The sequence below is a fragment of the Amphibalanus amphitrite genome, unplaced genomic scaffold (assembly GCF_019059575.1).
Source record: "Amphibalanus amphitrite isolate SeventyFive unplaced genomic scaffold, NRLGWU_Aamphi_draft 000769F_arrow, whole genome shotgun sequence".
NCBI lineage: Eukaryota > Metazoa > Arthropoda > Thecostraca > Balanomorpha > Balanidae > Amphibalanus > Amphibalanus amphitrite.
Genome location: NW_024882263.1, coordinates 4,814 through 59,778, shown reverse-complemented (window position 1 = coordinate 59,778; position 54,965 = coordinate 4,814). Strand labels below are relative to the sequence as shown.

At 52.8% G+C, this 54,965-nt stretch overlaps 2 protein-coding genes across 3 annotated transcripts; one reads left to right on the top strand and one right to left on the bottom strand.

Moving 5' to 3' along the window:
• The first annotated feature begins 9,191 nt into the window (after nt 1–9,191).
• On the top strand, nt 9,192–28,170 carry LOC122365871 (proton-associated sugar transporter A-like). Of its 2 annotated transcripts, XM_043337460.1 has the most exons (11): nt 9,192–10,052; nt 11,197–11,303; nt 11,875–12,030; nt 12,456–12,752; nt 13,528–13,629; nt 16,254–16,393; nt 16,600–16,749; nt 17,014–17,202; nt 20,475–20,605; nt 20,975–21,149; nt 26,833–28,170. In XM_043337460.1, the coding sequence occupies exons 1-11, from the start codon at nt 9,838–9,840 to the stop codon at nt 27,064–27,066; spliced, it is 1,896 nt and encodes a 631-aa protein (XP_043193395.1). In that variant the 5' UTR covers nt 9,192–9,837; the 3' UTR covers nt 27,067–28,170. The 2 variants fall into 2 exon arrangements, with proteins under 2 accessions (XP_043193395.1, XP_043193396.1); XM_043337461.1 differs by lacking the exons at nt 20,975–21,149; nt 26,833–28,170 and adding an exon at nt 20,841–20,911 and having other exon boundaries at nt 9,231–10,052.
• A 788-nt stretch (nt 28,171–28,958) lies between these two features.
• On the bottom strand, nt 28,959–38,596 carry LOC122365872 (NFIL3 like protein-like). Its single transcript, XM_043337462.1, has 2 exons — nt 38,436–38,596; nt 28,959–30,756 (listed from the first exon to the last, which is right to left on the bottom strand). The coding sequence occupies exon 2, from the start codon at nt 30,740–30,742 to the stop codon at nt 29,534–29,536; it is 1,209 nt and encodes a 402-aa protein (XP_043193397.1). The 5' UTR covers nt 30,743–30,756; nt 38,436–38,596; the 3' UTR covers nt 28,959–29,533.
• Between the last annotated feature and the right edge of the window lie 16,369 nt (nt 38,597–54,965).

Sequence of the window (54,965 nt, the reverse complement as noted above, 5' to 3'; positions counted from 1 at the left end):
GGCCTGTTTGGCCCCCCCAAAACGCCAGAAAAATTGCTAAGAAAATATACCTTGATGGAGGTTTTTAGCCACTTGGTGAAGTAAAGCTTTCCACAGCATAATATGGAAGCAATATTGTAGCAGTGAGGGTCAGTCAAAAGTTGCGCGAGCGGAGTCGACCTTAAAAAAAAAGACTGTTGTTGGCACGTGTTTATGGCGCGGCAGCTGGTAGTTGGCGGTGTTTCGCGTGGTGTGGCATCACTGGCGGATCTGGGGGGAGGGGGGGCACGGGAGCCTGAGGTGCCCCTGACAGGCCCGTGGTGCCCTTGCTAGGCCTGTGGTGCCCCTGGACCCTGGCAGGCCTGTGGTACAGTCCACAGCAGAAGTAATGTGGGGTTTCAGTCATGGGTGTGTTCTGCTTCTGAAGCTTAGGAACGATTAGCCAGACTACGATGAAACTTTGAATGTAGCTTATATGTATCGTCACCCTTGCAGCTGCAACTTTAGCTATTGACATCTTCTTTTCAATCACTTCGCATTAAACAATCGCCAGTCAAAGCCAACCGTTGAGTTTGGTAAAACCCTACATTACTTTAGCGGTGGGCTGTACCTCTGGCGGGCCTAGGGTGCCCTTGCTAGGCTGCTGATGCCCCTGGGACCTGACAGGACTGTGGTGCCCCTGACAAGCCTAAAGTGCCCCCAACAGGCCCGTGATGCCCCCGACACGCCCAAGGTGCCCCTGCGTGATGCCGTGATGCCTGCGAGGCCGGTGGTGCCCCCTGCGAGGCCGGTGGGGCCCCTGACAGGCCCATGGTGCCCCTGCTAGACCGGTGGTGCCCCTGGCAGGCCTGTGGTGCCCCTGCTAGGCCGCTGGTGCCCCTGGGCCCTGACAGGACTGTGGTGCCCCTGACAGGCCCAAGGTGCCCCTGTAAGGCCGGTGGTGCCCCTGTAAGGCCTGTGGTACCCCTGCTAGGCCTCTGGTGTCCCTGACAGGCCCATGGTGCCCCTGCGAGGCCGGCGGCGCCCCTGGCAGGTCTCTGGTGTCCCTGACAGACCTGGGGTGCCCCTGACAAGCCTGTGGGGCCCCTCACAGGCTCGTGGTGCCCTTGCTAGGCCTGTGGTGCCCCTGGCGGGCTGGTGGTGCCCCTACTAGGCCGGTGGTGCCCCTGACAGGCCTGTGGTGCCCCCGGGCACCAAGGGGGTCATGACCCATGTGGCCCCCCTTGGATCTGCCACTGATGCATAATATATTGATTTGTAAAGGCGTTATGGCTTATGCAATATGCAATTGCAGGCACTTGGTATCCCTCACTTATCCCTCATTGGGGGCTCTGGCGGGCTCCTGAGGGCCCACGTCTATCTCCGGGAGCCCTAGACAGGCTCCTTTGGGTCCTTTCAGTCCACTATAGCATAAGAGGTCTCCATGCGAGTCCTATACATCTGAGGACGTACCCTGACGTCTGAGGTACTCAACTGCAGCTCCAATGGTCTCTTACACTGGCGGATCCAGGGAGGGGGCATTTAGGGCCATGCCCCCTTCCCAGAGGCCTAAAGTGGCCCGTTTTCCCCTCCCCCAAACGATAATGAAACATAGTTCAATCAGGGCGTGGCCCAGGAGCCGAGTTAGACAGGGCTGTTTTACCACCTCCCGGCCCGCAAAGGGACCCAAGCACTGACTCGAAGCGGGTTAAAGAGACCCTCCCACCTTCAAAAAAGTTAATGAATTGGCATGAAAGTGATGTCGCTAGGTTCAGAAAGGGCGAAAACGAATATCTACCAAATTTTATCGAAAAATATTCACCGGTTTTCAAGAGATTAGACTTTTATTTTTGTTTACTTTTTGGGATATCCGCTGCTGTTCCTAGCGACTTTATTTGAAAGTGCGGCATTTGTTGCGCGCAAAGCAGCCTATACCACCGCATGCTACCAAACGTTTTAGTAAAATATTAAAAAATCATTAGATCTCCGCTGACGTCACACATTCAGAGGGGTATCCAAAAGCATTAGCCCCTCTGAATCAAAATGCTGCAATTTTGAAATTCAATATTTCCGATTTAAGGCATTTCTCGATGTTGTGAGTGCGTGCGGAAACCGGTAATTGTGAGCCAGGGGCCCCATTTTGGCCATCTCAGCTCAAATCTAATGTTAAGGTGGGAGGGTCCCTTTAACTGGTCGATAAAAACAATGGTAAGTGTTTACAAAGTAATATAAAGGCATGGGTCGGGTGGGCTACCATTTATATATTTTTCTTTTTAGTTAAAAAAAATTCATAGTGTCAGGGCTGTGACGAAAAATAAGTGGCCTAAATCCGATGAGAAAACAGGATTTGGGGGTACCCTAGGTTTGGCTCCTGCATGAGTTGGCCCCCCCCCCCAAAACGCAAGCCTGGATCCGCCAGTGACATACCGTATGGTGGGACGAAAGTTCTAGTGGGTGTGGGAGTCAGAAAATCTGAAGTGGTGCAAATGTGAAGATACTGACGAAAGGAAAGGTCGGGGCCCCGAAAATGCACGTGGAGGGGCTTTTTGGCACCTCACGATGCAATGCTGCCGATCAGTAAGGTATTAACTGTGCCTAAGCGAAGAACATATACCACACCTGAGGCTAGGATGAGTTACAACCGGCATAAATGATTTCTCGAAGCGACTGGGAACAACATAAGGCAAGAAAAGTAAATAAACAAAGGTCAAGAAAGCGCCACAAATTGCAGAAAACGACCGATCTATTTAAGGAAGAAAAATCATGTTTTTGTCAAAGGGCTACAATTTACTAGACAATGGAGTGTTCTGTAGTGATGTTATCAATGATACAAGAGCTAACGTCCATTTAGCATCCTAGCTAACGCTGGATGCCGTGGTACGTGTGTTATTTCAGAGCATATCATCAGTTCGACTTTATTCCTCCAGGCCGGTCCTTTACAATATGATACTTTCTGAGTCAAGTGTATTATTTAGCACTAGAGGTTCATGCAGAACAACATATGTAACCAGAAGGTGATCTTCTGGTCCGACCTCGCGCCAGCACACTAATCAAGGGGCGCCTTGGGGGCTCCGGCCGATGTAAAAATTGCATGATTGAAACAAGGCCCGATAAGCCATTTGCTACGACTGAAATTAACAAATGAGTATCTAATGTGATTTGCCGAAGGCTATTACGTATATTGGTGTCTTTAAATTTGATACAAAATATCAACTGGCTGCTCATTACCGCCATGAATTGGCCAAATTCACGGTCCACTGGTGCCAGACCTTGTGAAAACACTTACAAGAAAATGTCCAAAAAATGACCTACGGGAATCAGGCAAATCTGTTGACGCTCAACGGTTTGCAGCAGATGCAATGTGCATTACAACAATGCCTCGTTTGTTTAAATCGGTACATTTTTACCGAAGATACAGCCTGCTAAACCTTGTCTCAATTTTTAGTGAACACCCTGTATGTTTGGAGCTAAGTATGAGTGCTCGCTCGAGCCACTGCCGAAATAAAATACAGTTATTTTAACCACCGAAGTTTTGTTTTTATAATTGGAAAGGCGGATGCTTGTGCAAGTGTCACTTTCGTGGAGGAGCCCGATATTTTATCTGAAGAATGGTGTGAAAAAATTGTCTGCATGTACGTTTTAGAAGCCGTGTAACTTAGACATATAACTTAGGCCGTGTAACTTTGTAGAACAACTTTAGGCAGCCATATTTTAGGAATATGTTTTGGCAAATTAGGTCAAATTATGATAAATTTGCTAATTCTAAACTATAAAACCAAATAATGAACAAAAATTCAGTTTATAAAACGTACTGCAGCGTCCCACCAGCCGTGTTTCCTCCTGCCCGACTAAATAGTCCAACTCTGGATGAAAAAACGTCTCCGCGGCCAATGCACCGCATGGTGTCACTAGCAATCAATAACGCTGGCGCCAGCCGTCATGCGTGTGGTGTATACGTTGACAGGTAGTGAGTTTTGTCCCCCTCTGCAGTTCAGTGGCAGTTCAGTGCACGCACTGGCAGTGCGGTGTAGGGAGGGGAGCCAGTGCGGCGGCCCGCGCGTGTATGATAGTGCTGTGCCCGATGCGCCATCCTGTGCCAATGAGATGCGAATCGCCGAGACATTCGCTGGCGGCGGAGTGACGATATCACAGGACGATGCATCATCATCACAGCGGGAACCTGATCGGCAGGATTGCGCAGGAGGTACCGAGAAGAGTAAACCTTTTCAACTGATAGCAGAGTTGGTGTATGCTGTACGTAGCTCTTCCACATTGTATATACATTAACTTACATTACGAGCCTACATACGAGAGCACGTATACCGGGTGTCCCAAAAGTAAGGTCATGATTTAAAACTTAAATATCTCGAGAAGTAAGAGTCCGAATCACTTCCAATTTTAACCCGCGCCCCAGTGGCGGTCTCGGCCAACTTCGCCCTAGTGAGGGGGGGCATATGTTACCACCCACCTCTAACTCAAAAACTAAGAGGGCTAGAAAGACGCGGTAAAAAGCAGTCGATAGCTCTCAATTCGTACGTTTGAAAGTGTTTCGGTCATTTTTCACCTTAGAGCAATATTGGGGTCACCAGAGGTCATCAAAGGTCAAAATTTGCCAATTGTCATTATATTTTTCAGAAAACATGCCGCTATCTCAGGAACTATGGTAGCTAGAAAAACGCATCGAAAAGCAATCGATAGCTTTTGAAATCTTCTTTTGAAACAGTCATTATCAATATTGTCTTCAGGTCAACGGTTTAGCCTCCAGAGGGCAAAAACTCTAAAAATAGCTGTTTTTACGAAAAGTGTTTTTCGACAATAACTTTCGACTACAAAAAGCCACGACATTTCTATTGCCAGAATCGTGCTCCCCTCACCGAGACGCGTCGAATGAACTATAATTTGACCTTCAAAGGTCAACTTAAAAATTTGACCTCAGGTCAAGGTCATGACCTGACAGGAAAAGGTCATGTTGCATATCAGTCGATGCGCCTCAACAAGACAAACACAATGAGACCATCCCCAGCGTTCTATCTCTTTCCAATCGCGAGTTATTGGCAAAAAACTGTTTGTAGCCTCAAATGACCTCGGATGACCTTTCTAGAGGCTATCAGCAAAAATGACACCTTGGTCATCACGAGTGGACTAAATCATTGTGATTCTGAAATATTTGGACTGTTCCTATGCGTACACACGGATCTAGAGGCATTTTCATTTTTCTCCATTGACTTGTAATGGAAAGGTCATGCCACTGACCTGACCTTAGGTCACGGATATAAAAAATCCGAGATATACAAATTGTAGGCACCCATAACAGCATGCAATCCACCAAGTTTAAAACCTTTCTGACAAACACTGCAGGCTGGACATGATTGCAAACTTTTTTTAAGGCTTGGTCAGTTAACTTGACCTGGTGACCTGACCTGACATGACCTGGGGTCAAAAATGTCACACATTGTCCAAAATTGATGTACCAAAAGCTACCCCAAGCGGCGCGGCGCTACGCGCCGCGGTTTTTTATTCACACGCGAAAAACGCGACAGGGTGGTAACATATGCCCCCCCCCCCCACTGGGGCGAAGGTTAACACGTGCAAGGTACATCCATAAAATTATTTTCTTGCATGCTTAAACCATTTTTGATCATAACTACACCGAGCAGTAGGCATAAAACTGAGAAGGTCGAAATTCAACTCTTAGAGAGGGTCCGTCATTAAAACAAAGGGTAAATACCGCCCAGTTTTCGGCCCTAAGCAGACCCTATCAGCTCGCCCTATCTCTGAACTCATGCATAGTTTCGCCTCAACCGGTAAAACGTCAGAAAAAAAGGTATAATGTACGCACGGGGCATGTATACTTAGCCACCTGTGCTTCGAGGTCCTGAGGACGACAGCGGGAATCGGGTGACAATAAATCAAGAGAGGTGGCCGAGAGTCCTCCCAGTGGTTCTTCCGCTCGTCGCAACGCAGCTGTGCCGACACCATCAGCCAGCAGTGGTTTCAGCAGGATGGAGACTATGCTTGCACCGTCCTGAAGATCATGCATTGTCTCCGAGAGTGGATGTGAGATCCCGTAATTTTCAGTCAGGGCAACGCCATTGAATGGCCTCCGCGGTCACCTGACGTTACACCTTCATATCTTTATTCTCTGGATACACAACAGAAAGATTGTCTTTTAGGACAACCCAACGAGCCGGGAAGAACTAAAGGATGATCCCTTCGAGCAAACATAGGCGGCATCTCACCAGAGAATCGCTCCAGAATAGTGGAGGAAGTCAAACGTAGTCTATTCATGCACGCGGCCCGAAATAGTAGCCATGTAGAAAAGCAGCAAATGTGGGGCTACGAGCCAATGTATTGACTCATATGTATGTCAGAATAAAATTTTATAAAATGCTCTTTCATATGATGACCTATTTATATCTATCCATCGCGTATTTTTGGCAGTGTGGCCAAAACAAATGATGACCTTACTTTTGGGACACCCTGTACAAGAGCCGGCTCTGTCCGGCTGCTCCTGCGCTTCGCCGTCTTTGTTTGCCCACTATGACGCTGCGTTTCAGAGACGTTAGCTCATTTCCTTTGATGTTTGCTTTGAGAAATAATCTTCTGAAGATATCCTGCATGATATCTTGAGATAGGGTCAAAGGCAGTGACCCTAGTCGTTGTGAACGAATCAGCGATTGAAACGAGGGTGCTGATATGAGAGCACCTAATCCTGCTTCACTGACCTATGTGGCTTCCCTACTTACATTGGATAACACGCTGCTTTGCGTGGTGAATAGCATTGCTGTGGACAACGACTCAATTTCACGGATTTTCTCCGAAAACGCGAAGATGATGAGGATGTTTCGTAAGACGACCTGATTTATTCAGTCATAGAGGTGAGCTCCAGTACCGAATTTGTGGAGTTGCTTTAGTGCTTTGACATTTTAAAAACGTTGCCAATTCGAAGAATCATTTGACTTTCGGTCGTCTTTTTCGATGCTTCATGGATTTTTAGACATTCGACTACTTCAAAACTGTTTTTAACGAACTGCAGCATCTGCTTTTTTCCCGTCACATAACTGCGTAAGCCCTACAAACATGCAACCATCACGAAACATAAAGAATCTAGACCGCACAGAAACTGTACCAAGCACTTGTAAGGGACCGCAGCACATGTTTGCAAAGCGGCGGCATTGCACACGCGTCCGTTCGACTTACCCGTGGCTGTATGTAGGGGACAGCTCGATCCGCTTCTGGTCGGCGGCTCTGTCGCACGGCTTCCCAGCTCTGCGGCTATCTTGTGTATTGTCTTAGCTATGGCTTCGCGGGAACCGGGTCCAACGCCGCCTGCCCTATATCGGCACAGCTGGAAACGCGGTCAAAGGGAGACAAGAGGGATAATAGAGTTTACCGGAGCAAAAGGCTCAACTATAGGCATAGATTGGCGGCTCGAAAGTTTCACTAAATTAGAACGGGAAATATATCCAGCGTTAATTTCTACGGTGCAGTATAGCTTGTAGAACATTCAAGCCTCATCAGACATTACGCAGCAAGGTATGTGTATGTCATGGTGATATATCGATATAAGTACATATATACAGTTAGACACACGAGTCACGAACTATGCTTACTTCTAACGAGTACTTACGAAGTATGCTTACCCACCAATTACGAAGCATGCCTACCAATAGACAAATAATGCTTATGTATTGAGCATTTTGTGTCAAGAAATAGTGACTTCGCTTATGCGTTTAATCCGATTTCTATTGATACTTCCTGATCAACTATTAGCGCAAAATCCCGCTGGCATGCGCTTCCCTAACCGTACATTTACGTTCACATTACTCACCGCGGCTGATCTTTCTCTGGCCCGCGTCTCCCTGGGCCTCGCGGCTGTCCCCATGGACAGAAGAGCTTTGTTCTGTCTCCCTCTTTCCCCGATTCCCGTTCTCCCGACCGACCGACCTCTCCTCTCCTTCCCTTCCCTCTCCCCATATACACACCCCATTTTTCAGCCGCTCGACGTTGTTTTCAGACGTGATCTGGGTGTACCGACAGCGGCGGCACAGTCCGCTCCATCTGCCCAGTTTAGCAGTCTCCGGCTCCCCGGCAGCGGCCCAAGTAGCCCCCGCAGACCACAACATTGAAGCATTACTCCACTAAACAAATATTTGTGGCGCTATCGCCGGCTATAAAGAGCGAATATGAGAAGCGAGTAGTGTTCCTTTTATCGTCTTATTGGCCATCGGGCGGTATCTGGTGGCCTGGTGGACGGCAGACGGCCGCCGTGGGCAGCCGAGGCCGACACTGCGGACAGCGGACAGCGGTCAGCGGACAGCGGACAACGGACAGCGGGGAGGACAGCGGACGGTGGGGACAGCGGTCAGCGGACAGCGGACAGTGGACAGCGTACAGCGGACAGCGGTCAGCGGACGGTGGACAGCGGACAGCGGACAATGGGCAGTGAGCAAGAGACAGTGAGCAGCTGACAGCCGACAGTGGGGATAGTAGAAAGCGGGAGATGACAGCGGACTGGATGGAGGACAGATGACAGCGGACAGCGGACAGCGGTCAGCGGACAGCGGACAGCGGACAGCGGGGAGAACAGCGGACAGCGGGGAGGACAGCGGACGGTGGGGACAGCCGGGGCGGACAGCGGACAGTGGACAGCGTACAGCGGACAGGGGACATCGGACAGAGGAGGACAGCGAGGGAGGACATCGGACAGAGGAGGCCAGCGAGGGAGGACATCGGACAGCGGAAGGTCGACAAACGACGCCAGATGGGAGATAGGATATGGCGTAAGGCAGGGTGGGTATGGGGCAGGGGTGGACAGGGGACGGCCGATAACAGAGGGGTGAAGACAGGTAGTGAGTGAGAGAGGTCGGACTGGAGGAGATGTGAAGAAGGCACTGGGCGGTGACACGGTGGGAGGAAGATGTTGGGCGGCGGGCAGTGAACGGCGGGTGGACGGTGGCAGGGCGGTGGCGGTGGGCGGTGGTTAGAACAGCGGGCGGTGGGCGGCGGGTGGACGGTGAGCGGCGGGTGGACGGTGGTAGGGTGGTGGGTGGTGAACGGTGGGTGGTGGACGGTGGACGGTGGGTAGAGCAGTCAGCAGCGGGCGGTGAGCGGCGGGCGGCGGGCGGTGGGTAGAAACGTCGGGCGGTGGGCGGTGGTTAGAACAGCGGGCGGTGGGCGGCGGGCGGACGGCGGCCGGCGGCCGGCGCGGCGGTAGGTACGCGGCGCGCGCCGACGACTCAGCTCCAGTGTAGTGGCAGTCGTTCTGAGTGGGAGACCGCGGCAGACTCCGACTGGACCCCGCGGACTGCACCGCGACTGTGTGACTTGTGAACGGCAGTTTAGCCAGGACAATCCGTCCGACGGGTTAGTGGCTGAACTCTAAAACGATACCAGCTGCTGTGAGGTAATCAGCTTTTCTTTAGCACTCAGTGAGCTTGAAAGATATAGCAGTGAATAGTGATTTATTGTGTATCGTTTTGAATGTTAACATTTAACAAATATTGCATAAGAAGGCAAGATATTGTAACATCGCTCTCGTAGTTCATACAAGACGTTCTGAACCGGCTAACAGAAAGGTATAGCCACTGAGTGGCAACGCTATCAAACTTCTGCCACGCAGGCTTCAAAGTTCACAGCAAGCTTTGTAACACAGCTAAGTGACGCGAACAGCAAGAATTCAACAGTGCTCATGTGTAAGCGTCCATCAGTTTGACACTTATGAAAACTTCTTTCCATATTTAATTAGGTGAAGAAGTTGCAGAACACTCCGATATTCGGCCGAATATCTCACATTTCCTCACAAAACGCTGTAGGTCGCGTGTCTGACAGTGGGCCAGATACACCAGCTGAAGACCTCGCAGGGCGTCCACCATCACCATGGAGAAGCTGAACGAGTACACGGGCGGCTACTGGCGCGTGCAGGCGGTGAAGGACGCCTGGCGCGAGTGGCGCGAGCGGCGCCGGGGGGACCCGGAGGGCGGCCACGGGTCCGGCTCCGGCTCCGGCGCCCGCACCTTCTCCGGGAGGGTTCGGGACTGGCTGCTGACCCGAGCCGACCAGGCGGACGGCACCGACTACTCACACGTCTACAGGTGAGGGACTGGTCGGCAGAGCGGGAATGACCAACTCAAACAAGGCAGGCTGAAACTATGAATATCAATGACGTTGGTGATTCTGCATCTTATTTGTCCCGTTTCAAGACACTTGAAGACATTTTTTTGCACTAGGCACCTTGAATTTGTTTTTATCGAGTTTTATTGAAAGCACAAATCTGTATGTTTCTTAGCACGCCACGGAAATATATTGCGATTGTTATCTTTTAAACACACAGTCGTTAATGTTTTCAGCACTTGCACATTGCAATGCTTCACACAGCTCGCAGGCGCAGCAAACTAGGACATCGTCCTTTAGTTTATGCATTGAATGTGAACGTCCTACTTTGGTTTATACACGGCTGCAGTTGATGGACGGCAGCGTGGTACGCCGTATATACAGTAGAGCAGTGCTAGACTGCAATAAAACTATCTGACATACTGAGCCGTGGTCTCACATCCTTCGTACTGAGAGGAAATAGCCTCATAAACGAACGAAGAGAGCTGCATATCAGCCACTTGTCTGGGAACCCTCGCCCGTATTGGTGTTTTTCCAACCGCGAACGTATAAGGAGGAAGGGGTCCCTGGACCCTCCCCCCTCACCTTGCCGTTTCGCCCCTGATCGAGCTAGAGCTTCGCGCAAAAAAAAAAAACGAGCGTGCTGGAAGCCTGGAAGCCGACGAGAGGAAGCCGATGATACACAAGTATAAGGTCCTAGGTCATTGGTTGACCTTCCGAGTCAGGTCAATGTCCCAAAAGTCGGGAAAATCGGGACCTGTTAGAACGTCGTAAAGAATGGCTGTCATGGGGTTTCTGGGGTGCTGATCACGAATATCATGTTAGTTTTGATCACAGATGATGTCTTTAAGCATTTAGACCAGGTCGGGTCAGGTCAGGTCAACCAGTAGGGGTCGTTCGACAAGACTGACGTTCGACCCCCTCCCCCCCCCCCCCCCACTATACGCCGACTGGCGAGTGGTAAATTCAGGCATTAATACAAACATTTATAATATTTTTGTATTCATTTTTGTAGAGAAAAAACTGCAGCTGGTCAACCAGCTGCAGCGTAATGCGAGCTCACGGCGAGCGCTTCCTGCAGCGACACAGTTATTAAACTCTGATTGCAGTGACGCCTGTTTTCAGGAGTAAGACTCGTGCCGAGCTGCTGCGGATCTCGGCGGCCGTGATGGGGATCGAGTTCTGCTACGCCGCTGAGACGGCGTTCGTCTCCCCCACACTGCTCTCTATCGGTACGGACAGCGACACGACTCAGCTCCGAGTGAACGGCGCTCGAGCGGGCCCTCTGAGGGTACTGGGGCCCCTGGGACCCGGTGAACGTGGTCTTGTCCTTTTGGAGAGTTGCCTTATCACATGAAGCATGGTGCTTTTTTTGTGTCGTTGTTTTGGATGTAGTTAAACGACTGTAACACAAGTATCAATATAATTCGCATCGTATAAATACCTACATGTCAGTAATCAGCTTTTTAATTCATGCGCGCGAGAGTAGGTAACTTGTAAATGCTGCAAATGTGCAACTGTGCAAAAGCCGCGCACGAAACTTAGCTAAGAATAGCCTGAAAATCGCTTCGATTCGAAAACCACGATCTTACGTAAGACAGGCCCTCCAAACCTCACGGGACCGAGTTCATGTTTGCAATGCATACCGCGATGCCCTCCGTTCCCTGATTGTTATTCAGCGATGCGATATGTCTATTGTCTCCAACCACGCACGGTGGCGCCCTATCTGGGGCCTTATGGAGACTTGGACGCGTGCCAGGTGTGCTGCACAGCCCCATGACGCCCCTCTGGTGCCTGTCCCAGGTGTGCTGCACAGTCACATGACGCTGATCTGGTGCCTGTCGCCGCTGGTCGGGTTCTTTCTGACGCCGGTGCTGGGATCCATGAGTGACCGCTGCCGCAGCCCGCTGGGTCGCCGCCGGCCCTTCATTCTGCTCCTCTCCGTCGGCATCGTGCTAGGTCGGTACTGAGCGGTGCTAGGTCGATAAAGACAGGCTAGGGGTCATGGATCGGTACTGAGGGGTGTGCTAGGTCGGTACTGAACGGTGCTAGGTCTGCCGCTAGGTCGGTACTGACTACTGAGTGGTCCTGCGCTGTGGGTCCGCCTCTAGTTCGGTACAAGAGTGGGCCTGTTAACTGTCGAGACGGAGGTGGGATGATTCATGCAGAATAGCTTACTGATCTCATGATTTGCTTGATAAAAGATCGTATTATCTAACCAGCTTTCTTTTTTAACAATAAAAAATGTTATAAAACAACATATATGATATGCATATCCGTGGCGATTAACAAATATACACAAAGATTTAGTGACGAAGAAAGTTTTCACAACTTTCCCGATCGAAAAATGAGCTGTCTGACCGGCTCTGTCGCCGCGCCGGCAGGTCTGCTGCTGGTGCCTAACGGCAGTCTGATCGGCCGGGCTCTGGGCGACGAGTACCCTCCGCCTCCGGCCGCCAACGCGTCCGATGACCTGGAGTCGGTGCCGGATCCGGTGCCGTCCGAGCCCGCCAACCTGACGTACCCGCTGTTCGCGGCGGACGCGGCCAACTCGTCCCACGAGTACCACGCGCACCCGTGGGGCATCTTCTTCACCATCGTGGGCACGGTGCTGCTCGACTTCGACTCGGACGCGTGCCAGAGCCCGGCGCGTGCCTTCCTGCTAGACATCACAGTGCCCGGTGAGGGGTGAGCCGCCCCGCCCGAGGTCAACAGGTCTACGGTAGGGAGTGTGTGCCGCGATCCAGTATCATCTCTGTGCAGAGGCATAGCTAGTCGTTCCACACCCATGTCTTTGACGTTCACTATTGTGTTCAACGCAAAATAATTAAGATCACATTTAATTTACCCTACGGGAAAGTTGAGAGTAAAATGCCTTTGATATCTGGCAGACGTAATCGTATTTGCCGGGATCTAAAGATGAAAGAACAGTCGGTAGGATCCAGCATACAGGCAGCTAAGCTTACGTTCTTCATCAACTGGCACACCCAGACCTTATCGAACAAATATCGCCTTTATTCCTGCCTGTAAGCATATCACCTCGTAGCTATGCCTTTGCCCGCGCCGGACCGGGCCGTTCAGATGGATAGGCGCCGGTGTTTGACGCAGAAAGCAGGCTTATAGCCTCTGCGTCTCACGCCGTTCTGATGGATATGCGCCGGCGTTTGACACAGACGGACCGGTATGCTGCGGCGGATAGCTCGCTAATCAGCTGCCATTCCTGGATTATGCATCTGTGAGTAGTTATGGGCGAACGTAAGCCGAGGAATAAGCAATGGTAAGTGCAAATTGTTGTCATCTTTAATCTCAGAAATAACAATTTTTAGCAAAGGATGCCACCAAGTCCAATGGTTGCATACCATACTGGCTGATGATCGTTGTTGGCTGGACAGCTCGGCCCTCTGTTCACGACTCACTCGAGTTTCACCCATGGCTGCCCTCACCTCTCTGCCGCAGAGGACCACGCCAGAGGTCTGAGCACATTCACCATCAACGCAGGCCTGGGTGGAGCGCTGGGATACGTCATGGGCGGCATCAACTGGGACGCCACGTTCATAGGTACGGCTTCTGTGCGCCTCGTTTGTTAGTACGTCACTGACGTCTTCCGCAGGCTTGGAACAGCAGTCATGAGCGCTGAGACTATACCAGCAGCCTTGGCTGGTACCCAGTCACAATAGACAGAGGCTGCTGGGCGGAGCTGCTCCCAGACGGCTGGGTACCCTGGGCAGCGGTCGGCGTCCGGGGCCGTAAACAGCCCGGCCCGGGGTACCCCCGGGGACGGCTGTTGTTCCCACCCGAACCCCGCGGGACCGGACCCCGGGTGATTGGCACGTCCATCCGAGCCGCTCTCACTGCTCAGCTCTGTTCTGCCCCTCTCTGTTCTGTTCATTCTGCTGTGTCCTCTCATTATCATATCTGTTCTTTCGATTTTTATACAAATCTCTCCCCTTTCCTTCTAAGATCTTTGTCCCTTTTCTTTGGTTTGTTTCCTTATTCATTTCACTCTTCGCCTCCCTATCGGTATTTTCGTCGTACTATCCAATAATTTTTACAAAAAAGCAGTGTCTGCTATTGTCCACCATTCATGTTTTTGGTTGTAAATATTCTAGACAAGCCACATTGTAAAATGGCTTATATAACGAGACTAACCAAAAATATGCCCCATTGATGCTACTCATACGTTAACCCTCGCACCGACGGGGGGGCGGATATCCGCCCCCCTGAGGTTTTTCGCGAATAGCGGGAAAACCGCGGCGCGTAGCGCCGCGAAATTTGGTATGACTATAGCCTCATCAATTTTACACATGGTGTGCAAGTTTGAACCTCTTACCTTTTAAGGTCAGGTCACCAGGTCACTTTGAATGACCCAACCTCAAGTCACTTTTTTGCAACTTTGTCACCGTGCCAGAGCTACAGTAGATGTCGGAGGCCTTTGAAAGTCGCAGGATATTATTAGGTCATTAGTAGCTACAATTTGTATATCTCGGAATTTTGATATCGGTGACCTAAGATCAGGTCAATTTCGCGACCTCCCCATTATAAGTCAACGGGGGGAAAATCAACTCCCTGTTTTTACCACTAAAACGGGTCGGAATGGCCCCATATACCATACATGACTTCATATACGATCAACCTTCACTACCTCGAGGTCTGTTTTGCTGTTGGACAGCTGTGAGGTCATGTGACGTCATCAAAGGTCACCAAAGGTTTTTGGCCAATAACTCCATACAGGAACAAGATACAGACGCGTGGATGGTCTCATTGTGTTTAGCTCGTCAAGACGCATCGAATGATGTACATGATGACCTCGAGGTCACGTGACCTGAGGTCAACCTTTGACCTTGACCTTTCGAGGTCAACATATATATCATTCGATGCGGATTGACGAGAGGATCACGATGATGCCCTTAGTTTGTTCCTATCTTGACTAATTCGAAAGTTATTCGAGAAAAACTCTCTCCATATCTAGCGCCGCCATTTTGACTTTTTCGACCCCTGTGACGTCATCTTTGACCTGACCTGAAAATGACCTTCGTAAAAATTGTAGATCTTGGCCGTGCGTATCCGATGCCGTTTACCGCTTGTCGCTATCTTGCTTCGTTCTCGAGATCTCAGGGGGGGCGGTCATCCGCCCCCCCCCCCAGCAAACATGCCCACATGGTTCCCATATGGGGCCCACATGGGCCCCCCACCTCTTCCATATGGGTCCCACATGGGAATGGCAGTGGGTGACACGTGGGACCCATATGGGCCAGCCCACGTAGGCCCCATATGGGACCCACGCGGCGCCCACATGGGACCCACATGGGTAGCCCATCTGTAGCCCATGTCCCACGTGGGCCCATCTGGCCCATGTTCACCCCATATAGGACCCACATGGGATGCCCATCTCCAGCCCACATGCGTTTTGGCCCATCTGGCCCATTTTTATCCCATATGGGGCCCATATGGGTAGCCCATCTGTAGCCCATGTCCCACGTGGGCCCATCTGGCCCATGTTCACCCCATATGGGACCCATGTGGGCATGTTTGCTGGGCCCCCGTCGGTGCGAAGTTGGCGCAGACCCCCGTCGGTGCGCGGGTTAAATACCCCCCTAGAGAGGTAGCTCAGGTTGGGATTTTCAATAGAAAATATCACTATCACTAAATAAATATCACTAAATCACTAAAGAATAGTGATTGTCTTAATTGAAAAGTCCCAACCTTCGGATACACTCAGCACGCAAAGAAGCGTCGCCCACACTGTATTTGCTTGGGTTTTTCACTCGGCCAGGATATTTTGGTGAACTCCGGTTGTTCTGCAGTCAGTCATACCTTCAGGAATATCCGGTGACCAGAACTGGAGGATGTGGCTCTGGTTCAGAGCCGCATCTCGCAAACAGATCACTTACAAAGTTGGCTGCGAGGCGAGTGGCGTACGCCGGTGCCGCGGGGTTTCCTTTTGGCGAATAAATGGATGGATCATGTTCTGGAATCAATTCAAAACACTACGGCCGGTCTGAAATGGGAAACATTGTGGAATGGTCGCATTCTTATAGACTCGCCGGTCGTGATTTGGAAATATTTGCTGCTGACGGTGTATTAGATGTTCTCCGGTGAGCTCAGTGACGCCCATTGACCTGCGTGGGTACCCAGTGACTTGTGGTGCCGTTTGGTAACCTCTGGTGACGCTGCACCGCCAGGGGAGGTGTTCGGAGGCCACGTGCGCGCCGTCTTCACCCTGGTGCTGTTCATCTTCCTGGCCTGCTTGATGACCACCATGTGCAGCTTCCCGGAAATACCGCTCGACCTGATCCACTCCCAGCTGCCTCCCGACGGCAAGGTGAGATCAACGAATGCTAGTGTCAGGGCCATTAGGCGCCGGTTTGATTTTATACTCTGAGATATATTTTTCCGTAGGTTCCTATAATCTATCAAAAATAGTATGTTCTAATGGACTGTACAATTACATATTACCGGATATGCAGTGCAGCAAGTCCTGACCTAAGTTGCGCTGACCTGCGCTGACCCCGTTCACCCCCGTCCCAGAGCGGCACCGACCAGGAGGTGATGATGACGGTCAGCACGTCCGACGCCGCCGCCCACCGGTCCTACGGCACCGTCTCCGGCCAGGCCAGCCCGTCGCCGACCCACCAGGGCGAGACCAGCTTCATGGCGCCGACGCCCACAGAGACCAAGGTGCGGGCCGGAGAGATAAAACATAGGGGAGAACGGGTGGGGTGTCAGGTGTGGATCAGATCGAAGCATATTGACGGTAGAGGTCAGGAAAGTCACAGTGACTTGATATCTGAGAGTTCGATTCGGAACGGGAGGTGAAGCATTCGTGATGACGTAAGTAAAATGCCACGTGAAACAACAACAGTGCAATGGTTTCAAGATATAGCTAAGACCCTCAACCAACGGACATCGACCTATTGAAAAGACCCCGCGTGCCGTTTGCAGGTGGCCGACCCAGCCGAGGCGGAGGAGCCGCGCGTCTCGCTGAAGGAGTACCTCCTCTCTATCGTCTACATGCCGGCCTCCCTGCGAGTGCTCTGCCTGACCAACCTGTTCTGCTGGATGTCGCTCGTCTGCTACTCCCTCTACTTTACCGACTTCGTGGGCGAGGCTGTGTTCGGCGGGGACCCGCAGGTGAGGGGAGAGAGGGAGAGGGAGTGAGAGGGAGAGAGAGAGAGAGAGAGAGAGAGAGAGAGAGAGAGAGAGAGAGAGAGAGAGAGAGAGAGAGAGAGAGAAGGGGAGGGAGGGAGGGAGAAGAGAGACAATTATAAAAGAAGGTAGTTAACCCTCGCATGTGTGCGGCGTTTGCCAGCTTCTAATGTGTAGGTGGGGGGTCGGTTGGACCCCCCCCCCCTTGCCGTTTGGCCCCTGATCGAGCTAGAGCTTCGCGGAAAAAACGAGCGTGTTGCCCGTGACGAGAGGAAGCCGATGATACCCGATTTTAAGGTCCTAGGTCATTGGTTGACTTTCCAGGTCAGGTCAATGACCCAAAGTCGGGAAAATCGGGACCTGTCACTCAAAACTCAAATGATTCCTTTTTTGGTGTAAATGGGGTGTGGTCTAAAACGATACCCACTTTACGCCCTACTTAGACCAGAAGAACACCATCTTAACCCTCTCGAAACACCAAATATACACCCTGTACACCTGTCGAACACCGTTCATACACCTCTCTTGCACCCTTTTAACACCACCAGTAAACCTATATGACACCCGTATCATACCCACTTGCACCGGGTTTACACCCCCTGAACCAGCTTTATGCCACCTTTGCACCTTATATGCACTCTTTTTACTCTTGTGCTACACCACCTTGCACCCATTTTACTCCTGTTCTACACTCCCTTTGCACCCATTTTACTCCTGTTGTACACCCCCTTTGCACCCATTTTACTCCTGTTTTGCACCCTCTTTGCACCCATTTTACTCCTGTTCTACACTCCCCTGGCACCCACGGTACACCCAGCTAGCACCATCCATGCACCGCTCCCCAACACCACCGCTCCCCACCTTTTTCATTTGCAGACCCGTCACCAAAGTCAGCCAGCTGGTGCAACATTTATTACAACGAAACTTAAAACGAAACGCATAACTAAACTTAGCGCATACGAAACTTAGCGCGGCCGCCCAGCCGCGGTGGCCGACTATGACGAACAGTTTCAGTCTATCTTGAAGGAACTGCTGGTCTTGGATGTCGGCCGGGGGCCGCTCAGTGGCTAGGAGTAGCACTCTGATTTCTTGGCGGTCCCTTGTTTGATAGTTCTCGTTGATAAGCCTCTGTTGAGAGAGGTAGTTCCGCCACTGCTGGTTGAACTCGGGCGGCGGGAGCACCAGCGGAGGTGGGCCGTCCATGGGGCGCTGAGAAGCCCAACCCGGCCGAGGTGTCGAGTCTGGTTGCGATGGCTGGGCAGCGCGGCCCGCGGGCCGCGGCTGTAAAAGAGTCGCCACTCGGCGGGCGAGCTGTTCCAGCTGGTCGTCACCCAGAAGCACCGGCTGGGTGGGCCTCGCGCCCCCGGCACCGCCTTCGGATCGATCCAGCTCGAACTGTAGCTGGCGAGCCACCTGGCTCCTGGTGTTCCTCGACGGCGTGGCGGCTGCTGAGAGTCGTTGGCGCGATGTGGAGGGCGTACCTGGGCAGTCGTTGCCCATCCGCTCCTTGGAAGGGCAGAATCTGGCCGCGGGTAGGCACCGTGGTGCGTCCCGCTAGGCCAGAGGGAGATCCTGCGTCGCACTCCGCACTCACAGCCCACTTAATAGAGGTTTTCACTTTTCACCACCTAGCACTTGGGAAGCTCCCCTCGTCGGAGCGTCCTGAGTCGCGGTCACGGCGAAACTGAGCCGCTAACGGCGGCCGAGGGCCCGCGCAGGGGCCTAGGCCGCTTCCCATTGGTCGGCCGCGCTGACGTCATGTCGGCAGCCGTTAGAAAGCGCGCGAAAAACGGCGTTGCTTCCTTGTTCAATGAGTGTAAAAGGGGTGTTTCCAGAAAGTTCTTATCCCGATCTATTCCCTTATTACACCCCGATCTGGGCATCGCCATATGGTGTACAGATAGTGTTTCAACGATGGTGTTCGTATAGTGTAAAAAGGGTGTTTCCAGAAAGTTCTTATCCCGATCTATTCCCTTATTACACCCCGATCTGGGCATCGCCGCCCTAGGTGTACAGGTGGTGTTTCAACGATGGTGTTCGTATAGTGTAAAAGGAGTGTTTCCAGAAAGTTCTTATCCCGATATATTCCCTTATTACAACCCGATCTGGGCATCGCCATATGGTGTACAGATGGTGTTTCAACGATGGTGTTCGTATAGTGTAAAAAGGGTGTTTCCAGAAAGTTCTTATCCCGATCTATTCCCTTATTACACCCCGATCTGGGCATCACCTAGGTGTACAGATGGTGTTTCAACGAGGGTGTTCGCCTGGTGTATTGATGGTATATTTAGCGGATCGGTGTATGAGCGGTGTTAAAAAGGTTCATGGGTGCAAACAGGGACTAACAACGGTGTATAATGGGCATCAGGTTGGCGTACTTCTGGTGCATATCTGGTGTAAAGTGGGTGTAATCCCAACTTAAGGTGTCAATGGGGTGTAAATCGTGTTTTCAGTAAATCGTATTAAGTCGTAAAGTGTGGCTGTTAAGGGGTTTTTCGGGGTGCTGATCACGAATATCGTGTTAGTTTTGATCACAGATGATGTCTTGAAGCATTTAGACCAGGTCGGGTCAGGTCAGGTCAGGTCAACCAGTAGGCGTCGTGACGGGTATTCGTAGTACGTGTCAACCGCCTCTGACAGCTTCGTAACATGTTACGAAGTCACCAAAACTACTTCGTAAATGTTCAAATGGTTGCTAAATTCGAATTCAGCTCCAAAAACTAGCCTAGAAACATGTAAAACTCGAAAAAGTGACCCGAGGTCACCCGAGGTCACCAAAGGTCAATGACCTGACCTGACCTTCAGGTGACCTTGACACACACGGGAGTAACATCAAATCACATGTTTGAACGTTTGAAACCACGAAAAGCTTGCAAACACGCGGCTAGTGCGAGCCGACATACGCGAAATCGCGATTCCGGCCAAACATGGTCTCGGAAAAGAGGTCACAGGTCAAAGGTCATTTGGGTCAGGGTCATGAAATTTTCAGGGTAGGTGTAAAATTGATCAATGCGAGGGTACTGAAAGTTTCGTCGCGATCGGCCGCTTTTTACGCGAGTTATTCGCGAAAAACCATGGGGGGGTCCATCCGACCCCCCCCCCTACACATGCGAGGGTTAAACGGTTTGAAAATTTGTGAAACTTCTCACAATAAAATGTTTTTTGCACTTTGTAAAGAGAAAAGTCCCAACAGCCCGAAACAAATTAACATCACTGCAGTGGCCGGCTGACCCACCTGTGGCTGTGTGTATTTGCAGGCGGCCGTGGGCACCCCACTCCGGCAGGCGTACGAGGACGGCGTGCGCTTCGGCTGCTGGGGAATGGCCATCTACTCACTGTCCTGCTCCATCTACTCCTTCATCATCGAGAACCTCGTCAGAAGATTCAGGTTTGACAAACGGTCGATTGATACATGTATTGCTATACAGTAGGCAGCATACACACTTGGCTTCAAGCTTACAATCATTTCACCATGTTTATTTGCCTGGAAATTCTGAGAAAGACTACCGTTGCTACTTGTAGTTTAGGTGATAAGGGTAATTTTTGTTGTCGGCAGGGCGCGCCCGGTGTACGTGGGTTGCCAGCTGGTGTACGCTCTGTGAGGGTATATTTGCTGTCGGCAGGGCGCGCCCGGTGTACGTGGGTGGCCAGCTGGTGTACGCTCTGTGAGGGTATATTTGCTGTCGGCAGGGCGCGCCCGGTGTACGTGGGTGGCCAGCTGGTGTACGCTCTGTGAGGGTATATTTGCTGTCGGCAGGGCGCGCCCGGTGTACGTGGGTGGCCAGCTGGTGTACGCCCTGGGCATGGTGTTCATGGCCAGCCTACGTCACCGCGTGGCCGTCATCGTGTTCTCGACGTGCGCCGGCGTCATGTACTCGACGCTGTTCACCATGCCGTACCTACTGGTGGCGCACTACCACGTCTCCGGATCGGTGAGAGGGGGAACTACCACGTCTCCGGATCGGTGAGAGGGGAAACTACCACGTCTCCGGATCGGTGAGAGGGGAACTACCACGTCTCCGGATCGGTGAGAGGGGGAACTACCACGTCTCCGGATCGGTGAGAGGGGAACTACCACGTCTCCGGATCGGTGAGAGGGGAACTACCACGTCTCCGGATCGGTGAGAGGGGGAACTAACACGTCTCCGGATCGGTGAGAGGGGGAACTACCACGTCTCCGGATCGGTGAGAGGGGAACTACCACGTCTCCGGAATCCGGATCGGTGAGAGAGGAACTACCACGTCTCCGGATCGGTGAGAGGGGGAACTACCACGTCTCCGGATCGGTGAGAGGGGGACTACCAAGTCTCCGGATCGGTGAGAGGGGAACTACCACGTCTCCGGATCGGTGAGAGGGGAACTACCACGTCTCCGGATCGGTGAGAGGGGGAACTACCACGTCTCCGGATCGGTGAGAGGGGGAACTACCACGTCTCCGGATCGGTGAGAGGGGAACTACCACGTCTCCGGATCGGTGAGAGGGGAACTACCACGTCTCCGGATCGGTGAGAGGGGGAACTACCACGTCTCCGGATCGTTGAGAGGGGGACTACCAAGTCTCCGGATCGGTGAGAGGGGAACTACCACGTCTCCGGATCGGTGAGAGGGGGAACTACCACGTCTCCGGATCGGTGAGAGGGGAACTACCACGTCTCCGCAATCAGGATCGGTGAGAGGGGAACTACCACGTCTCCGGATCGGTGAGAGGGGAACGACCACGTCTCCGGATCGGTGAGAGGGGGATCTACCACGTCTCCGGATCGGTGAGAGGGGGACTACCACGTCTCCGGAATCCGGATCGGTGAGAGGGGAACTACCACGTCTCCACATCGGTGAGAGGGGAACTACCACGTCTCCACATCGGTGAGAGGGGGAACTACCACGTCTCCACATCGGTGAGAGGGGAACTACCACGTCTTCGGATCGGTGAGAGGGGGAACTACCACGTCTCCGGATCGGTGAGAGGGGAACTACCACGTCTCCGGATCGGTGAGAGGGGGATCTACCACGTCTCCGGATCGGTGAGAGGGGGAACTACCACGTCTCCGGAGTCCGGATCGGTGAGAGGGGAACTACCACGTCTCCGGATCGGTGAGAGGGGGAACTACCACGTCTCCGGATCGGTGAGAGGGGAACTACCACGTCTCCGGATCGGTGAGAGGGGGAACTAACACGTCTCCGGATCGGTGAGAGGGGGAACTACCACGTCTCCGGATCGGTGAGAGGGGAACTACCACGTCTCCGGAATCCGGATCGGTGAGAGGGGAACTACCACGTCTCCGGATCGGTGAGAGGGGGAACTACCACGTCTCCGGATCGGTGAGAGGGGGACTACCAAGTCTCCGGATCGGTGAGAGGGGAACTACCACGTCTCCGGATCGGTGAGAGGGGAACTACCACGTCTCCGGAATCCGGATCGGTGAGAGGGGAACTACCACGTCTCCGGATCGGTGATAGGGGGAACTACCACGTCTCCGGATCGGTGAGAGGGGGTCTACCAAGTCTACGGATCGGTGAGAGGGGAACTACCACGTCTCCGGATCGGTGAGAGGGGGACTACCAAGTCTCCGGATCGGTGAGAGGGGAACTACCACGTCTCCGGATCGGTGAGAGGGGAACTACCACGTCTCCAGATCGGTGAGAGGGGGAACTACCACGTCTCCGGATCGGTGAGAGGGGAACTACCACGTCTCCGGATCGGTGAGAGGGGAACTACCACGTCTCCGGATCGGTGAGAGGGGGAACTACCACGTCTCCGGATCGTTGAGAGGGGGACTACCAAGTCTCCGGATCGGTGAGAGGGGAACTACCACGTCTCCGGATCGGTGAGAGGGGGAACTACCACGTCTCCGGATCGGTGAGAGGGGAACTACAACGTCTCCGCAATCAGGATCGGTGAGAGGGGAACTACCACGTCTCCGGATCGGTGAGAGGGGAACGACCACGTCTCCGGATCGGTGAGAGGGGGATCTACCACGTCTCCGGATCGGTGAGAGGGGGACTACCACGTCTCCGGAATCCGGATCGGTGAGAGGGGAACTACCACGTCTCCACATCGGTGAGAGGGGAACTACCACGTCTCCACATCGGTAAGAGGGGGAACTACCACGTCTCCACATCGGTGAGAGGGGAACTACCACGTCTTCGGATCGGTGAGAGGGGGAACTACCACGTCTCCGGATCGGTGAGAGGGGAACTACCACGTCTCCGGATCGGTGAGAGGGGAACTACCACGTCTCCGGATCGGTGAGAGGGGGAACTACCACGTCTCCGGATCGGTGAGAGGGGTAACTACCACGTCTCCGGATCGGTGAGAGGGGAACTACCACGTCTCCGGATCGGTGAGAGGGGAACTACCACGTCTCCGGATCGGTGAGAGGGGGAACTACCACGTCTCCGGATCGTTGAGAGGGGGACTACCAAGTCTCCGGATCGGTGAGAGGGGAACTACCACGTCTCCGGATCGGTGAGAGGGGGAACTACCACGTCTCCGGATCGGTGAGAGGGGAACTACCACGTCTCCGCAATCAGGATCGGTGAGAGGGGAACTACCACGTCTCCGGATCGGTGAGAGGGGAACGACCACGTCTCCGGATCGGTGAGAGGGGGATCTACCACGTCTCCGGATCGGTGAGAGGGGGACTACCACGTCTCCGGAATCCGGATCGGTGAGAGGGGAACTACCACGTCTCCACATCGGTGAGAGGGGAACTACCACGTCTCCACATCGGTGAGAGGGGGAACTACCACGTCTCCACATCGGTGAGAGGGGAACTACCACGTCTTCGGATCGGTGAGAGGGGGAACTACCACGTCTCCGGATCGGTGAGAGGGGAACTACCACGTCTCCGGATCGGTGAGAGGGGGATCTACCACGTCTCCGGATCGGTGAGAGGGGGAACTACCACGTCTCCGGAATCCGGATCGGTGAGAGGGGAACTACCACGTCTCCGGATCGGTGAGAGGGGGAACTACCACGTCTCCGGATCGGTGAGAGGGGAACTACCACGTCTCCGGATCGGTGAGAGGGGGAACTAACACGTCTCCGGATCGGTGAGAGGGGGAACTACCACGTCTCCGGATCGGTGAGAGGGGAACTACCACGTCTCCGGAATCCGGATCGGTGAGAGGGGAACTACCACGTCTCCGGATCGGTGAGAGGGGGAACTACCACGTCTCCGGATCGGTGAGAGGGGGACTACCAAGTCTCCGGATCGGTGAGAGGGGAACTACCACGTCTCCGGATCGGTGAGAGGGGAACTACCACGTCTCCGGAATCCGGATCGGTGAGAGGGGAACTACCACGTCTCCGGATCGGTGAGAGGGGGAACTACCACGTCTCCGGATCGGTGAGAGGGGGACTACCAAGTCTCCGGATCGGTGAGAGGGGAACTACCACGTCTCCGGATCGGTGAGAGGGGGACTACCAAGTCTCCGGATCGGTGAGAGGGGAAGTACCACGTCTCCGGATCGGTGAGAGGGGGAACTACCACGTCTCCGGATCGGTGAGAGGGGGAACTACCACGTCTCCGGATCGGTGAGAGGGGAACTACCACGTCTCCGGATCGGTGAGAGGGGAACTACCACGTCTCCGGATCGGTGAGAGGGGGAACTACCACGTCTCCGGATCGTTGAGAGGGGGACTACCAAGTCTCCGGATCGGTGAGAGGGGAACTACCACGTCTCCGGATCGGTGAGAGGGGGAACTACCACGTCTCCGGATCGGTGAGAGGGGAACTACCACGTCTCCGCAATCAGGATCGGTGAGAGGGGAACTACCACGTCTCCGGATCGGTGAGAGGGGAACGACCACGTCTCCGGATCGGTGAGAGGGGGATCTACCACGTCTCCGGATCGGTGAGAGGGGGACTACCACGTCTCCGGAATCCGGATCGGTGAGAGGGGAACTACCACGTCTCCACATCGGTGAGAGGGGAACTACCACGTCTCCACATCGGTGAGAGGGGGAACTACCACGTCTCCACATCGGTGAGAGGGGAACTACCACGTCTTCGGATCGGTGAGAGGGGGAACTACCACGTCTCCGGATCGGTGAGAGGGGAACTACCACGTCTCCGGATCGGTGAGAGGGGGATCTACCACGTCTCCGGATCGGTGAGAGGGGGAACTACCACGTCTCCGGAATCCGGATCGGTGAGAGGGGAACTACCACGTCTCCGGATCGGTGAGAGGGGGAACTACCACGTCTCCGGATCGGTGAGAGGGGGACTAATACGTCTCCGGATCGGTGAGAGGGGAACTACCACGTCTCCGGATCGGTGAGAGGGGCGAGCAGAACAGAGAGGAAGGGAGAAGGGCGTATGTGTGATGGAACGAGGGAGAGGTAAGGGAGAGGGTCGATTATTGGCACAAAGTTTTACGAGAAGGCTGCTTGTTATCAGAAAGATGCATACACTTTCATTCAACCGTCGGATATTTTCCAACACTTCCAAAAAAGATGTGGCGATACCGAAGCACTTGAACGAATCATTCAGATGAGTAAGAAAACGTTAGACATGCTGCGCCGCACGGCACCGTGGCACTGCGGCACAGTCTAACTGCCCAGGCGGCATCATAGCCGCCTGGGTTTACACACTGCCTGCGTAGGTAGGCAGCCCGCATGACACTGAAGCAATGCGGCACAGCATCTGCGGTAACGTTCCGGTGAATAAACATGATGCTTCTGGCCTTTGACTGAGGCACTGCCTTATTGACGTCTTCGTGTCTTTTGCCGTTTTTTGTTGATCAGTCTGCTCATTCGCTTTGCTCCTTCTCTGGTCCCGATTGTTATCTTTGTTCGCCGTAATCCCTCCTGCTTTTATCTGTACCCTGCCCTGCAGTGAGTCGTCAGTCGGCGGCGAGCAATAGGGCTTCGATAATCGAACAGCTCGCACTGCCGCCGCCGCGCCGTGCCAGAGACACAGCTAGTGGCCAGTGACAGGAGAGGGCGGGGCCGGGCTTGGTGGGGTGCAGGTGGGGCTGAAAACTGGCCTGGCTATCCCCACCGAGACCGAACCTGGTCTGACTTGACCTCCCCATCTTTGCTAGCCTAATCATGACCTGGCCCCGCCTACCCTCCACTGAACCGGATTGACCTGCCCCGCTGTAACTGACCTGACCTTACATCTGCCATCAGATCTGACCTGACCTGACCTTTCCCCGTCGTAACGTCGTGACCATGACCTGGCCCCGCCTTCCCTCCATGGAACTTGACCTGGCCTGCCCCGCTGTAACTGACCTGACCTTTCATCTGCCATCAGATCTGAGCTGACCTGACCTGACCTTTCCCCGTCGTAACGTCGTGACCATGACCTGACCCCGCCTTCCCTCCACGGAACCTCACCTGACCTGCCCCGCCGTAACTGACCTGACCTTACATCTCCCACCAGATCTGACCTGACCTGACCTTTCCCCGTCGTAAAGTCGTGACCATGACCTGGCCCCGCCTTCCCTCCACTGAAACTGATTGACCTGCCCCGCTGTAACTAATCTGACCTTACATCTCCTACCAGATCTGAACTGACCTGACTTGACCTGGCTGCTGACCGACCTGGCCTGCCTGCTGACTGATCTAACCTGTCTGCTGACCGACCTCTCGCCCTCGGTCCGCCGCAGTTTGCCGCCTCCCCGTCCGGCTCAGAGGCGGTGCAGACGCAGCAGGTGCGCGGCCTCGGCACCGACGTCGCCATCGTCTCCAGCATGGTGTTCCTGGCGCAGTTCGTCCTTAGCCTCTGCGTGGGCTCCATCGTGACGGCGGCCGGCACCACTACCATGGTGGTGGTGCTGGCGGCCGTGCTGAGCACCTGTGGCGCCATCACCGCCACCCAGGTCACCTATCTGGACTTGTAGTACCGACAACGGCCGCTAGGTGATGCTAGTAACGGGGAACGGTGAGGGACGGAGGGCGAGGAGGCAGGTAGCTGGGATTTTAGGAATGTACGGCAGGTCTAACGGGCTCCTGAGCTCATGCGGAGCTCTGCATGTTGATGTTCCCAGCCCTACACAAGTTCCTCAATGTCACCGGTCGACTCATCGGGTAGACATTGGCTCGGCTTTCGTGATCGCCGCTGTTTCTGTGGCGGATTCTCGACCCTCGACGGCACCTGCAAGACTTTTAAGCAATGCACCAGAAAACGTTGTTGTTCTGTTGAGCTCATCATTATTTTTGTTTCGCTTTCTTAGCCTCGGACACTTTTCCCTGTCAATCATTGTAGGTATAAATGTACGTTCCGTCTACTTAGACACCCATTGGCCATTTGTTTTAGAAAGTTTGAGATACCTCATTGTCGTGTAAGCCTACCTCTACCTATCAACCCAAGTTTACGTGCATATTTGGGCATTATTGCTGTGCAATGGATGTGGTTACATAAGCCAGCTTCAGTAGTTTTCCGTAGATTTGTTACCTAGTCGAGGGGCTGTTCATTGTGCTGTTGCCCTCCTTTCTGGGCCTTCAAAGCCATGTCGTGTATGTGGTAGACGGATAAATGGATCGCTTAGTGCCATGACTGGTCTCGCCGTGCCGCTGCTCCAAACAGTTGAGTGATATCTTTGTTACGTTTGCAATGTAGAATCCCTCCCTCTATGAATATCTCGTGGACGTAAGAAATGCAGATGTCGATGGCGAGTGCAGGACTAAGCCCGTCACATCGCGACAAACTAGACCGATTTTATTACAGAACACATGTTTTATGTTCACCTGTGGCAGGGAAAGCTGAGCGTGTCGTCCAGTTTGTTTAGTTCGCCTCAGTCGTGACAAATATGCTCTGAGATTGCAGCGCCGGTGCTTCGAGTATGTCAATATGTGTCGATGTAGTGTGTCGGATGTCAGTCAGCGGTTTCATGGTATCTGGTCGGTGTCAGTTCACTATAGAATGGCAGCGAGTAGCGCTAGGCTAGTAGGTGTCCGCGATGAGACGCGATGCACTGAAGTGCAATACATCTGTTGTTACCGTGCATTGGTCGTTTTCTTCGTTATTCTGCTGTAAGTACAATGGCGTGTGACCTCGTTCTTTGCGAATATTGCATGCGTCTCATTTGGATCACAATTCTCGGTTCCTTTGTCAATTTATCACGGGAAGCAGGCTACCAACAGACACGCCGTTTTTTATCTTTGTTGTGTAATCAATAAATATCTACAACACACAGTACAAAACAAAGTCACCGGGCATGGCACCACCTAACGCCAACAACCGTAGAATGCGCAAAACAAGGAATAATACAGCACAAGTAGCGTCGGCAAGGCCGCATGCCATCAAACGTAACACCGCACATAATAGGGCATTTGTAGAGCAAAACACCGCACATAATAGGGTATCTGTGGAGCAAAACACCGTACGTCATAGGGCATTTGTAGGTATTTGTCGGTCCCGTAGCTCAGTTGGTTAGAGCGTTGGACTCCGCGTGGTGAGAGCACGCGTTCCCGGTTATGACAGTCCGGGTTCGAAGCGCGACGGGCGCTCGACATTTATGGGCCTCCTGACAGGTATGGTTGCGGTTGGTGGCAGGCCGTAGCCAGGCGAAGTCAGCGAGGGGACCGGCCGTGCGCGGCTTTGTGCGCACGTTAAACTTTGGACTCCAAATTCTGCCATAGAATCGGAATTGCGCGATCGGAGGGTAGAGGGCAGGGTCATCGCAACAAGCTTCGCTTAGCGGTGGCTCTGTCCTTGTGAATCCTTCCCATCAAAAGGTTCGGACTAAATTTATAATAAAAAAAAAAATTTGTAGGGCGAACACGGATCATCTTAGTGTATTTGAACTTGTCAAGATAAATGAGCTGCAAACGGGTCACGGGCGCGACTTGGAGCACACGGAACCAGAGACCCGGCCGGCGACACGTATCAACACGAGTTTCAGTGACACCACTTCAAAGCCTCGCTCGCAGGTGGGCTGAATACCTCTAGACAGCGATGAGATGCAGCTTTAAACCGGACGCCTCCTCGACGCCCCCTCTTAGCCTGCCGCTAGCGCACTGGCAGGGCGCTGGGTCTGCGCGGCGCGCCGACCCCCCATTTATCCCTACTGGTGCGACTGGTCGTCATACGACAGCCGGTAGATTGCAGTCTGGCCGTAGTCTGGCAGTCTGACCAGGGTCTGGCAGTCTGGCCGTGGCCGGTAGCAGGCTCCGTTTACGGCCAGGAATGTGAGAGTCCCCGGCAGAGTTCCCCGCTGGGAACAGCGGATACGGCGGCAGTTGAACTCCAGCACAGCGCCGGCCTGGTTTGTACGCAGCCCCGTCCTGTCAGCTGCCCTGCGAGAGCGACCGTCCCCGCTCGCGAGCCCCTGTGCACGGCTGCCGACCGCCAGCCGAGCGCGCGCCTCAGGCCTCCGGCTGCATGGGCGGCGAGCCGGCGTCCCGGTGGTTCAGCAGACACTTGAGCGTGGCTACCTCCTTGGCCAGCCGCTCCAGCTCGCAGCGGATCTGGCCGCTGGCCTGCGGCGGCGGAGAGGAGGACGCGTCGCTGCCGGCGCGCAGCCGCTTGCGGGCGGGCTCGTCGGCGCCGTCGCAGGAGGCCGAGCGGTCCGAGAGGCCCGAGTCGCGCTCGTCGCCCGACGAGGCCGCCTCTGAGCCGGCAGAGTCGTGCGGCTCCTCCTTGAGCGCGGCGGTGAGTCCCAGCAGGCCGGCGGCGGCCGCCTCCCGGTCGCAGAGCAGCGTCTTGTGGCGCAGTTTGAGCGGCAGCACGCCGCCCTCCGTGGAGTGCATCGGGCGCGGCTCGATCGCCGAGCGGCTCAGGTTGGTCGCCTCCAGCGGCGCCGGCGGCGGCGGCGGCGTCTGCTGGTGCTCCGGCTCGGCCGAGCGCGGCCGGGAGTAGTCGCACACCACCGGCTCCGGCTCTCGCAGCTCGCGCATCGACTGCTGACGGAACAGCAGCGACGGCGCCGGCGCCGGCGGCGACGCTGGCGCCGACGACGGCGGCGGTGGCGGCGGCGGCGGCGCGGCGCCGCCCATGAACGGCCCGGGCCCGGGGGCGGGGCCGCCGCCGCCGGCCGGCAGCGGCATCATGTGCTGTCCGCTGAGCGGCTTGTGTCGCTTGGTGAAGCTGAGCACCTGATCCATGGCCGGCAGCTGCGACAGCACCTGCTCGTGGTTGATGAGGTTCTCCCCGACGATGCCGAACTTGTCGCGGATGGCGGCCAGCTGGGCGCGCATCAGGTGGTTCTCCTTGGTGAGCTCGAACACGCGCGACTCCAGCACCATGTCGGTGAGCCGGCGCTTCTCGCGGCTCCGCTTGGCTGCCTCGTTGTTGCGCCGCCGCCGGTCCCAGTAGCTCTCGTCCTTCTTGTTGTCGGGGATGAACTCGCGCTGTTTGCGCTGGCTGAACATGTCGCACTGCAGCGAGGCGGGCAGCTCCAGCGGCGACACCGGGTACGCGTCCGAAGCGGCCGACACGGGCGCCCCTTGGCTCGGTCGGCCGCCGTTCACAGCGCCGCCAGGCGGCGGGTAGTTGAAGTAGCCCGGCGAGACGGCGCCGAACCGCGACTTCAGCCCGGCCAGCTGCACCGAGCTGAGCAGAGTCTCAGCCACCATGATGCGTGGATCACCTGCCGAAGGAGAGAGAACACCGTCAGCATCACATCAGAGCCACCCAACAGCCACTGCGCAGTCACACGAACGATAAAAATGGCACACTGGCGGTCAAGAATATTGCCGTGATGCAAACTCGATTCAGTTCAAACCGGAGAGAGCGCGATGAATGACAGAACCAGCGCTTTCTGCGCGTCTGGCTCTGGGGCAACGTCTCTTAGACCTCGCGGTAGAATGATGATCTAGTGCAAACGAAAAACGGTCAGTGATGACGTCAATGCTGGCTGCGGGGCGCCGAAAGACGTCACTGCCTCTGCAGGGACGGACGTGCAGCCCGTCACCGAACGAACGACGGGACGACGCCCGGGGCTGGGGGCTGATGCAATTGAACAGGGCCCCTCTCTGTCCTATGGGGGGTCACACAAGGGCATGTGACCACGGCGGCTCTATTTACGGCTGGTACGGCTCTATTACGGCTGGTAGAACTGGTAAGTTCTCCAGTGGTGCACCAGTTTAGGTTTCGGACAGATTTGGCTGCTGGAATAATGTGTTCAGGGTAATCCATTGCAGGCTCGGGGTCACGCTGCAGTGACCGGGTTGTGCACCATCTGATCCCGCAGTGTCAGCTCGCGGCAGTCCGTGCCGAGTCTGAGCCACTTCACGGCCACCGCCATTCTAAGCTGTTCCGCCGGCTGCGCTGGGCTGGCTGTGCCACATAGCGACTGGCCGGTGTCGCCGACCCACAGAGTGTCAGCCGGCACTGTCGGCGCGGCGTGACAATTAGCGGCGGTGCCACTAACCCGGTTAGGTGTTTTCACTCCGTCTGATGGAAGTGCACGTAACTCAGCCCGTATGCGACAGCCGAGGGCAACTCTGCACTATCACGGATCACAGCTATATCGGAACGGGACAATGGAAATAACGTTTATGGTTTGATAAACAAGGTGCTGAAAAGAATAGACAATTTGGTGCTACTGTCTTGGTCTGAATTGATATCACTTGCAAGATATAATTGCACTATTACAGGGAAGGCGGTCTCACCGTTCGATAATCACAGCGAGTTATCACTCACTCCAAACTCGCTAACGTTACAAACTCACTGTTGCAGTCTGATATTCTTTCCTTATGACTAGGCATGTGCTTAGATACTGATTACATCATCACAAGTCTGCGCCTGTGTGCAATACATCTAGACGGCTTATCTCGAATGACTGAGAGATTAGACGTGTGGGCGTGCTTTACCGGCCCAGGAAATTATATATCGTGCGCAAACAATATCCCCCACCTCGGAAATGACTGATAACTATCTCGACACCGTTACTGGCGAAACTTCCCAAGATTGTGAGCCTCGCGCCTTCGGTAGGCTGACGCCACTCTGTAATGATTCAGGCCTTGACTCAGGTGGTTCAGGTATTGACTCAGACGGTTCGGGCGCTGATTCAGCTCCGATTCAGCGCCATTATGCCCGCACAGAGTCGCTCGCGTCTGGCCGTGACCAGAAACCACCGGAATGTGGCCGCGCCGGCGCGATGTGTTGCGCGTCAGTTACGCCTCAGTGCGGCGCACCACGCCTCAGCTCCAGCGGCCGGTCCGGCCCCCGCCCTGGGGCACAATGAGGACACCTCGTCCTCAGAGTACGGGCCAACACGGCACGGCACGGCACGGCACGGCACGGCACACGGCACGGCACGGGGATTCGCTGTGAGGAAGGTCATGCCAGCTGGAGATCGTTGGATGCACACGGGCTGTTATTAGCCAGGATTATTAGTGTGAGGCCTTGCAGGGCTATCATCGGACCGGCTATGCTAAACACAAGGCCATTTGCCACGTGACTTGCAGGGAAGAGCGGTGTGGCTCGGGGGGAGGTTTGTAACCAGATGCCGCGACCTAGGAGGCCGCACCGCCAGGGAAGGCGGCACATATCCCATACGTCGACATTAGCTGCATGCAGGGTTGTGCTCGACTCAAAACATTTGCCGACTCGACTCATCATTCAACTTCAGAATGCCCTGACTCAACTCTGACTCAAACAAGGAGCTGATTTTTCCCTTGACTCGACTCATGACTCAAGCGGCTCAATGAAAATATGAGTTGACTCAAACTTGACTCAAATTTTTTGTTGAGTCAAGTATGTTGACTCAAAATTGACTCAGATAAAAAAGTTGTTGAGTGGGGGGGGGGGTGAAAAAATCCGACAGCAGGGCCAGGCCTAAGTTGTTAAGCGGGGGAGAATGAAAAACTTATGCTATATATTGTTTCTAGAAAGTTTAGTCAGCTGACTCATGTTCCTAAATGTTTTTGACTCAACTCAATGTCAAAAGTTATTTTACTGACTCAACTCTGACTCAACTCAACACCTTAATATTTTTGTCCGACTCAACTCTGACTCAACTCAACAGCTTAACATTTTATCCGACTCGACTCAAATCTGACTCATTTGAGTCAGAGTTGAGTCAAATTTCTGACTCGACTCATGAGTCAAGCACAACTCTGGCTGCATGGCCAGCAAGGTTAACCAGTGGCTCAATTCTGCGGTAAAACAGCTAACGCCAAGTCACGTCATATACCCCACTAAGCTGGAAAGTGGACACTTCTTTCCCCTGAGCGCTGCCTCTCTGTCCCGTCCCCTGAACGGCTGCCCCGCAGTCTGCCCCCACCGTGCCCCGGCCCGGTGCGAAGTTCGCCGGGCGGCCCCACGAGCCGGTTGCATCAGAAATAGCTGGCTGCTCGCGGGGCCGCGGGCCTGACGTAACCGTTCCGCGGCCTTGAGCTGCCCGCTCAGCGGCTGCAGCTCGGCCTCTGCAGCGCTGCAAGGGCTGCAAGGGCTGCACCGCGGCGCGGAAGTTTGGCCGACGGCCCGCATATAGCCCGGCGCCCGGTTCAAACTGGGTGTCTGCAGGTGCAATATTGATTTTTGTAGACGGCGTGAGCCGCGATTTGGGTCGGGAGTTGTTGCAGGGCTATGGTCGAGCTGAAATTGAGCGGGGATCGGTATGGGAGCTGAGACTGAGGACAGCTGTGGACGGGGAAGTCTGATAGACAGTGAGCTGGTTCTCCAATCATTGGAAGTGCTGAGAAACTACCATTGAACGGAGATCAGGCCAAACGGGTGCGCTATTGGCGGAAGAAGTTTGTTTGATGAATGACATGAAGGTTTGTAAATGAGAACAAGGCCGTCTATCCGTATTTGAGGTCACATCATGTACGGGGTACACCGCTTCTCAAAGCGAGGTTAACCAGATGGTATAGCCGGCATTCCTGGAACGGATTGCCCTCGGCTTATAAACCAACATTTCTAAGAGGACTATTCTCAAGCAAAGATGTTATCCGGCTCTTCCCTGTCGCAACCAGCTTAGGCTGTTGCAGTAACACCGACTGGCGAAGGCCGCGGCACAGAATACAGCCGTTCAGCTGAGCCGTCTGCCCGTGGGCCCCACCGGGGCTCAGGCTGGTAATCCGCCCGCCGAGCCAATCAGCGGGGCATTGCCAAACAAACACTGGACGCGCCCCTGCCTCCTCCGCCGCCTCCACAGCCGGCCGCCCGCGCCGCCCGTTGCAACACCATGTTGCAATTTCCTCAGTTGCCGGCGCAGTTGCACGTGCCCGGCGCGGCCGTCGGCTGCGCGCCTCGTGAACCCGAGCAGTCGGCCCGTCGGTGGGCCGTCGCGTGCCGCCGGCTCACGTGACGCCGCTGCCGAGGCTATTGATTGCCTCCGCCATTGCGTAACTGCAGTCTGGCACCGGACGGGCTATATTGAGCAGCCGCACTGCGCGGCGCCCAGCCCGGGCGGGGGCGCTGCGACGCAGTCAACTCCTTGAAACGGCTCCGTCTGAGCTGAGAGCGACACCCCTGTGGTGCAATGCCGGCAATGTGATTCCATCGCGCGCCAACACCTTCCGGTTGCAGAGTGGCGCCGGAGGGGAGGAGCCCGTCCTCCCTCTCTCTATCCCCCTGCAGCCCATCAGTGCCCGGTCACTGTTTGTCAGCCCAGAGCAGCGTACTCGTCTGCTCAGGTCACGTGCACCCAGGACAAAAAGCGATAGCGCTCGGCCGGGCGCAGAAAACGACAGTCGGCTGCGACACGTGAGAATGGCACGTCACGTGACCTTGGCACGTGACCCGTGTTCGTCCAGTGAATCTGGCACGTGACCGCGCCCGGCTACCGAGCGGAACGCCCTGCGGTCACAGAGGTCAGCGGCGCAGCTCCGACAAACACCCGGCGGGTCACGGGGCCGTTCGGCGGAGACCCGGCCGGCCGGCAGCACTTCCCGAAATGAGGCCGGTGGGCGGCCGGCCGAGGGGGGGGGAGGGTGCTGGGTTAGTCATTGGCTGATTCAGCCAGCGGCGTGCCTTCCATGCTGTGATGCAACCAGCGCCCTCTGCCAGCGGCGTTGGCAGCCGTTGGGGTCTGGCGCGGGCGCCGGGCCACGCCCCCCCCCCCCCGGGCCATGGGAGGCCGCCGGGGGTGTCTCGGACTGACCGGAACTCTCTGTTGATCAACACCCTCCACCTCGAGTGGGGCCGAGCGGACGGGACAGCCGGACAGCGCTTGACCGGGGCCTTATCGAGCCCGCCACACTCTGTCATGGGTTTTGTTTGAGAAGCGGTTGAGGCCACTCAGCTGTGTTGTATTTCAGTGGTATAATAGCATCGGCTAAAGTGGACCACCACTTTCCTGCGAACCCCCTCGCCGCAACGTAGCCCAGCTCGGTGGAAAGCTCGACCAGCTGTCTGGCCTCATCCGCCGAGTCTGGGGCACTTTCCCGGCGGGGTGTTTGGACGCGACCGGCGCGCAGGGCGGCCAGTGGGACGAGCGCGCCGCCGCCGCGGACAAGTGGGCCGGCGAAACGCCGCGCACCGCGCCGCGTTCGTCGCGCTCCGCGGCGCGCCAGGGACGTTGACCGGACGCGTTACGCAATGAGCCAGCGGCCGCGGACGGGCGGCCACTCGTCCCAAACGTGCAGAATCGGACGGGTTTGCACCGGCCGCCGCGCTGCAGGCAGTTGCAGGGGCCGCTTTCTCCCGCAGTGCGCCAAAAATAGCCGTGCGCCGGATTTAGGTAACGCGTGCCGATCGCTAACGTCACAAGCCCGAATAAGTGGACAGACAGAATGTGCAATGGAACCTGAACGATTGCAACATCGATTAGCCGCCGCCGACAGTTAGGCAGTTCTTTGAATAAAAAGTGTTAACAAAGCATAAGGCGAACAAGCCTGCATGTCGCTTTGTGTAATCAAGGATAACTTCATCAAGTGATATATTCCAGTAGAGAACTGCGAAGCCGTTTTAAACAGTAGTTCGGGTAGAAACACTCAGCTAAGAATAACTGAAGGACATGTGTGTTAACAAAACTGGCTCAACAGCCGAAACGAGAGAAGAAACAAAGATGTCAAACAGCCGAGAAACCGCTGTTTACATAAGGGACAAGCCACTACGGGGACTACTGCGGACCATTCCAGTCGTGGAGGTGGTTTGCAGCCACCCCCATCCTCGTCGGAGCATCCTCAGCCCGAGTCCCTGCGCCATCACTCTCCCTTCTCCATGTGGGGTCACGGCGCAGCGTTACTCGAGTGATTCAGCGTCCCCGGTTTGCACGTTGCGTCAGCGTTCACCGTTTGAAAATAGACAGTCGAACTGGCCTGAAGGCAGCGGCCGGCGGGGAGGGGGGGGAGTGGCGGACAAGGAGAGGTCACTGAGGAAGTGAGAGGGGTGGCAGGGCGGTGAGTGGAGGGGTCACAAGGACGTGAGAGGCAGGAGGAGAGGTGGGGAGGACAGCTGGACTGGACTGGACTGTAATCGCCACGCCCCGCGTGGATTGTCCATGAAGGTAATACAATACAATACAATACAATACAGCTCAGCAGCGGGGACAGGGGACTCGTGAGAAGAGGTCGAGAGGGGAGGGGACTCTTTCAGTGGCGCTCTGCGGTCGCTGGAATACTGTGTCGGAATGGTAGGTGTCAGAACATCTGATGGGTCTGCCCGCCGTTCACCCGTCGCGAACTCAGCTCTCCCCTTCACCGCCCGTTTGACCGGGTCCTAGACAGAGCCCGCCTGAGCGCCGGATGACGTCAGAAACTTGCATAAGCGACCGGCGGGCAATCGCACTTGATCCGACCGTTGCATCAGGCCCCTCCCGAACGGCTGCGGTCGCCGCCGCGTCCCGCTGCACCCAGCGACGTCCTTTTCGTCAGCAGTGACCACAGTCGACATGTCGGTCCTGACCGACCAGCCGACCGGCCGACCAGCTCGGTACGTAACCGGCTCGGTAACCGCCCAGCAACCGGCCGTGGGTCATGGAGCGAGGCCAGTGGCTCGTTACGGCGATCGCCCAACTTTCTGGAAAGTCTCCTCCGATGGCTACCGATGACTAATCCGATAACTCATCGGAGTTCCGTCGATAGCTGATTCCATGCAGCTCTCCCAATGACCCGCTCGATTCGGCGGCGGCCCGGAGACTCCCCGAACGACTGGTCGTGAACCCCAGACGGGGCCCGGCTGCCCGGCAACAGCAGTCGGGAGCGACGGAAATACGACGGAGGACCCTTCAGTCGTCGGCAGCGATCATAAGAAGCTCCAAACGATATGGCGGCTTCCCCAATATCGTCCCAACAAAGAACTCTGGGACATTGAGCTGCAGTTGACCTGGAAACGGCCCTGGTCGTTCTTGTGGAAGTCAAATCACTCATCATGACATTGACGAGAGCGTCTCGCTTCCCCATCACCAAATCATTCAGACGAGCACGTTCTGCGCGAGCGGGATATCACCAGAATATTGACGTGCATAACCTGCATTAATTTCACAATAAAGTGGCATTGCCTCCAGCTACTACGTCCTTGGTTCCTACGTCTCTTATCTTTGATCAACGTTTATATTGTTGTAATAAGCTTTAATTAGAGCAAGTCAACACTTGTAGTTGCTACGGCCTACGAGCTTGCATGAATACTACAATGGCGTTTGGCAACTGGAATTCAATAGCAAAAGTAGACACCTTTTGTCGCAACTAGAACTAAAAACGGATAGTAGCAGTTTCCGCCCATTGACGTGTTTGACGTGTACGAAAGAGGGTGAAGTAAATACCCATGGCGTGCGGCCAAAGCGTGACTAGGCCTTTTCGGCCAATGTCGATGGCAAAACTTATCTGATAACAGCCGTGTACCAAACTCACATTCAGGAGCGCTGCCTTATGGCGAGTATTGTTTAGGTGGCGACAAGTAACGAAAAGTTCGTAAAATATAGCGAATATAAATTCCTTTGTGTAGATGTGTGAAGCGACCCATTTAACGAAACAGTTTAATAAATCTATGGTCAGATAAGCCAGTTTTGTTTCACATAATTGCTTGTTGACGCCTGGAGGCCATCAGAAAGGTAAATACTCTGAGCACAAACATTTGAGGAAAATGCGACTTATCTCCTGTGTTACTTTTGTGTTACTCAAAATCTCATAGTCAATCTCATATCTCAATTGAAATCTTATGTTGTCCGATCAATGACCGTAGCGTTCAGGGGAGTCAGTACGAAAATGACCCCACCAGCCGGCCTCCAGTGGATCCCGGATCCCCGGCATCCCGGTCCGCCAGCTCCCGCACGAGTTGGGTGGTCACATGTGCCGCCGGCGCCTCTCCATCGATCCCGACAGAACCGGCGACGGACCGGCTCACCCCGCCCGTCCTCCCTCGCTGCTCGGTCCTCACCTGTGTCCTCGTCTCCCTCTGCTCTCTCCACGGCTCGTCTCCACTCAGTCAGCCTCTCTCTCTGTATCTCTGTCTGCGGCGCGCGGGGCGCTCGGCACGGCTCGCTCTGTGTTCTCGTGCGCGGGGTGCGGCGCGTGACCCTCTCACCGACCGGCAGAACACGACTGCCGCCCGCCCGAGCCGCTCACGTTTCCCGGCCGGCAGCCGACGAGGTGACGTCACATCGGGTGACGTCACCGTACCGAGTTACGTCACCGGGAGGCACCGCGAGGTCAACGTGATCATGGTTGAGAGGATGGATGGGAGAGGACAGAGGAAGTCACCGGTCGAATGGTATATCGCTCCGGTGTCAGGGCCCGTCGGCGATTACAGGGACGGATTGCCGATCGCCGGTCACCCGCGTTCAATGGGCCGGCCACCGGCAGATCGATAGGTGACCGAGCATTGGAGGACACTTGTATGCGGCTGCCGTGACACAGTTATTCAGGTTACGAAATATGTTCGGCCACCTAGAGGAATGGCCGGCCAGTTCAGGTGGGTGATGGCATCGCATTCAGCTTTTGACAACAACGGTAAAGGAGCACTGGTGCTGTATACGTACACCATGCAAAGGAGTGTTTTTATAAGGGTAGTGAGATGACGGAACGAAGAGCTACGTTTGGAGACAGATGGATTTTTGCTTGCTCGTTACCTCTGGTAACAGTCCTTGCCAACCTTTGTGCATTATTGTACCGACATAATTAAATGTAGGTGAACTATGTACGAGTATGGACGATGTATGTATTTTATATAAAATGTAAATAAATCTATGTATGATTATACCAAATCCTGACAACTTATATATTCACCTCAAGAACCGTGACTTGCGTTTTTTTTTCTTCAAATAATTAGTTACGATAAGATACAATTGTAAGCCAATGCGAATGTTCCAAGTAACCAATAATCATGGTATTGGTTTAGCCGTGGTATTTGCAAGGCACATGCTTGCAAATGCACACCATCTCGTATATGAAAACTATATGCATCATTTACACTAATACAAAGTATCTACACTGGCTTATCGACGTGAAATGCGGCGTGAGAGAATAACTTTGAGTTGATGACGATCAATCGACTTATTCCTTATACGAGTTATTGCGCATATATGCAATGGCCATCGAAGTCGTGCGTTCGGTAGGTATACACGGCCTTGGCACTTGACGGTCTCATTTTTGGGTACATGGTCACCAAGTTTGGCTAGCTGGTAACGGTGTGGCGAGGAAAATGCGTAGAGCTGCAACACATCGACACTATAACTGTATTTATAATCCCTCTAATTACTCGACAACTGCACGGAATTGCTGTAACGTTATGGCAGCGCAATTACGGCACTGAAAAGGTCATCCCTTCACATCCCTCTACGAACATGTATGCCAGGATTGCTTATACAAATAAAGTTGCTCTTATAGAAAGGTCATTACATGTCGTCCCGCTCGCTCTCACATGCTCAGAGAACAAATGAATATCTTAGGTACCGTACCAAACTGGTTTATTCAGAGCCTACGCAAACAAAACAAAGGCTGCAAAAAACTGCAGCTTCTAAGGACTTGGATAGCGCACTCCTTCGACGCTTTGGCTGAAGATCACTGACAAAATTCGGACAGGGGGAAGCAGAGATGCAGAGCCGTGGAAATTTCAGACGGCTCCGGCTCCGGCTCCGGCTCCGGAGAAAAAATCGGCTCCGGCTCCGGCTCCGGCTTTAGGCAAAATATGCCGGCTCCGTCTCCAGCTCCAGCGCTGGCTCTGCACCCCTGGGGGGAAGTATCCTTCCTTTTGGACAGAGTTTATGTAGGATTCCTGTGTGTCCGAAAAAGGTTGATATTTTTCGTTGAGATTCGTTTGTATAACAGTGAGGTTAGTATCAGGTGACATACCAATTAGGGTAACCAGCCAAAAGGCAGTCCATGCACGGTTGGAACCTCATAACATGTTTTGTTAAACCGTTTTATAATTCGTGGTGCTTAGGCACTTACTCGTTTTTTTTTTCTTTTGTTGCCCAATAAATAACGCATACACATTTTGAAGGTTGATCAATAAATGGTCAGTGCATTAGCAACAACTGAGATAAAATCCGACGCTTATATAAGAAAACGACAAAAATGAGTGAAAATATGAAAACTTGAAGCTATCATCAGCATCCACCATAATGACAGAAGTATATAGTACTTCCTTCTGAAGCAGGACCGGAGCCCGTTAATGGAGTTGCTGAGCAGGTTTTTGTTCGAGTCTGGAGTTTCCCGAATCTTCGCGTTATATAAGGGCTTAATTTACACGGACCAGCGGAACAAATCACCCTGACCTTTATTATGCACGACTCTATTGGGGTCGGGAAACGGCGCATCGTGAAAAGGAACTTAAACGCGGTGCCAAATCGCCAGCAAATTGACTTTTATTTCGTTGCCGGCGATTACATAAGAACGAACATGGAGATTATTAGCGCGTTTTACTTGCACCGTGCGATGTACCCAATGCACTGTGAGACTTGTGAATCCATGGTTAGCATCGTGGATTGTGAAATAATCCTTTGAGCATAAAAGTAGGGCGATACATGGTCTTGCGCTTTCTTCTCGAAAAACTGTACGAACTCTAAGGTTATCTGACATTACACTTATATTACTTGTTATGTAACTGCGCTATTCCTAGTCACCCAACGAGACATCTTTTTGAATTCGGGTTTTGCAGAACCTGTACTGCTCAAGAGCGGTTGCATAACCTGCCCGATTGCAAAATGGGTCGTCCAATATCCCTGAGTACACGGTTGGCGTTTCAACACTTGGGGGCGTAAAATATATCGGTACTCGTACATACTACAATGTTGAGCAGAGTAATATATTTATTTAATGATTCAGTTGAAAAATGCATGAAAACGATTTAGTCGTGCCCAAGCAAAAAGTCTTTTTATCGTTTTCATTTTCTTCTTGGCGAATCTTACATGGTGACTTATAATAAAGGCAGTACATGTATCGCTTACCTTTAACCATTTGATGTTTCCAAATGCACTACTCCATGGAACTAAACACCCATTTCACTGACACATATTCCATCATTTTCATCATGTTTTGTTGCAATAACGAACTTTAACTTACATTTTACATTTCAATCAAAGATTGTTTACAGCTCCATGGTAGGTATGCATTAAAAGCGACACGTAGCGCAGAAGCTTTAGCCTTATGATTATAGTCATAGTAAGTAGGGAAGCATCAGTCATCGCAAGCTTGTTGCACAGCGCTTTTAATGTTTGTGAGGGTCGTGAAAACACTGAGCCAGGAGAGTGCTCCCTATGCATAGATCTTACTTTGCACTTCTTCATTTAGATGTTAAAATAAGTCATGTGTGACTCACTTTAGCGATTCAAGTGTAAGAGAATAAGGTCTGGTGTTGGTGGAGCAAACTGATGGTTTTGTGAAGAAAAAGCTGACCTTTTTGTCTCATCTCGTTTCACGTGTTATAAAGAGACCACGCGAATAGGCCATGACTTTTGTGTTTGTTTGGACCGGCATCACGGAGGCGCTAGGCGGCGCGGTGGTTTATTCATAGAAAATATCTGACTATAGGGTGGCACGGGCCACATCCATTCCTAGCAGCCAGCGACAAACACCCTCTACAAGCAGGGACGTGCCAAGAATGTACAACCAGCCCCTGAACCGGAGTAGTCCGGTTTTGTGTCAACTTTATATGGAAGGGAAGCTCTTCACGCGAGTCTTCCGTGTGGCGAAGGGTACGTTTCGAGTTCAGCATGGACACGTTTCGGGGCTGCACCACCAAATGTGCGTGGCATGAACACACTGCGACCATGCGACCGGCCTAGTGAGTGATCATAGTCGCGTTATACAGCACCCAGCACGTTACCCCTGAGCGGACATCGGTCCCAGCCGTGAGCTCCAGCAGATGGGTGCCGCCGAATCGAGGCCAGTCTGATCACGGCGCCGGCTGCTATCCGCGGCCCGACCGCCAGGTAGAAACCGTGACCGCCGACCGTGACCGCGCAGAGGCCGCTGCCCCGGCCGCCGCGCTCTTGAAACTGAAAACCTGACGTCAGCACGCGCACGAAAGCGTGAACGCGTCCCCGATCCGCGGTGTAACAGCGGCGGCGACGGCGGCGGCCAGTGACCCCGGCGCAGCGCCTCCGGGCACAACAAGGTCAGCTGGAGAGGCGACAGCCGGTGGCCAGCGGCGCGTGTCGCCGCGGCGCGCGCCGGAACGTGAAAACGCTGCCATCCGGGTACAATGTGCCACATCGGGCCCTGCACAGACGGCCAGTGGCCCCGATAGCCACCCTGTGGCAGAGAGGAAATCGGAACTCACGCAACAGTGAATTCGGAGCAAACGTAAACTGTGCGACCGAGAATCGAGAGTGCAGCTAAAATAGAAACAAAACATGCTGTTCTCATTCACGGTTTCACGAGATAGAATAAACACTGTGGCTATTTCGCGCACGCTTAGCCCTTAGGTACAAAAAAATGCATGCATAATCGGTTAAATCTGTCATATTTAGCTGTTGCTGTCAAGAACAGTATACAGGTCGACGGGTGCTGAGCTTCTATAGACCAGTACAATGCATATTGTAGAAGATGGGCGATCACAGCCACTTGGGCAAACAACATTCCGATCTGCGGCTGTCTCCTATCTCGGAGCGGCAGCGGCAGCCGCGGGCCGCGCCCCCGTGAGAGGCCCCTGCTGTTTGCACGGGTCATGTCCGGTGACCCGGGGGCGCCCGGGGGCGCCGCCGGCTGCCCTCCGACTGCCCTCTGCTCGGTGTCACCGCGATACGGGCGCTGTCGCCCCTCGTCAGACATAAACACGTTCTATTAGCGTACATTAATATGGCACCGAGACGCGTGGCTCACGTGTGCCGAGCACGTGAGCGCGGCCGGGCCGGCGGCCGGCACCGCGGCTTGTTTGGTTTCCGAACGGCAGGAATGGCCGCGCCGAACGTGACATTGGCACCATGACCTCAGCACCATTGCCCCTCCCAAGGAGGCGCCGCCGGATTATCGGCAGCAGATCATCACACACAGCCCGCTCTTAGAAGGCACAACAGCTGGGCCACGGTCGCTGACTGCCAGGGTATATTGAGTGAAGCTGACTGCGGCTCGCCCTGCAGCGTTCCTGGGAATGCAGCGTTATATAAGGGACGCGTTGCTAGGGCTTGTTTGAGAGGCCCCTTCCAGCTCCGCAGGTGGTAAAATGTTTCTGTTTTAGGAACATTTTGACAATGGTTTCTTGGTATGCTATGAAAAAAGACCAGCACGCAGGTAAGTGGCAAGGTCAGGGCTCATGCTATCACTTGAAGTGGTCATATCAACGTCAGGAAAAGGAGCTTGCGTCACAGCTTTAAAAACTGTTTGATTAAAAACTGGCAGGACTTGGTTTGGGTGCTAAGGCCTATTGTATGATAACTTTTGTCGAGGTGTAAATAAAAGATAAGTCAAATGCGCGCTTGGTCTGAGGTCGGGTCGACATGTGACGCTGTTCCAAACACGAATGAAAATGCAATTAAAGGGAAACTCGGCTCGCCAAAGTTGCGTGCAGATTGGACACTTCCAGTGCCATTTCGTGCAATATTACTGTTAGGCTGCGGGCGAAGAATGCCATTCGCAGCGTCTGGCGTGTTTCTGTTTTCCTGTGACCCATGACTTTTGGTCCTTTTTTGTCGTTGCACATAGCTGTACTTTGGTTGCCTGAAGCCTGAACACCGCCCGTCGCTCCCAGCAGTACCTGAAGTCAAGTCCTGCCGTCAGGCCACCAACCGTTGCCTAGCGCGCGGTCATATGATTTTAACATTTTCCAGCAGCATTACTGATGGCGCAATATGATATGCATGCATGCCCCTGTAAACGGGCTCTGTTTTCACGTTTTGTTGCGACACGCCCGCTGAGAAGTCGCATGGCATATAATCCTGTGGCACATGACATGTAGCGGGCCGTCTGAGGTCGGCTGTGCAACAACGAGCAGTCAGTTTCACCGAGACGTCCTGAGACTGTGCAACCGGCGCCGATTACACAACAGACCGGGCCGGGAAGTTTCCATGCGGCCCGTCTGCGCGCCGGGTACGAGCGGCGCCGGCAGCGGCTACCGGAGCTGATTTGGCAGTCGATGGTATCCCTCGGCCAATACCTGTGGTCAGTGCAGACGGGCGCAGCCGCCGCGCTGGTAGCCGCCGCCCGGCCGGCCTCTGGGAGTGACCGGTCCGCTCCTCCGCCGGCCCTCTGCACCGCTCCCCCACTCTCTCCTCCCGCCCGTGTACCCCACTCTGCCTCCCATCCTCCCTCTCTCTACCTGCTAAACCGGTCTGCGACAAGCCTGCCCTACCAGCTGAGGGCTTATCCGCCGTCTGCCGGCATTTTATTATTACATTGCAAGTCACGCCTCTGGTTATAGCCCCTTCACCGGTTTAAATTTGTCCAAGGACAAGACCGGCTTGCATTTCGCATTACCATGCACGATGGAGTGGCCTATGGTCACAGTTAGACAAAATAGGATTACATTTAATGTGTTTATTGCTCATAAAGTGCCTCTAAAGCAAGTACAGATGTAGAATGTAAATTCCGCAAGTCATCCATGTTCAAAGGCGCTTTTATCAATTTTCACAAACACAATAGCAATACACCTACGACTATAAAATAGACAACTATTATCACATAAAGGAAGGTCACGAGAAGAACAACAAACTGCTTTTCTTCCATAAGGGGGTTGAAGTAAAGACATTATACATGTTATATAACGATGCCAATGTAAAGATCAATCACCGACACACCTTTTCGTGTGTCTTGTTTTTTTTTTGTGTGTGTAAGATATTGCTGAAATAATAGCAATTCAAATGCCTACAACTTACAAGTTATATGATCTAGCATCTAGAAAAAAAGTGATTTTCATGCTGGGCTCAGGATATGACTTCATTGGTCAGCCTTCCACTCAACCGGACAATTTCTCAGAACGGTTACTTCATTGCTCCTATATGACCGCCTAATAGAACATTTCGTAATGAACGCGTAATGTCATAATCCTTGTCTATCTATATTTATCGCCGTGCGACCTGTCGGTAAAATGGTATGAAGTGTAGGAGGCAGCCGTAACGACCGTAACTGAGTGACAGGTGACCATGTGACGGGTGACGGGCAGGTGACCAGGTGACGCGTGACGGACAGGTGACCCGACTGTCGTCTGAGAGGCTCTGACAGCCTACACACAGACTCACGTTTGTACCTGGACGAGGCGTTTCGTCGCCTCTGACCGGTCGCCGCGCATTGTGTAAGCCATCTAAGCAGCCAGCTGCACCAGCCACCAGCCACCAGCATTGGCATCAGCCAACAGCTGAACCAGCCAACAGCCATCGGCCATCAGCAACCAGTTACCAACCATCAGCGACAACAAACCAATCATCAGCAGCCTCTCGAGCCGATCCCGTCCGAAGCCGAGCGGCGCTGTCCAGATCAGACGGTCAAAGCCTGCCATTCCTTACAGATCACGGCCAATCATCGTATATAATCCGCAGGTATTGCACTTATGTAAGTCATAAACGTGTGTGTACCTCATCTCAGGCTGATTTACCTGTCAGCTTTTTAAACGGGCATTTGCATCGTGTCTTTGCATGAGCTTTCCATTTCAACTTATTTCTTTTCCATTTTATTCCCCTTCACCAGCATTACCTTTTTTAAATAATCATTCCATGAAAAGATTATGCACATACTGTGATACATTATTTGATTCCAAGAACCTTTCCTAAAATAAATAAAGAATAAGTTCTAAGCAGCTTCTCTCGCCATATCTGTAACCGCCGTGTCTCATAATCCGCTCACTGCATCACGGAAAGCCAGTCAGTGCGCTCGGCGGCGCGGTCGGAAGGGGGCGAGCACGGCCGAGCACGGCCGAGCACGGCCCGGCCGTACCCTTTAACCCCGGCGCTCCGTGACAGCGGCGGCCTCGAGTCGGCGCAGCTTCGCGTGTCTCGCTGCGACGCATGTCAGCTCACCGCTACCGAGCGATAGTGTTCGCCGAGCTCTGAATTTCGCTATACGACAGAACCCAGAACGAGTCACATGGGAGCACATTTGCCCAATGAAGCTCACTGAAACTCGCAACAACAAAAAAAAAACTATGATGTGTGGTATTTAATTGCAGCTCACCACGACTCACTAGCACATCAGTACGCTTCAATGTTTTTCCAACGAATCAAAGCGACTCACTGCGACTCAGATGTGGCGCAAGGGTCACCTCGACTAAGTGCCACTTAAACAGACTCACTGCGACTCACGTCGACTCACTGCGCCTCCTAACCACGTTCAGTGTCTAGGACTATGACTCGCTGTTTGGCTGACACCGCAGCGCGCCCACCTGTTTGATATCGAACATTTATGAGTGCCGGTTGCCTTGGCGGTCCTGCAGCGCGACCTTGACAGTCACCTTGTGTTTGAGGGAGCGTCACATACAGACAGGCCACAATGGCCGACGCGGTGGCAGCTCGAGGCATTGGCTGCAGCTAATCCTACGTGCATGAAATGCTCAACATTGGCCGAACTATCTAAAACTACGAAAAAAAGAAACATTTATCCTGATGCCGTGAACAAGTCAGGATTATGAAGCGTGTAACAAATGCAGTTTACAGCATTCCTTTGCTTCCGTTTGCGGCTTAGCCTGTTAGCAGCCCAGCTACATAAGGCTGGTTTTTCCGAGCACGAAGACGCAAACATGGGTCACGCCAAAGCACAATGAGCCGTATCTGCTGCGATCTCTGCTCGAGGCGGTGTTACGCGACCGTTATTGCATAACGATAGCGATCGTACGCGCCTGTAGTGAAATCCCACGATCGCAGATAGTCGCGCCGAAATAGCCTTGGTCCCTCGGAAAAGGCCTGTCCTTTGCAGCGCGGGCGGCGGTGGACGTACATACCGTAAGTACCCGTTCGTACCGTGAGTGCGGCGCTATCCTGGGCGCGCTCCGGCACGGTAAATCCGCCGCCTAATGGCCGAGTCACATGGACGAGCCGCGTGGACACGTGACTTCCCCACTGATCCGCGCCGCTCGCGGATGGCCAGCGACTGTTCGCTCGAGCAGCTTACATAATATGCCCACAAAGAGCCGTTCACACTCGCCTTCCGTTTATGACCCGTGTCCTCGTATGTGCGAACATACCAGTGGAGTACTTACGCGGAATGGTCGCCATCGAATGGATATTGTATAAGGGTGAAATAGAGAGCGAAAACATGCAGCTCACGTGTTACTAGGACGCTTATGTAATCGTTTTGCTGAATATATCCAGTATTCAAACTTCACAGGGGCTTAAAGAGATTATGCTGACGAGTTGGAAAGTAGTTCGTTTTTATAGACTTAGATACCGCACGTGACTGCCGGAAATTATATAAGGCTGAAAAAAAGAATAATATGTGTTGTAAAAAAAGGAAAAAGTAGCGAAACAAATCTATAAAAAAATAAAACTACAATTAAGAATTATGATAGGTACCTAGAGATGGCGCGGTCTACAAAAAAGTCGTCAGAAATTAGAACATACATGTCCAACTAAATTCATATGCATAATGACATAACCAATATACGTTATTTCATGCTACTGCTCTCAGCTTAGAATCATCTAAGCTCTCATCTTTATCTTAGAAATGCACACCGTTTAATGTGCATAATTTTATGATGGACACTGCCCAGGCAAGCCAATATCCGAGCAGTGAGTTTTGTGTTTCTGCCTTATCGCTTCGACATTTTATCTGCGGTGTTTTTAGCCGTTTCGTGACTATCACAATATATAAAAGGTTATTTGACCTTTGACTAACTAGACACTAATGCACTAGCGGAAAAATGCAAAGTTTGAAATGACTTTCAAGTATGACCTTGACCTTGAACTTTGAGAACACGAACGGACTCCTCAGAATGTATTATTTAATTTTCAACCAGTTTTGTCATTTCTGCATCTTGCTTTCATTTGGAACGCGTAGCTTGAGATACCTGCACGACTCATGAGCCAGTTTCGACATTTGACCTTGATTCCTGATCTTGTCAATTGACCCGAAACCAAAAATTGTAGGTGTTTTAGAACTGTCTCGTTGTGACCTTTCGCTTGGTAGCAACTTTTGTTTCCATGGCTTCTTTGATTATGTAGTAAGCCAGGGGGCTAAAGGCACCCCGCCCCCGGACCCGAGTGATCAGATTATTCCCGGTGCACTCCACCGCAACTTTTCCATTCGACCCCAGGCACCTGTACTGTCACTCTCGGCTGCCCACGCCACGGCCGTGTCAAACGCCGAGTGATGAAATCTCCCGCCTCGGCCGCGCCGCCGCGGGGTCTTCCAGCTCCGGCCGCCGACGCATCGATCGACGCCGTCGGCTCCGACGCGGGGCACGTGAGCGGCGGCCGCGGGCCGGGCCGGCGCGGGCGGCGGCGCGCGCAGGCCCGGGCCACCGGCCGGCCGCCGCCGACACGTGACCCGCCGGCCGGCTCACGTGAAGGTGCAACGTGACTCGGCCGGCCGGGTGACGTAATGCGAAGCCTTACATAACACGGCGCGGCCGACAGAGCCGGCCGGCGGGCGGCGGGCCGGGGCCGGGGCCGGGGAGGGGGTAGAAGCCGAGGGCGGGTCGCCCGTCCTTGGTCAATAGCTCGCCGTCTCGGTCAGATTGTTTATTTTGGTCGTCGAGCTGGACGAAGAGGGATGAAGCATAGAAGTTAACTTTGTAACATGTGGGATAACGGTCATAATGAGCGAAGCCTAACATTACGATACTATAAGTAAGTGATGGAATTAATGAGCATTCAGATTTTATGTGAAGGATGATAAATTTGCACCAAAAGCAGATTTGTTACACTTTTTCATACTCCCTCCTTCACTGCAAAACAAAAGTTGCCTAACAAAGTTAATAAAATGGTTTCCTGGTTGAATAAAAAGAAAAGCTAAGCTCTACCTACGTCTGAACATTTTTTTCTCTTAATACAAATTATTGAAATACTAACGTTTACAACAAATAATGTCCGGCTCTTCAGTGATCTAGACAAAATTGACGTTCGTGAACCGTGAGCCAAGCAGATAATTCCGGCATGGTTACTGCTGTAGCCCTCACATAGCGCTGAAACTGAGTGCATATAGCCAGCTCAATTATCACCTTATTTCACTATTATCACTGAATTTGGTCGTGTATGAACGTCTCTCTGGCACTGCGCCACAGCGTTCAGTCAGGGCGTATAATGCCAATGTTTCTATTGGAGGATTGCTCCAGAGCGCACATGACACTGTACACTTGTAAGTACAGGGCCTCCGGCGCCAGCTGCTCCTACTCGACGCTGTAAATATTATTCCAGCGAACATGTTTGGCACCGATATCGCGTCAAAGTCATTACGTAATTTCAGACTGACAATTAAACAGAATACTTGGAAAAGTAATAATTAAACGCCCCATTATATCATTTTCCTGGGAACTAGTCCTTGACTAAAGGCTAGACAGTTCCTTCCAAAATAAATGTTCGTCGAATTCCTTTCGTTGGTCTGCCCAAGAGGTGGGGGGGGGGACCGGCCCGGTTCGGTCGTTCAATAGCTGTGCCGTCTGACGGCCTCGGCAGCCGGGTGGCTGTTTTGGGGTGTTGGGGTACACCAATCGATTGACCCCGACTAGCTGCCGGAGCCCACCACAGCTCCACGGCCGCCCAATACTCCGGCGGTACCGATATATAGACTAGATGAAAAGCCAAGCCCGTGATTCATCGCGCAGATGAGGGATAAGTGAAATAAGCATAGCTTGTCCTGGCAGCCAAAATAATACATTTACTCAGCTCCTAGGAATGTTTTTGTTGGATTAATCAGAGACCTGATCAATGATCATCCCAATGCATCGTGGACACACCCTTGCATATAAGAAAGAAAAACTAACATTTTAGCGCAAGCTTATATAGGACTGAACGATAACGTTGTTGTTATGCATTACAGCATGTCTGAATCGGGACGCCCTATGATTGGCTTATCAGTTAAGGCTAGCAAATAAAAGATGCGTATTACATCAGTAGGATATGCCGGGGAAATCACTTATGGTTTAGTTACTGTCACACGACGCTCCGATAATGACTCTTAACTGTACAAAAAGTGCCCACTGGTCTGTACAGCATTACATGGAAATACCGTGGACCGAGCGTCAAAAGAATAACGTGACACACAATGGATCTCAAAACTAAGCCCGCGGCCCGTTGGGAGTCCTGGATTTCCACGCCCTGCTGGGTGGAAGGTATTTGAAGACAAAAGTCAGCCTTCTAAATCAGCTCCTGGGCCACGTAGCGATACGCAGAGGGCGGCCTTCGAAAGAGCGTCAAAATAATGAAGAACTCACTTCGGTCGCTTTTTGGCGAAGTATTGTTTCAAAACAAAATTTCGCCGATTTTCAGGTCGAATGTCAACAATTTTCAGGAAGCCGAGGGATAACTTGGAAACCAAGAGAGACACAGTGCCGTGGAAAAGCGCATCATTCGATAGCTCAATAACGCTGATTTTGAGTACATCTCTCAGATTTGACCTAGCGTCGACGGTTTAGGGCAAAAACTGCCAAAACAGACTATTTTTGCGTGGACATTTTTTGCAATAACTTTTGACCCAAGCCTTGCACGAGCCTACTTTTACCGTCATCGTGATCCTGTCGTCAAGACGCATCGAATCAACTATAGTTTGACCTTGAAAGGTCAACTTTAAAATTTGACATCAGGACATGGTCATGATCTGACCTGGGCCTCGTTTCATAAAGCGAGTCTGTAACTTACGCCGGTTTTTGGGCTTGTCATTGCAAGCGCATGTGAAGCTATAATTTTATTCCCCTTCTCCCTTCCGTTCTTGCTTGCAAAATAAATTCATTCAACGATTCAAACTATCGTCATCGCTTCACATGCACTTGCATACAAGACCAAAAACCGGCGTAAGTTACGGACTCGCTTTATGAAACTAGACCCTGATGTGAAATTTTCAAGTTCCAGTCAAGTTCCAGGAAAGGGCCATATTGCAAATCAGTTGATCCGTATCATTCAGCTGAACACATCTAAGGCGTTTTCATTGCTCTAGCAGACCTCCATTAAAAGTTATTTGCGAAAAACTGTTAGACACCATTCGAGACCTAAGATGACTTCAGGGGCATAAGCAGGGGTAATATTAAGCTGCCATTTTTATGTTCAGTGTGTCAAAGTTACTTGTACTTGACTGTTTGAGAGTGTTAGAATGATTTTGTTCAAAAGAGATGCCTTTCAATTTTCTCCCATTGACTTTTAATGGGGAGGTCGCAAAATTGTCCTGACCTTAGGTCACAGATATCGAAGTTCAGAGACCAGTATTTTGTACATACCTATTGTTTCTCTTATCAATCGCTGAAAGTTTCAAAGCGATCGGTCACTTGGTATAGCTATGGCAGACATTGAAGCTTTTTCTTAGGTGAGGTCACTTGAAGTTACCTGGTGACCTGACCTTGAGTGACCTTGGTCTGAAATTTTTACACCATGTGTAGAATATATGTATGATAGTGCCCGCCGCCGTTTTTGAGCTATTTGCGAAAACCGCAAGGGGGTATTTAGCCCCCTCCCCCCAGCAGGGCGCGGGTTAACAAGAGTTCAAGGATATGCAGAATTTTGACAGCCGACGGGCGCTCATGGTGCAGTGCGAGGGCGCTGTGATGAGCGCAGTGACTGCTCAAAAGTAGCAGTTCTGCTCAGCTGACTGGAGATCCACAGCACAGGCGCGTCTACCGTCTACAGCGTTTAGTACACACAAGAAATGAGAATGGGGTGGCCTGTAGGCAAATGATATTAAGTGAATGTCAGCGTCAACGGTTGAAAGGGACAGAAGTATGGATAAATATCACCAGCATAATGTAGAACGTTTATGCTGAAGGTCTGTACATACTATGAAAAGTAAATGGCATGTAAAATAACAAACAAACTATTTGGGAGACAGCACTCCGAGACGATTCGACGGGTATCAATGCAGCTATATAATTTAGGTTTTTCTCTGAAATAATTATGCATCTCCTGAACGCAGCTATCCTTGTTTCGGATAATGCTGAAAAATGTTGCCATGGCAACCCAAGAACAGTTCTATTCATTAGCCGCCATTATTTGTGTCCGGTTGTGGTCTCAAATTGGTCTCAAATGCCATCAACTGAACGTCCTAGTGGCCTGCGGTAGTGGTCAGCTAATAAATCTTCTAATCTAATGCAGCCGAATAGCCAATGCGACCCCACATTTAATGAGAACACTCATTTGCAGCCCTTGGCCTACACCCGCAGAGAAAGCATGGAAGATGATAGTATTACAGGTGGGACAGGTGCTGTAAGAACTGCACTGCGTCATGCGTGGGTTTTAATGAGTCGATGCCGCACCTGACCGGTGAAAGGCCAGTGACGCCGCGTCTGCGCGGCCGTCCCTGCCGCCTCTGATTGGAGGCGCGTGTTGCAGCAGCCGGTGTGGCGCCCGTCGGCCCACGCTCTGCCGGCTGTGTTCCAGAGCGCCGCTGATTGTGGCACCCTCTCCGCGACCGCCACTCGCCCTCAGCGGGACGATATGAGGCCGGCAATCAGCCGTAATGAGTGGCGCGCGGCGCCGCACGGGCCGCCGCGCCGGCCGGCTCCGCTTACCGGACACACCGCGGAAGGTGCCGAGCGAAACCGGGCCGCCAGCCCGCGACTGGTTATTGATCCAGAGGTCACCCGCCGAGAGTGACTGTGCCTCTGAGCTGGTGAACAGTACAAGGGCTGCCGAGGGTCCCCTGAACGGATCGGGCGATATTTTAGCATCGCCCGATTAGCACACTTTGGTGTACGAACAGCAGACATGCTGTTCTTCAGTGAGCCTCAGGACTGCATTGGGTGATCAGCCCTCCACCTCATCAGCTTGTATGCGCATTGTGTTATTTTCTTGGTGAAATTTACCCACATCAGTGGAGCTCGGTTGTAAACCTGCATCACGACACAAGGTAATTACCGTCTTAGTAGAGTTTACGGTGTTATATAAAGATCGGCCGTGTGAAGCCTCACCATTGTAAAACATAATCGGCTCAGGCTGAACTGTTGACTCATTTATGCCATTCATCAAGCCATTGTAGCTTTGTAAGTCCAAAAATACTGGCTAAAGCAGGTCTTGGTGGACTGCCATTATTGAATGACAAGATACCGCCAGACGCAGGTTTTCCTCAGCTCGTAGAAGTGCATGATTTCACGTTCACTAACAGCTCATTGTATGTACAGAACTGAATGCCATTGTGACAGTGACAATGCCAATAAATCACTATTATGTAATAACACTAGCTAAATATAGTTGGTTCGTAGCTTGCAGCTGCTCATTTCATGCGCATTTAGGTATGTGTCTACACTATGGAAGTGTCTTTATAATGGAGACGGTTTTATGAGTAAAAACATTTTGAACTGATGAAATAAAGATATACAGCTTGCAAGCCGTATTACTAAATAGACATGAACGTCAACCCTGGACCCGTCTACTCCTTGATGCTTGGTCCCGCTACTCAGCCTTAGATCAATTTGTTTTCTGAATATACATTATACATATGTAATTCTGAATGTCAGAAGAACAAACTGCAAGGATAAGACCTCAACCTTACTGGTGGTTGTTAGCCCTCGCACGACCAGGCCATTTCTCATAACACGAACGACCAGGGGGGGGTTGTTACGACCCCCCCCCTGGCGTTTCGAAACGGAAGGTCGTAGAGCTTAGCGGAAAAACCAACGGATTGCTCTCAACGAGATCTCGCGATTGGTGGTATATTTTTTGGTCCTAGGTCAACATTTGACCTACTTTTGACCGGTCAAAGGTCAAATTTTCGGAAAAAATAGACTTTTTTCAACTTTCCGCGGCGATTGCGGCAAAACGGTGGGAGATATCGACTTGAAACCTTCACTATCGTGTTCCTTGATCAATTATCTATCGTTTGGTATGTATTTCGTTTCCCTAGCTCTAAAAATGGCGCGTTGGGAGCGCCGGAAGTCGGCAAGGTCACAGTCGGCGGCAGAAATTCGAAAAATCAAAATTTAAATTTTTGAAATCTGATTGTATTTTTGGATTTGGGAGGTCCATTTGCTCCCTATAGAAGCTAATATTGCTGCATATTCCCATTGAGGTGACAAGAATTAGCAAAATAGTGGTTCGGGCGCTTTTCAAAAATAGTACCGGACGCTGTTCCTCTTGTGACGTCATAGCTCCGTGACCTGACCTGACCCGGTCAATTTTCTTGCACCACACGATAGCCAATACTTGCCCCAACATGCATGGGAAGTTTCATCATGATCCATCAAACAATGTGGGTATCACCGGCAGAAAACCTAGGGATTCGGCGCACACGTTTGGTAACTGTCGGCCGGAGGCTGTACCTCTTATGACGTCATAACTCCGTGACCTGACATGACCCGATCAATTTTTTTTCGGCAAAAGATGCGCAAAGGTTGCCCCAGAGGGTATTGAAAATTTCAGCCCGCTACGACAAGCCGTTTAGCGTGCACTTCGAAAAAACCTCAGGG

What these genes read in the sequence shown, in the direction of transcription:
- LOC122365871 (XM_043337460.1), top strand. Translation starts at nt 9,838, where the DNA reads ATGGAGAAGCTGAACGAGTACACGGGCGGCTACTGGCGCGTGCAGGCG. An exon ending in CTCCGTCGGCATCGTGCTAG is followed by an intron (nt 12,031 to 12,455) that starts GTCGGTACTGAG and finishes CCGCGCCGGCAG; the next exon opens with GTCTGCTGCTGGTGCCTAAC. An exon ending in CGACGCCCACAGAGACCAAG is followed by an intron (nt 16,750 to 17,013) that starts GTGCGGGCCGGA and finishes TGCCGTTTGCAG; the next exon opens with GTGGCCGACCCAGCCGAGGC.
- LOC122365872 (XM_043337462.1), bottom strand. Translation starts at nt 30,742, where the DNA reads ATGGTGGCTGAGACTCTGCTCAGCTCGGTGCAGCTGGCCGGGCTGAAG.